The following is a 58,243-nucleotide window of genomic DNA, read 5'->3' on the forward strand; positions in this document are numbered from 1 at the left end:
TAGGTCAACAGGTTATGAATTAGCATCATATTCAAATTTCCTAATTTCACACCAACATACAAGGAAATATACTTTTTTGTTGTTAATGCTTAAGAGTTAGTTTTAAGTACATAAGCAGGCTTATGTTTCCACAATTTTGTTCTCTAGGTTGTGTGTTTGAATGCTCACTCTGAAAACACAGCATTTAAACTGTATAGCCTCATAGTTCCTGAAAAAACATTCATCTGCTTATTTAAAGATTAACCTACTTAGGCTATTTTGTGCATTTTTAAATTAAGTTAAATAGACAGACTGTCACTAACACGTGTTGACACTAGAGTAAAAATAGGGTCACATTCTCTGCTACATTACTTGATAAATGAAACTCAAAAAAAACCCAAAACAAAACAAAAGAAAACCCCACACCAAAAACACCAAAACCCTGGAGCAATCTTGAAGCCAAATTCTAAGCTAAACAAAATACAGATGCCTACCTGCATGACTGACCATGCTTGCAAAGCCTTGCACTCAACATGTTGCATTATATCTAATCAGAGAAATGCTCTAAGCTTTAAATGACACATCTAATCAATTCTAAAATGCTATCACATTGTTCTATATGCCAATGGAGAGAAATCTATTGATTCTAAGTATTCAGAAAAAACAGAGGATACAGAACTGCTGGCATCTGGTCTGCAGAGCCTTCAACCAATTCTGGAACTGTCTACAGATTAAAGAACCCCCTGATGGCAAACATTAACACCTTCCACCATGATTCATCTCAGGTCTGTCTTCTGCCCAATACCTTCAATTTTTTTTTTTTTTTTTTTTTTAAATTCTCTGCAAGAGAAAATCTGATTTTTTTAACTGTTAGAAAATATTAAGAAATAAAGTGAGGAATTTAAACTCCAGTAAATTACTTCTTAGCATTTTATGAGGTATTCTTCCTCCTAAATAAAGTTCCCAAAACATGTATTTAGCTAGGAAAATTATTTCAGTATGACTTAGCTCTGTGCTTAGAAAAATCCTAGCTGTAGAGAAGAGTGAGTGTGTGTTGGGAGGGATGCTTGAGGAGATAAATGTAGGGACACAGCAGCATGAGCCTAAATAATAATGAGACAGGCAGAGCTCCTGATAGTGGAACAGTAGGAAATGGGGATCTTCAGAGTCTCTTCTATGAAAGAGAAAAGGAAATAGAAAGCTCCTTAAATAAAGAGCAGAGAAGATGACACAGGGAGAGTTTCAGGGGAGAATGCACGGGAACAGAGACCCCCAGTATGCCTGATAAGCTTTGCTTAGCAGAGCAAAGGAAGGTACAACTCTCTGCTAACAACACAGGGAAAGAGGTTTGCTAAAATGCTGTATTATTTATTCTCTCTCATCATACAGTCTCATTAAATTTAAGCTTTATACTGCACATGGTTCAGTGCCAGGAACTTCAGAGGAATTAAACATATGAAAAAAATTACTCATGTGTGTAGTCCCATTAAGATCTACAAAACAAATTGAGAGTAAAGTTGCTCATGTGTTTAACACCGAATAAATGAATCTGAAATATATTCAAATCATCATCAGAGCCCAAGTCTGTCTTCTCTGTACACCTCATGGCTTGTTTATAGGATGAAAAAAATTCAGAGACTACTTTTCCAGAATAGCTCCCCATGTGGACATACTTATTCTAGATTAAAAGAGGCCCTTCCCTGATTAATTTTTTCTGGATAAAGGTATGCATATGAGGTAGTAAGACCATCCATATGGAAAGCTACTTTGCAATACTATTCTGCTTTAAGCAAACGTTCTACCTTAATCTGAGATAACATTAAGTGTATGAATACATTAAAATTTCTGTTAAACATCAATGAAAGAAATCCTAGACTTAGCAAAGTCAATCCAAATTCTAAAATCCTGGATCTGCTGAAATCACTGATAATTCTCAGCAACAGTAATGTTAAGTTACTCGTCCTGGTATTAACTGCTTACCTGCTGCAGACATACGTTGAGCTTGCAAGACAAATGCCAAAGTATTACTAGAGAAGGCAGTTAATACAGGCATATGTTTTGAGATGGAAGTTGTTAAAAAAAAAAAAATCACATCTAAAGACTTTAGTTTTGAAAAGATTAGCTCTTAAGAATAATTTCAGGAGCTACAAATCAAAACATCAAATACTTCCTCATCACATTCTTTTAACAATAGTCCAGTAATATGCTCTCATCAAGTCAAGCTTTTACTGCCACAAAATACTGAGGAAACTTAAAACTCTTTTTTGTAGAGTGAAAGGAAAATAAGCATTAGTTGTATAAATGTACCAAGATGGAACACGGATTTTCAAAAGCAACACTCAAACAACAAAAAAGATTCATCGGGGTGGGAAGTGCACCACACATTCACAGTTTTAGCAGAGGAAAATACCCAACGTGTGTATCTAAATGTACATACAAACACCCAGCTATCTACATTTTAGTTCTCCTTAAACAACTATTAGAAGTTAACTGATATTTTTCTAGACTGTTTATTTATGCCATTGAGAGTTACCTCAATTCAACTGCTTCATTTAATGCAATCTAGACATTTTTTACTTTCTATATATAGAATGTTAAGATTTATTCATGCCCTCAACATACATTAGTTCGACACTACTTATAAAAAACCTGCAATAAGAATATCTCTTTGAATAGGACACAATTACTTCAGGGCTTGTGTCTTTTCAATCAGTCAGTGTCCCTGCAGTGTTTAGAGTGGCAGAGGGGAAGTGGCCTGTGGTTAAACAGAGGAAATACCAAGGAATTTTAATAGAGCAAATAGTCTCTTTACTTCCTACAGGGTACTACTTCAAAGGCAACCCTGCTCCAGAGCAGACAATGTGTTAGAGGGGCCATCAGTCATTTAATAGTATGTCAAGTCTACTCAAAACTTACATGCAGACCAAGATAAATACCACATAACTGAGACAATGGGCACCATCCTGCAGTCATTAATAAATGCTGCCCTGCCTGGATTATGCAGGCAATCATAAGCAAGACGGGCATTACGAAGTCAGGCTAGGAAATTATAACTAAACAATCACACAAGATATCTAATAAATTGGCTGGGGAAGTCTGAACTTGACGCTGAAAATATGAAAACAGGAACTAGTACAAATAATTAATAAGCTAAATATTTGTTACATTTGTTGTTACACTTGTTGTGAGCAATGAGGACAAAGGGGGGTTTATGCTAATTGTAAAGAGTCATTTTTACCACTCTAAAAGCCAGTCAAAATAATTATATTAGAAGAACTACACTGTGGTACCTTCAGGTTTAATACACACCATGACATTAATTAGGTAAGCAAAAATGCATCCAACACAAACCGCATCCACATATTTCTATAAACGTCAACATACAGTAATCACGTGTTATGAGTTTTAATAGTGATAATTTACGTAATAGCTGATGCAAAACTTGACAGAAATACACGCAGTGGTCGTTATGAGCATGTGGAGTATCCTGCCTACGCGCGGTGAAGCATACAATAGACATACTGAGCCAAAACATTTTATTCCTAATTCTCAGTTAAAAAGACCCAACAGGGGAGTCTAAACCTTCAACAGCCCCACCCAACACAAAGATTTAGGTCGTAAGCTCTATCAGGGTTTGAAGTTTGTTTTTCCACACTCTTCTTTTACACATTTTCCAAAGCTTCCGCCTTTCTAAACTACGCCCTACGAACTTCTGAACTGTGTGTTGCAGTAACGTTCTCAAAGGATCTGATCTGAAACCAAGAAAATCCTTAGTGACAGTCTAACAAAAAGGAAAAGCAATGAAAGTCAGTTGCGTTCCCTCCGGTGTTCCTGGATCACCACGCTTCAACCAAATTTGTAACTAGACATCAGGAGAAAGGGGAAAAAAAAAAACCAAACAACCAACAAAACACACAAAAGTTACTTAAAAAATATTTAAAAAAAACCAAGGAAAAGCAATCAAGAAAAGTCTGACAGCAAAACACACCAGAAAGAGGAACAAAAGGCAAAGGCCAGTAACAAAATGTTTATCACCTTCCTCCCCCCTTCCCCCTCCCGTAAATTTCCTACATCCTCTGTATAATGATGAGGCCTGAAGCTAAGACCCCAAGCCGGCCTCGAATCATTAAAATAACAAAGCCCAAGCGATCGCTTTTATCCTTCCCGCAGCGCAGGTCGGCCTGAGGAAGGGGAGAGCGCTGGCGGTAGCAGACCTGTGGAGTGACTTCTTCACACTCCCTGCTTACACGATGCCTCCCTCCCCCAGGCGAGAAACCAATAAAGATCCCTTCCCGGGAAATGCCACCCTCCCTCCCGGCCGCGAATTAACTACCAGATGCAGAGCCCTGGAGCAGCTTTATTAGTTGCAGAAGACGCCCTTCCCCTCCGCGGCAGCCCGCTGCCTCCCTGCCCGCCCAGGCAATGCCCGTCGCACCTGTAGCGCTCGCCCGGCCGCTCGCCCGCGGGACAGCGCCCGACGCCCGGCGTCGGGGAACCCTCGGCACCTCCCCTCCCGTACCGCGGCTCGCCAAAAGCCCCGCTCCACGGAGACGCCCGCCTGCCATCGGAACCGAGCGGCAACGCTCCGCTCTACTCACTCACCCTCCCTCCGCACGCATCGCCCGCTGACCCCCTCCTGCCGCCGGCTCCTCCCGCCGCCCCGGCGAGCTGCTGAGCGCCGAAACAGGCGGCGAGCGCGACGAGCAAGGAGCAGAGCTGCAGCCCAGCTGCCATGGTCCGCAGCAAGCCCAGCAGCGCCGGAGAGCGGGGGCAGCCCGGGGGCAGCGAGGGCGGAGGGAGGGCTGCTGCTCCTGCTGCCGCTACTGCCGCTGCTGCTCCTGCCGCCGCCGCTGTGTGCATGCGCGCCGCCGGCCCGGGGGCGGGGGGTCGCCTCGGCGGGCCCGCGTCTGTGCCCGGCCCCGCCGCCCCCGCCCAGCCGCCCCCGCCCCAACCCCAGCCCCGGGCGGGGGGGCCGCGCTGCCCCTCTCCAGCCGGGCCGCGGGAAGGCGGCAGCCCTTGCAAAGAGCGAGAGTGGAAAGGAGCGGGACGCCCTCCCGCCGCTCCCTCCGCCGGGGCGCCTTGCCCGGGGAGCGCGGGGAACGCGGGGCCTCCCCGCTCCGCAGGGACAACGGCGGGGCTGCGCTGCTTTCCTGAAAAGTGACGGGGTTGCGCTCTACCTGCCCGTCTTTCCCCGTGGTGCGGTACCGTGCTGCTCATCCACTTACTACACTGTACAGCTGGGCACCGCTCACGGTAACCTATGGATTTCGGTCGCCGCTTTTCCCCACAAGCGAGAAAGGATAGGTGCCACTTCATCACGAACGGGACCGATCTTCTGAAACCGCAGCGGTACTTTGCAAGAGCAGGGCCACAAGCCAAAAATCAATCAGATCTTTAACAATTAAAGAGCCATGCATGAAATATTAAGGAAGACAATCTGGAGGAATATACCAGCATAGAGTTTCAACTGCAGAAAATGCAATGGAAGTTCGATGTAGCAATAAATATTTCAGCTTTTTCAATTAGAGTCTCCACAGTTAATGTTGGTATTACATGCTTTGACCAAAACATTCTTCTTTGAAAGAAAATAAATCACATTTCTAATACATTTCAAATGCAAGCTGCTCTGATATATCAGTGAATTATACCAATGACAAACCCCTCACCCGAAATTCTCAAAACTCATGGAAAAGACACAGAAGCCCAAGGTTCCTCCAAAGCACAGAATCGCACTATAATTCAGCTTAGAAGGGACCTCAGGGGGTCATTAGGTCTAACTGTCTGCTCAAAGTAGCCCCAAGGTCAGTTCTAGATCAGGTAGCTCGGGGCCTTGTCATACGTCACTTTTACATACCACTTAACTCCAATTATTTTTGAAAATGTTGATTTTAGTATATTGATATGATTAGTACATGATTAACACTGGACAAAAACATGATCCTAATGGAGCAGACAAACCCATCAGTATTATAAAAGACATTATGGTTTGGATTAAAATGCTATGCAAAAACACCACTTAGCCAATCAGTTGAAAGGAAACATGACCAGTTGGTAATTTTTAAACTAGTACTGGTTTTACATCTACCAGAGTTTTCCATCCTTTGTGACTATTGGCAAAAATAATACAATAAAAGTCTCCTAAACTGCTTAAGTTGATGAATCAGAGTCCTTGCACTCACAGTTACCTTTGAAAACAGGTTTGTGACTTCAGGATGGTCATAGCCCTTTGTTGTGACATGAACAGAAACGAGATTCTTGCTATTAAATATTTTTTAGCACAGGTTGGAGATCAGGCCATAGTCCTTTTAAGGCTCTGGGAACAAATGATGCTTACTGTTGATCTCCATTTCCCCTGCAGGCTGGAATTCTGGGGAAAAAAAAGGAATATTAAGACTACTCATTCTATAGGTGGAATTTTCACTCATTTTATGATGAGATGTTTTCTAAGGTCAAGTGTATCCCAGACCAGAATTAAAGTTTAGCACATGTCTTTTCACTGTACACCATACACTTCTATTGGGGTATTCTTGCTTTACTTTCTCCTTGCATTACTCAGAAGTGACTAAACAGCCTTTTTTTTTTTTTTTCTTCTTTTAATCAAGTCAGGCTGTATAAAAACTATAAATAACTAGTCCTTTTATGTTTTAATGCATTACAAAGGACATAAAGCAACACAGTATCATTGCTAAAGACAGGAAGACATATGTACAATTTATTTATGGGACAATAATGTCTCTGCTGCCCATAACCACCTATGACAAGCAATGACTCCCTGTTGAACACACCTCCACTGATCTGCATACAAATCTCCTTCTGAACTGTGGGGAAATCTGTTTGGCATTTTCTGTTAACAAGAGTTCTAGACTGCTGGAGAAGCTGAAATTTTTAAGTGAGAACTAAGAGGAAAATTAGCATTATGTGTGCTATTGATGCATTAGCCTACAATGATTTTAATATAAACAAAGATACAGAATGAATAGTGACATTTCCTAGGTAGCAGAGTAACTGAAGAACTCTCAGCTACCACTGATTACACTGGCAGTACCCAGAAAGCAGCAAAATTATTGGTCTTATTTACATAAGACCTCAAACTTATTAGCACAAAGCAAAGATGCCATCTGACAAAATCAGTGTTGATGACCCCTTCCCAATAGTTCAGCTTAAGCTAATAACAAAATAACACATCTGAAAAAAATTATCTCCATACTGCCACCATGTCCAATTTACTAACATGAATGAACAGACTGAATACAGAAGTATTTCATTGCTTTGTATGCATTTAGAATAACTTCCACTGAAATCTTTTGTGGAAAAGGGTAGGGGAGAGGTGGAATCAAATGACAGCAGTTAACATTTTTAGCTAGATTCTCCAAAATGCTGCTAGCTAATGTAAGGGCAAAAGCGGCTGTGGGGACTCTGCTTTTCTGTGGGCTCTTTTGTCTGTTTTTTTACAACAGTCTCTTGTTTCCAAATAGTATAGAACACATAATATCCAAAAGTCATGGATATCAATATCATGCGTTCTACAGCTGGTTTTGGTTGCCACTCTACCTTCTTGCTTAAAGCTAAAAAACATTTTTTTTTTCTTCCCCTTTCTGAGCAGCTGTTCCCAGGCGCAGGGGACAGTGAGAACTCAGCAGTTCCTATAAAAACTCATGTAGCAAGAAGTTCTGATAACATGGTTAGAAATTCCCTACCAAATTTTCTATCACTCAGCAAAAATCCCTTTTTAGACTTGGAAGTTGTATGTTCCATCCATAATTCATATTTCTGTAATCTCTCCCAGTACAGACTGACCTTGACTGCAAAAGGAGTTATGAAAACAGCTCACTTTTGGGCCAGAAAGATTGCATCTTGCTTGTAGAAGTATTCAGCTAAATCAGACAATCGAGACTATTGCAGTATCACACTTCTGTTATAGATAAACACCACCCACTGTTAAAAAATGAGGATGAGCTAGGGTGAACCAAGCAGACAGTATGCTAAAAGATCAGCAGCATCTCAGAAACCTTTTACAGGTCTGGAATCACAACGTATCATCTCACTCTCTGTAAAAGCACAAATGTGATGCCAGAACAGAAAACGCACAATGCAAGGGTCTTCTGGAACTTCGTCTGGTAGATACCAGTAGACAAAAACCCCAGATTTTTTGATAATAATCACTTATACGAGTGTGGTTTACCTACTGAATTAGAATCTAGCATAAAAAGGAGGAAGATCCAGTATCAAATCTTAAGAACAAAATTAGAAAGAAAGTGTGAAATCAATGTGGATGCTCTCAGCAAAGGCATGAACATTCCCACCAGTGTCAAGGGTCCTAAAAATTGAAGCTTCCATATTATAACATGCCATTGTTTCAAAAGATTTGGCTAAGCTCAAGTGAAAGATTATCAACCGATAAGACAGTGACCCCAGGCCATAAAATTGAATTGAAATTTGAATCAAATCTATCAATTGTTATGAATACTTCTCTTGTTCAAGGCAACTTTTAAATCACTAGGCCTTGAGAAATGTGCCAAGAATTCATGAAAAACACCAAGTTCTGAAAGGAAAATCTGTGTTGCTATTCCCATTTTATAGATGGGGAAACTTAAGCACAGAGTCATAAAGATGCCTGCTTTTATGTCTTGCACACATGCTCAAGGCTAAACCAATAATTAGATTTGGAGTCAGGAAAGGCTCTGCCCCCTAGTAAGACAGGAAAAGACCCCTAGGTGTAGTGTTTTTTGTTTTTAATTTGCTTCTTTCTGTAGACACACACTCTACTTCCTAAGGTCATCCAGACATTACCAGTGGGTGCTTAAAATAGTGTGGGCCATGGAGCCCAGATCCAGCCTCTGAAACAATTCCATCCAACTGGCTGCTTGTATCTTGTGAGTGCCGAAGAGCACAGCATGCTGTCCTGGCAGCCAACTGCCTCCTGCTGTGTCCAAACATTTATTGGCACTTCCAGATTAGCTGCTGCTGTGTCCAGATGGGACTTGAAAGTGGAATTAGATGCATGAATTCTGCTTTGACACTGGCAGCCACCACTTGTGTGTCCAGATGCTTTGCAACAAGTCCGCAACTGAGCATCCAGTTCTTAATGCTGAATAAGCTAGACCTTACAGAATCCCTTGCAGTGTACAGGCAGTAATATTTCTTTCCTGCTCACTTTTTATGTCACATTGTCACATTTGAGCTTTTTTCTTAAAAATCTCCAGTCTATCTTCAGGTATTTGGGGGCGTTTTGAGGCTTGTAGAGTTCAGAGAGTAGGGAGTGAATGGTCTTGTGACCTTTCTGGATGACTTAATGTCTTCTACAGGAAATTGCACTTAATGACCAAGGAAGTTTCAGGCCTATATTCCTAAAGGCTTAAGTTAGCATCAGATGTAAGAGTAAATTATGGTGAAAAGGAACGGACTGAAATAAACCAAACAGTCATTATATGAAAATTACCTCTGATCACCATCAAAATAACAATTTATCAGTGATCCATGGATGCAGATCTTCATGTAATATTACCATTCCCAGACCTCAGAGTCCTCTGTATTGTATACACGCCAACTTGTTCTGCTGGCAGAGAATGTTTGCAGTCAAACATCAGCTCTCTGTATTTCTGTTTAGTTTTTCATCTGTTTATTCATATGAATGTAATAAAGGAACAGACAGCTCAGTTCTCTGAGATGATTCAACTTACTGATGTGCCACCAAACGCACTCCTCCCTGCTCCAAAAGCATGCTGAATTGACTCACTCTGTGGCCACATGTCGCCTCTGAGAAAAGAGGGAGGAGGGCAGGACCACATCTTTCAGCAGCAGTCTTCTGTTACACTGGATTAGGTGTAATATGAAACTGCACTTTTAGAGAAAAGTAGATTTGTGATGCAAAGAAAATTAAAAATTGCATGGAAGAGTCATTTTTCAATAAATATGCTGTTGAACTAGAAATATTCCAAACCAACAACTGTATCCCCAAAGTTATGTATGTTTTATTCTTTAGCAATAATTAATTATTAATGTTTTATCTCAAAATAATATTTTTCTGCAATATAGGCATTTCATCTCAATCAACTATTAAAAATGCAGATCAAGATCCCCACAATACAGTTTGAATAAATGCTAGAAATGTTAATAAAGTAACGTTTTTACAAAAGTGTCTCAGTTTTACTTTTAATCTCAACCCTTTCTTATTACCGCACAATACTTTCCATCCAGACAGCTTATCATTTTCCTTCTGCAGGGAAACACAGGGTGGGGACAAGAACCCTAACCTGATTTAACAGTCTCTTCTGAAATTCAACAGCATCCTGTGGCAATGTCTGCAAAATTAATCCTAGCACACTAAGGGACCCCTCACTGAGCATAACCTGCCTTAAACCCTTTTCCATTTAACTGAGGGAGAGCTATTTGCTCAAGCACTTCAGGATGACATAATTTGTTATTTGAGGCCAAAAGCTAAGGGTAATTAAGGCTAAAGAAAATGTTTTGAAGATTTTTGTAATTAAAATGCATAGACACACTAGTAACAGATACCATTTCAGAACGACAGGAACATGACAGGAAGAATTAAAAAAAAAAATGTTGCTATTGTGTAACCATTATGGAAGAAGATTGGAAAGCATTTTGTCAATAGCACCTCATTCTACTCCCACTAAGGGAAATACACAAATAAAATACGAAGGCTGGAAGCATATGGAAATTGCAATCTTTGTTTATATGATAGATGCATAACAGTATTTCAGCGAAGAATTTTAAAACATTTTATAGCAAATTTACAAAAGAATCCACAGCAATTCGACTGGGCTAAAAAAGAAAAAAAAAAAGAGGAAGGGGCCTGTTAGGAATGACAGTTGTTGCTGGCAGCCCTACCTCTCAAACAAACAAACTCAAGGTCCTTTTTATCTACAGTCTAGCACATTCTTTTAAAACAAAAATTTGAAGCAGTTGGGTATCAGGACTGAGTTAGCTCCTTATTTCTGGAAAGAGCAAGATGAATATGCAGATAATAGGCTGATCAAACACAATGAACACGATTTGTTAATACTTACATAGCAAGTTAATGCATGTTAATATGATAAGTTACAACAGATAAATTATTTGTTTCTAATTAGATGATAATAGTAACAATCACTGAAACCCCTGCTCCTACTAAATTGTAATTTGTGGTAACACTTATTGCCCAGGACCATATGTTTACAGAGGAAAAAAGGAAAATATTGGATCAAGAAAGAAATTAAAGTGGATACCATCACATTTTTTAATGTTTTACCCTGACTGAGCATTTTGAAATGCAAGACAAACTGTTAAGAAACACACAAAGTCACTTCTTACCCTTCTGTGATAAAACAATGATAAATGAAAAATGAAAAGTCTTGTGGTCATAAGTGTTTCTGCATGGCAAACCTTTGTATTGTCAACACTGTATTTATTATCACAGAATAATTATATTAGTAGATGTTAGACCAGAAGTCATTCCAAGTTTTACACTCTAAGGGGTGGGTTTTTTTAGAATTAACCGGCCACTTTGTCAAATGCTTTCTGGCATGTAAAGAGATTCTGCTACTATAACTTTACTATGTTGGGCAGTCTTCTAAACATGTACTCATGAAAGCAGCCTAAATTAATTTAGAGGCAAGATTTTTAAAAGGTTGGCTGCCCCAAACTGAATTCTTAAGATAATAGCTAGTTATTAATGAATGGTCAGACTATCAAAAATATTAAGCACCCACCAATTTTCACTAGGTTCAGTTCAATATTGACCATTCAGAATTTTTGAAAATCAGGCCCAACGTCAAGCATTTGTATGCACATACAATATAAATTTGGTCACAAATCTTGTACAATTAAAATAGGCAGTCACTGCTGGCATTCTATCTACCCACAGCCCAACCCATCACTGCAGATCTGACTCTAATTTAGGAACATGTAAGACTGTAATTATAATATCAAGCCACAAGAGGGCAAAAGCAGCCAGCATTTTTATAGGCATTTCAAACAGAGACACTTAACTACTGTTTCAGGATTTATGAATTTAAAGTCTGATTTAATACGAAAAAGCAGCGTTTAAGATGCAGCTAATATACAGCCAACAATCTTTAATGCGGAATATTTGACCTGCTGTCGTATTAATTTCCTTACTATGGCATCATTCGTAGAAACTGAGTCCCAAGGTATTTTGGAATAGTAACTATGATGCAATACAATTCTACATATTAAAAGAGTGTTAAATCTATCATTAAAGATATATATTTTCCTTTAATATACAAAGCATGATTTGGTTATACATACACAAAAGACTGCCCCAGAATCTAGAAATTGCAGACAGGCACTTAACCGCCTTAGAAGTAGTAAAATGACATGGACTGGTAAAATAAAAATTCAGTGTTAAAAGTGCAAGAAAGGGTTAGAGAAAAATAAAGTCCAGTAATTAACCTGGTGCAAGGTTACAGGTGATTTGTTTTTAAAAGGTCACAATGAAATATGAGTTTGAAACACATGCTTACATATGCAATTCAGAAATGGCAAATTCCCAAAATTTTATAGTGATTAATAACAAGACTAATAACATAGATAACTTTCAATGAAGGCGATCTTATACCACCAGCTAACTTTTGTCCATTTTGCTCCAAATTGCACAATATTAAGGAAAAAGAGTGATAGACTGTACTCATTGAGTTCTCCATCCATCACAGTGGCAGAGGGAAACCTCATTCAGGAGCTAGGAGAAACAAAACACTGGACTGTAAATCCAAAAAGAAAGAATATGTATTTTCTCCCAGTCCAGGTATGGCATCATATTTCCAGGCCACACATACAGATCCTTACAACATCCCAAGCCAGATGAACATGCTTGAAAATTGGTATCAGAAGCATTATTTGTGGCCTGTTCGAATTGACAGATACTCTCTGTGCCAAAGGCACTAGACTTTACACCAACTGATTTGCAACATGGATCAAAACACACTTGAAAAATCTATTATTTACTGCTTTTTTGTTGTTTTGCTTTTTTTTTTTTAAAGGCACAGGCAATGCACCACTTGTTCTATCACTCTAATACCAGCACTGTACCACATTCATATGATCAAATATAAAACATATATGGTGGTATAAAAGTTATTGGCAATTATACCACAACTACACCAAACCCTGTATATCCCTAAGTATTTTTGATCATGTTCTTAGCTCATGGCTAATAAAGAGCATCCTGCAAAAACAGATATTAGAAGAAATTCAGCTTATTGCTTCTTCTAAACTCAACAAATATATGATTAGTTTTCTATTTCCCTAGCCAATCTCAAAAAGCAAAACTGCAATGCTAATACTGTGCCATGCTAACACAGCACTTCATACTTTCTGAGATTCTCCTGATTTGGTCTAATAAAATACTGCTGGCCTATGCCAATATCAGCTTTGGATCCTCAGAACAGAAAGACTGGTCTTCCACATTTTCTGTCTAACCCTTTCCCCCTCATGTCATGCAAGTAAAGGGACTATTCCCCACAAAGGAATCTAGAACTGATGGCTCTTCAACAGCCCTAGATTCCTCTCCCTCACTAACAATCCTGTTTGCCCATTATGACCGCAGGAACATCCTTTGTAATGCAATCAAATGGGATCGTTCCCCCGCCCCCCCCCAAGATGCTGAACAGCCCCAGCTCCCCCTCACATAGCGATCATTACACTTTGTCTTTTTACTGTTCCATTATCAAATAAATATATGAGATGCTCTAATAGAAGTAACAGAATATAATTTTGAGCCAAGATGAATCCATGACATGAATAGCAGGACATGAAATACTAATTTAGGTCAATGACCAGTGTTCAAAAGTATTTTTGAAAATAAAATATCTTATATTTCCCATCCAATTATGAAATATTAAGTGCTTTAAAATGAAGGGACAAAGAGCAACCTAATAACTGATACGGAAACTAAGTCAACCCAAGGAATCAAAACAAAACTTATTTTACAACTAATTTCTAAATAGCTTTGATTTTGTGATTACTATCAAACCCTGAGAGTTAATCTCAGCTGTTTAAAATTAGCTTAATTTCATGTTAGGTAAACTGAAGGTGTTTGCAAATGATTTTATGCTACTTTTGTGCAAGTCTTGTTAAATCCAGTCTCATAAATGCTGGATGATTTTTGAAGCCACATTTCCTTTCAATGATGTTATGAACACAGTGTTAAATTCTTCTTACATACAACTATAAAAAGTCCTGGGTTTCATTGCTTTAGAAGTATTTTCAATACAAAACTTTGCACAACTTTCTAGTTGTAGAAAAAAAAAAAAATGTGGATGTACCCAAGCACACCAGGAAAATGATAACATAAGTTTGCTGGTGTGCTAGCTTGCTATTTGTAAGCACAGACTTGATAAACTAAATAATTGAAAATTCAAAGTTTGAAATGACAATTTATTGAATAGTGTTCTAAATCTGGGCTTTCAATGCTAACATTGGTAATTTAAAGAGTAAGTTTCTAATTATGCTTTTACGTATGCTACAAGTAATAATATTACAATGGAACTTTGGAAGCACTGGTTCTTTGGTCTAAATTAATTTGAATCTGCTTTTAGACCATGAGCATAGTTCATTTTTTTTGGACAGCACTGGGCATTGCTGAAGTTTGTGGTTAGAAAAAAAATTTAAGATAGAGACTCCAATTTAGAAAAGAACATCAATTTAAAACAAATAATTATGCAGCCCAGCATCCCGATTAGGGTCAAAGGCACTTGACCTATTTCAGAAAAGCTACTAGACCATTTAAGTCCCATTACAGTCAACTCAGAAGCCCATTATCAACCTGACCCTAGCCTAAATTGTAGCTGTTGAGGAATAGTGACATAAGAGCTTACCAATATTAAGAGTGAGAAGTCTTACAACTAGTCAGGTTTTTTGCTAGAACAGTTTTTCACCATCCTAGTAAATTTATCAGCTTATCACAGGGTCAAATGATCACTGGAGCCAATGCAAGGCAACATGGCTGGAAGTAAAGGAGGTTGTGGCTTCACAAAGGTTAAGTCAGACTAGGAACCAAGAATATTGAGACTTTTCTGATTACAGTTCTGAAGGGTAGATAGACACAGGAACAGAGTCATGCAAAACTGGAGCGGGACCAGATTTCAGCATGGATGGCGACCTCTTCTGACATAGTCTCATCTACTATTGTTATTTGGACTGGCTGTGCCTAGACAGATAACATAGCGTTTTACATGTGTTACCAAGGTAGCCCAGAAGCTGCACATTATCAGGAAGTAGAAGATTAGAAAATACTGTGAAGTCCAGACTAGTATTTTTAAGATGGGAAAAATTCAGCTGTATTTGAGAAAGTGATGGCCACAATTTAAACACATGCTGGTCAAAGTAGTTATAAATGTAAAGTTAGAGGTTCTCCTTTAACTTGTTGATGCATTTACTTTGCAAAGAACAAGCTAAACCAAGATGAAGCAAATAATGCAATTATACTATTAAACTTTTTGCCCCTCAGCACTACGCATGACACTTTCAATACCTTAGACCAATCATCCTTCTGGTAACATTTGCTAATTGAGAGCTGGATACCAGGGCTGGTGCTATTATTATTCTGCTATTATTCTACTCCTTCTCTTAAATTGCTTTGTCAGACTTCCGTCACTTGAGACAAGTTCCATTAAAAGAGACATTAGGTGTATTTAGGTATTTGCCAGATAATAGAGTAAGGTTCTTAGGCATCAATCTGTACAGATTAGTCTAATCTGTTGCTGCTGGAAACCTTGTTTCCAGCAGTAAGGTAGACAATAGTTTCAAATTACCTGCAATAAGGTTAAGCTATGGGCAATATATGTTTTGAGGTGAGAAGAAAAACAAAATAGAAGTCATGCATTCCCAATATTGTCTTTACCTTTACCAGATCAGGTAGGTATCTGAATTGAGATTCCAATTTCTCCAAAAACTATTCCTAATAGATTTGGCTCCATTTAAATTGCTTTATTTGTGAATGTTCCCTTAAGTATTTTTGACTGCAGGATACAACAGAAGTTCAGTTAGGAATGTTATTTCCTAAATCCAACAAAGCATGAATAATTAACATTTCAATATTGGATAAAAGTTTGTTATTTTCACACTAAAATAGGATTTCCAGAAGCAAAGTCAAACAATTCAAGATTTTAGAGATTCTGTAAAAATGAAGGCAATGAGCCCATTAAGTTAGAGTCACAAAATGGCAAATACCTGTAGTCTGGTTCTAAAGCAGTGCAGCTTTTCAGTAATATTTTTCAGAAAAATACAGAAATGTTTTTTATTTCAACTCTTAGATCTCAACCTATCATCCAAAGTATCAACTAAGGATTGAAGTCAGATGATCCTTCCCTTTAGCTTTTCCTTATATGAGACTACATAAAATTAAGTTTTTTCTATTGCCCCTTTTCTCAAACTTACCTTTCATTCTATAGGACAGCAAAAATCAAGGATACAAACATTGAGAAAAGAGCAGCAATACTTGGTTTGTTCATGTTACAACAGGTACAATGTTATCTTGTAAAATCCTAAACTAACTGCATTTCACAATACCTTGCAAACATTCATCAAAGCTACATTAAATCATCCATTACAACAACTGGAATGTATAGAGGTGTCTTAAGAAAGAACACAAACTGAAGGAAAAGCAGAGCATGTTGGAAGAGATATAGGAATCAAAAACTGTCTGGAAGCAGTAGAGACAGGTCTTTGAGATTTTAACACCTACTTCTTTGAGAGACTAAAATACACTGAAAGTAACATGCCAGAAAAAAAAAAAGATCTGTTGTCATTTTATTATTATTAAACAAGAAAGTGCAAGCGAAGAACAATCTAACTGTATTTGCACTACTAAAACACTAAAAGAGTCTATGCAATTTTTTTTCCCCTCTTTTGCTATTTACATTTAGCCTATATTAACAATGATACGCTGATTTCTGTGTCCTCGGTGTCCTAACTGACTTCATAGAAGCTGAGTGTCAGACTGTGAATGAGCCTGGTGACTAAGGTGTATAGATTGAAGACTGGCTCAAATTCTTCCTCCAGTGAATACCAAAGTACGTTGTATAAAGCAAAACTGTTTCCACAAGAAATCTGGAAACCAACATCGTAACACATAATAGCTCAGTGGCTAGGCATTCCTTCAATGTGGGATAGTTAGTCTGAGATCTATACTCTGAATTAGATAAAAACAATTTGAATGTCATAAACATTCACATAATTTCTTCCTCCTAGTTTTCAGAATTTTCCAGTGTTTGTTTTTTTTTTTTTAAATAGATAAAATTATTCAGTTCAGTTTTTTGACTGCTGTAAATATAGTTTTGGTTCAAAATAGAACTTATTTTTCAAGTCAGCCAAGTGGGAAAACCTAATTAACAAAGCTTTATGTCCAAATTCTTTGGAATGTACTTGTTCTTTTAGATTTACAGATTGAAATACCATTTAAAGTCAATGCTTCTGCTGAACCACCAGCCTAACACAAAATTATTTTTTATATATACAAGTGGGCCCATGTAGAATGTATCTCTAGTAAGTAACACAGGCTGAAGTCTCAGTGAAGGACACTAGCACTTCAAGCAAGTGCTTAAAGCTCTGCTGAACAAGGAACAGTGTAAACCCATACTTACAATGTTTACCTACATCATGGTCATGAAGAGCTGGGTTTTTTTGTATAAGGCTCTCCTTATGCATATTGACTTCAGGCTGAATATCAAATACGACGATAATTAACTTTCACGTACTGTTTGATAAAAGTGAATTCAACATCCCCAAATTAATGGCAATTATCTGGATATCTGGTCTGGTCCCAACTGATTTGATGCCGTGAAATGCTGCATTCTGTCATTAAAAGATAATGAGGGCAACTTCCATAACTGGAACGCTTATACTGACAAGAAAGGAGATATCCAAGGTTAAGCACTAAACAGACAAATATCCTAAATTAATGAAATAAAATAATGATATAAAAAAAAAAGATGGTTTTCAGCTTCTTTTAACCAAACAATTGTTCAAACTGAACAGTCAGTTGAAAACTAGCCCTTCCATTTGAGATACCTTTTTCTAAAAATTATGTTCTTTATGAAAACTATCATACTCTTTATACATAAGCTATTTAAACTCCAGTGTAATGCACAATCTGTTTCGGGTAGCAAAATGTATTTTGCATATTTCAGACTTTAAACAGACTTTTTTAAAAACCATGATGCTTTGTTAAGTCATCTTCAGTAATTCATAAGCTGCAGTAATTCATACTAGCTGAAAATCTTGTGCAACCTAGGGTTTGGATTTTTTAACTGCAAAAATATCTAAAGTTTTCTGAAAATACTTATTAAAATATACATGAAAAGTTCACTTTTCCCACAAAGAGTAGATTATAATACTACTTTAAGTATTTACAGTTTATTTGAATGAAAATTATTATAATCTTTCAAATCTGGGGATAAAATAATAATTAATATATTGTTTCTTAATACAAGTTATGAAAATTTCAGTAATTCTTCGTATTCTATTGTAGTACTGTAACAGCAAACCATCCTTCTTTCTACTCTAGCAGGCTGGAGGTGAAAGTATTTTTCACCATTAGAAACTGAGATTCTCGGTGTGATCTTTTCAGCTTTGCACGACGGTTCTGGAACCAGATCTAAAATTGAAAGAAAAGGCATGCTTTTCAGAAATACAGCACTGTAAGCAGAACAATCTTTGAAGCTTAAAAATATTCACACAACTTTACAGTATTTTGTGTAATGACAGTAGTTTGGAAACTCAATACATATTTAAGATCTGCAGATGATGGCATGTAGCTACCTGCAACAGTTTTAACGCCACAGACAAAGAAAACAATACCCCCAGCTTAACTGGAAAGTGAACACCAGCTTCACTGTAATTAATATAAAAACTAATATGAACTTCAGTGAGACTGAATCAGACCCTGGAAGATCCTGAGCATCTGGAATTCACACACAAGTCTTAAGGTGTTATTTCTTCAGCTGCTTAATTAATCTCAGCATCAAGTTGCCCATCAACCCCAACATAAGACTTGCATCAAAAGCTTAATAAACATCAAGGTGAGGCCCAAATTCTAATGTTTATCATATGCTTCTCATCACATTAGACTACCTGGAAATCAATAATTAAAATCCCCAAGTAGATTTTGCTTTTGGCCAGATGAAGACATAGGCTCAAACATTGGTTTAAACACACATATGCTCTACTGACAGTCTCATGAAATACTTAGACATTCATACAAATTATTTAAATATTTGTTTCAAATTTGTTTTTCAAATGTGGTGACAAGCATAATATAAACATTCTGGACATGATAACTAGAGATTAACAGAGCAGATATCATGGAAATATCATAGTGATGAATACTTCATCAACACTATGGAAGAAGGTTTAAGATTTCAGAAAGAATTCAATGGCTTGCATTTCACAAATCATTAAAGGCATACCACATGTATAAATGTACATTGTTTTAAACTGAGATTATCAAAATTATTGCTACTGCTGTCTAACTACTCATTTATGTAACCAGAGAGTACATACAGATGGAAATACAGAAAAGTTCAAATAAATTTTTAATTACCTGGATCCTGTCTTCATCTAAATCTAATTTGCGAGCTAGCTCTTCTCTAATATCAATGCCAGGGTAGGAGTTCATTTTAAAAACACTTTCCAAGACTTCAATCTGAGGAGATTAAAACACTTGTTGAATAGTTATCACTACCTTCATAGGAGTAATAAAGAAAATAAATACAAAAACCAGTTTAGTTTGTTCAACAGGAGACTTCCAAGCAGTGTTTGCACAATTCTGATTCCACGCATAAACACAGGTCTACTGAAATTAGCAACATTACTGTTAATTTACACTAGTTTCTGGTTACATTTCTCTCTGCAGAGGTACATCATACTGAATTAGTCAGCTGTTACAGGCTTCTATCAACCTTTCACTCAACTACATTGTTATTAATTTATTAAATACTAAGAAAATCCCTACCTGGTTTCTAGTGAATGCAGTTCTTGGTCTTCTACCCCTGTACCAGCTCAATTCTCGTTTGAAAGATAGCCTTTCAGTGACTGAAAAGTATTTTTCACATTTCAAAACTCTTTCCTCTTGCACTGGATTACTGTTAACATGAAATAATGGATTTTCATAGCAAACAACAGGAATTTGCAGATGAGGATTACTGTCATCACCTAAAACTAGAAAAAGCAAACAAACAAGAGCTTCAATTTACTGGTTTTCAGTAGAAACATGAAAATGTGTACATTTTTAAAGGAGTAAAGGCTTGACTTACCCAGACTGCTGACTTACCCAAATCGGTGCATGCATCCATCCACGGTCTGTGAGGTTTCACAGCTGGAATGCCATCTTTTTTCTGCTCCAGTCCCAAAATACTTTCAATGGAAAATGAGCACTGTGTGGTTTTGTTTTCTACAAAACCAGACACTTTCTGAAGATTCTGAGACGCTGATGTATTAGCAGCATATAGCGATGTACTTGCCATGCTTTCACCTTCAGCCAGCATAGCATGTATACTGTACTTGCATTTCTCCACAAGTCCTCCTTATAGCTATGTTGAAAAGGGGGTTGGATTTGCAACGTCATTAATTAAAATCTTTTATTAGAAAGTTTTAGCATGTCAATGAAAACTGTCCCACCAAGAGGCACGAGGAGTTAATTGTTTATTTGTTTGCAAGTAATTAGCAACTAATGGTGACACTAGGGGGGCCACCAAGAGGGACAAAAAGTGTTATCTCTCCTAACCAGAACATCGACTTAACTTTCTCAAAAGAAGCTGTGCACAAATATAGTATTTCTCTTTTATTTGAAATCATTAATGTATAAAATCAGTTTTTTTAAAAACTTTATACTCTAATGGACTCCACTTACCTAAACATAGCAGCATGATAGGAAACCAGTCAAGTAATAAGTAATCTCATTTAAGTGAATTTCCTTCCAAGGAAATTTAAAAAATAATCTCTTAATGCTATTAGGGTAATCCCGATGAAAATGCCTCTGTTTTTTCATATGCATATGTAATGGTGAACGTGGTCAATAAAACAACAATAGCTTTTGGCATAAGGCACTGTGCAGTGGGTTGGCAATGTTGTCAAAGCTCAGTGTAATTGCCTTCCAAGTGCCTGGATTAGTTAACAGGAACAGTTGCACCAACTATTTTAAATAATTCATGCATTCATTTTTCTTATTAAAATAACTTCATTGCAGCTTTTTTGAAACATACCGTATGTGAAATTTCTTGATCATTCTTTACAACATAAAAACAAAACTTGAAGTAATAGAAGCAGTACACTCAAATTTACTGATTTAAAAACATCCTTTTACTGCTAGATATTCCTCTCTTCTTGTAGGTTTATAACCAATAGAAATTTGTTAAAATCCTACAGACCGAACACTTAAAATGACCAAAAATGATGAGTAATGGGGAGAAAGGAGGTAAAGGTTTTGCAATGAAGTTCAAGGTTTGAAAAAAGAATTCTGTTTTCATTCATTATAAAGAAAGTACCGACTATAATATTTTTATATTCAAGGTCATTCGTCAGCCACACAGCAGTTTACATGTCACATGTCCAAAACCAGCTTTTGGTTCAGAATAACCTCTCTACAGAGATTCCTCCTTTTCTTATTTTGCACAAAGCTTTATTTTAGAACATGCAAAAATGAAAACAGTATTTTAATTTCAGGATGCAAAAGTTACGCCTCTTAAATAAAGTTTCTCGTTTGGAGCACACGATGTAGGAGTACATGCGCACATAGGACTGTGTGCTTTTAGAGGAAAAACCTGGCCCTCTTTTTTCTTGGCTTACCGTTTTTTCTCACAAGTAGTTTATTCTGTGTAATCAGTCACAGTCGCATGGCTAACAACTAATATTAAGGAAATAGACAGTACTTCCCGTTTGATTTTCTGTGCATTTGTAAACAACCCAAGACTAATGTGCAGGAATAGACAGAAGCAGGACAACTGCTAAAGAAATGGCACAGTCTAGAATTGACAATACTGTGCTGAGGGAGAGAGATTCTACAGAGAAAAATGGAATCCACATGTGGCTTTATATCAGAAAGATGTTCAGCTGAAGAACATTGACTTACTGGACTGACTTTGTGTTGTGCAGTGAGATTGTTGTCAAACCAAACTATCAAAAAGAGTGACAATTCAAGAAGCAATCTTACCAAGGACACCTTATCAGCATGTATCAATGGATCTTGAAGTGGCATCAATGTAACTGCAATGACCACCTGGAAGTTAAGTTCTAACCATCATTTAACAGCTTCAGCAACCACAAAGTGTAGACACAGAAAAAAGCCATAAGGACCTATGTATGAAACCACTGCTTGCTAGAATATTTGGTGAACTAGAGGTCAGTGGGAAGCAGTGTTAAGCAAGGGCCTTACAGCCCTTTAATGTTTCAGCACAGCTGTTCCCAACAAGGCAACCTATGACCAAAGAGGTGAAAAACATGATCACTGATAGAGAGACAGCCTCTTGAATCCAGAAACTGTGGACTTCAATAATACAAAAAAGCTCTTAACGATTACAATATAAATAGCTAGTTTCCAAATACAGCCCACTATTTTTTTAAAAGAACTTAAAAATACCAACACAAGCGCTGATACAAAACACATTTCAGAAAATATTTATTCCTCCTGGATGAACATGAATGAAATTAACCTGAGCCACACAGCTGAGACTCAGATTACCGCATATGCGGTAAGTCAAGTCCCGAAGTGGTAAATACCTTCGTAGGTGTCCTCTTCAGGAAGCTATCAAGGACTATCAATATAGACAGGCATATGTGGTGGTAAGAGGCATTTATAACAGGCACATATCTTCCCAAATCTAACCATTAAGTTAACCAAGTAATTATAACTTAACATTTGGTCTCTCTGAGATTGTGGAAGATGGAAAACAACTTTCTCAGGGTAGTCTGCTTTTAACTCCTGGTTGGAAATACTCATTCTTTCAGGGTTTTTTAATGACTTTTCAGGGAAAAGAGATCATGGTAGCTGTCAAAGAATTTTCTTAAAATAGGCCAAAACCAGTTAACTCGTTCTCTAGGCACAGGTCAGAAGCTCATCAAATACCGCCATCTGGTGTCGAGGCTTGCCCAGCTATGAAGTTCGTTCAGCAATGTTATCTGAGTAAGAAACTGCGTTATTATTAAAATAATCATGTTACATTCATTTGCTCAATGTTGAATTAAATCAGAGCTGGACACTGAGATGCGGTCATTCAAACATATCAACACTCTTGTTTTTAAAGAGTCCATGGCTGCAACTGCATATAGGACCAGGAAGTACCAATTCAGAAGTTCACAAGGTAGATGCTCACACTATGCTCTCTAATTTCTGAGAAATTCCGTGAAATTGAAATACCATATATCTAAGAGACCTTTATAATGTTAATGCAGCTCCACATAACTTTATAAAAATTTCACAAGAAAAGAGAACTTATTCTAAAGATAAGAGGTCTGCATTATACCAGAATTCCATTATATCCCTGGATCTGTTCAAGGTCAGCTTGTATGGGCTTTGAGCAACCTCATCCAGTGAAAGATGTCCCAAGGGGGCATTGGAACAAGATGATCTTCAAAGGCCCCTTCCAACCCAAACCATTCTATGATTCTAAACCAACATATATGTAGAGATAAATCTACTGGAAAGTCTGGCTGAAGGTCTAGCATTCAAATGTTGCTAGACTTCTTTGAACAGAAGCTTGCTTAGTTGTACAAGAAAGCTATTTGTTATCAAGATAAACAGTCAACAAACCTTTCCATAATAAATGAGGATGAAAATATATTTTCTACAAGGCAGAAAACTTAAAAGTTTTAGATCTAAGAATACCTGATAGTAAAGAACCAGATTAAATTTCTAGGAATTCCCAGTGAAAGTGTAAATAGACTTTAAGCCTTCACTCAAAAATTAAATTTCATTATTTTGGCCCATTAGAAGTGAACAACACTTCCCTTGCAACCCATATGAAATTACCTATAGAGTTTTAGCTAAATACCATTGTAGGGGCAATTAAAGCAACACAACAAACATTAAGTTGAGAATCCTAAGTAATCAATAATAGGAGAAATCAATGCTCCTTGGATATGCAAATCCAATCCTCTTACAGCATCACATACTTGATGAGGCAGCAAAGTAATCTCCCTTCCAGATTTTGCACCACTGTTTTTTGCCCAGGGACAGTAGAGTTCATCTGTTTACTAGATGAAGCTGTTGTTCTTTAGAGATGTCAGGCCTCTAAGGACCTTGTTTATACCAGCTGAAGAGACCACACCAAGAGTTCTTGGTGGCTTTGGTCTGAAACACCAATGCTTACTGTTGCTACCTTTTGCCATTGTCACTCATTGCTGCTCCACTGCCAGGTCACCTTTCACAATAGCCTGTGCAATCCTTTCAGCTTTTTAAAAAGGTATAAATAGTATATATAATCTTTCTTGATTACTTATCACACTCAAAAAAATTGCCTTTCATCTCACCTTTACCACAGCTTCTCCACCCAACCGCACCAGTGTTTCACCGCCTCAGATACTATGCTGCATGTAGCTACCTTTCAAATATGTTTTCAACATGATGAACAAAGATTATATTCAAAGTCAACTTCAAAACTCAAAAGCTTTTTTTTTAGGTAAGAAACCTCAAAACTGTTAACACCAATTTTCGCAAAACAATGCTAAAAGCAGTTAGCTATTTCTTGGCTGAGTAAAAGCTATTTTGACCCAGGGAGATTAAGTGAACACATAAATTCAAGGTAAATCCAAGGGTGGCACTAGGAAAAGTCTGAGAAACAGTGTGTTAAACAGTGTGTAACATGCAAATAAACCTACCTTATCCAGACAGCTACTTTCCCGGTCCATCAGAGGCAAAATGTTCTCTCCATTAGGGGACTCATCTGGAATCCTCTGGAAGACCCGTTGGCTGCTCTTCTCCCTGTTTACATAGTGCTAAGTGTTAGTTCCCTATGTTTTTAAGGCCTCTTAGTAAGTATTTTGCAGAAAGAATAAAAAAAAACCCCAAGAACCACAAATCCACAACCCCAAACAAACAAAGAAATAAATCACACGCTAACAAAAAGCCTATCAAAAAGTGTAACACTAAACCCACACTTATTAGAGGGTTCAGAGGGATTCTTCAATTCATTACTATCGAATCTCATCTGTTGCTGTCAAATTTGTATTGCAAATAAAACTTTTGGATGCCTTGTAACATTTGTAAAAAATGTACACAAAAGGAAGGCTAGTAATATCTTAGAGAATGTTTCAACATAAGGGATCTATTTAAAAAGCTGACTACTAATTCAAAGAAGCCCTACTTTGGTATACTACAAAATTATTAGAAAGGCCCCCCTCTTGCTACTAAAGCAAACTGAATCGCCAAGATCAACAGAAACAAGACACATGTTTATGCTACGTGCCAGCATATACCAAAGCATATTTCTACATGTTAAAGATGTTTGTTAGCATTTTGCTTTTTCTTCTACAAAACATTTAATTCCCAAAGAGCTGTTCTCTACTCATAGCAGCTCAATAATTTTTATTCCCTTCTGTCACTTACAGCTGTAAATATACAAAGCTAAAAACAATTCTCTTTAAAATTACTACCTTCCTGAATTCTACTAGGAAAATGCATCTTACAGTACAAAACAGAGAGCATTTCTTACAGAAGACCGCTGTAAAACTTAGTCACAAGTTAACTGATCTCAAAACCAGAAAGCTATGCACATATATAGAGGTCATTAACCAATGCTAGCATTCTGTCACATAATGATTACAGACACAAGACTTAGTCTTTAAAATCCCTTGTAAGATAACTCTGTATTATAACCCTCATATGACAGGGAAAAAGAGAAGTGTTGTGACTTGCTTCTGTCAGGTGCGTCACCAGCTGAGCTGGTAAATGAACTGACTGAACCCAGCTGCAACTTTGAGATTTCCTCACCACTCCCTACAAAAAATCCCCTACCTCAAAAGTATTTAATTTTTTGTACTTTAATACCAGCCTTTTCCTTTATCTGCTTTTAAAGGTAAAACATGCTCTGATACAACATAAAGAAAGGTCTCCATAGCAAGACTGCACAATGGTTAATCATTTGCTCTGCTGGATGACTTTGTGTACTTTCTAATCTAGTTTTATATTAAGTTCACCTGGCCCTAAAATGGCAAAGCCAGCAAGGAAATAGCCTTTTTTTTTTTAACTGTAATAATGAATGTATCTAAAAAGTTACCGATCATCTATTAAAATGCAGAAATGAAGTATCAAGTAATACCAGAGCTGAACCAGTTTGCCAATTCAAATACGCTGTACAATTTGGTTTTGCTTTTTTTTAGTTTTAAGAGTGAGAATTTCACGCAGCCTCTTGTTTGACACATAGTATTTTTTAATCTGTTTTTAAATGGAAATTCAGATGGATATTCTCGATTAGCAGTTTGTACGTACTTAGTGCCTCCTAAGAGACCCACAAAAGCAAAAGATGCTTCCCTCGTGACAGGGACACAACAGCCTTAGTCCCACTAAGGTTTTGAATTGTAAGAATTGTCTAACTGTGACGGCAACAGCCAGAACAAAGCCACGCAGGCTTAGGAAGCCATACTGATTTGTAACACAGCGCACAGAACTGCAAACGCAAAAAGAAAAGGGGGGGGGGGGGGGGGAGTTTGCTTGCTTTTTCCCCAGTAACTTCACTTCACAACCGCCATCTGTTCACAGCACCCCTGGACAGACACCTCGGCACGGAAACGTCCCCGTCTCCGCTGCCCACTCACCTCCCCGAAATGGGGGCGGCCCGACGCAGCGGGTGGCGGGGCGCTCTCCCGAGAAGCGGGAGCCGACCCGACCGCCACAAGGTCCCTCTCCTCCCTTCCTCATTTTACTGAGGGAAGGAGGCGGAGGGCGCCGCCGGCTCGGTGGGGCGCGCGCGCCCCCGCCTCCCTGAGGGGTAGGGGGGGCGGGGGGCGCCGAGCCGCCGCGCGCGCCCCTCCCGCCAGGCGCCGCCGAGCGGGAACAGAGGAGCAGAGCCGCGCGCCCACGCAGAGGCGCGACGCGCCTCACGGCGCCAACAGCCCCACGCGCGCGTGTAGGCAAACAGATGGCGCCACTGACCAATAACGAGCCGGGCAGGCTGGGTGGAAAAACCAATAGAAAGGCCAAGCGGGCAGCGGGGGAGGGGGGGGGCGGGACATCCGGCGCGAGGCGGGGCGGGGGCGCCCGTGTTGTGACTGGAGGGAGGGGGAGGGGTCCGGCCAGCCGGCGCGCGTTGGGCTGCGGTCGCTGCAGCGGCGCAGAGTCAGCCCCGGCGGCCGCCATGCCCGGCATCGACAAGCTCCCCATCGAGGAGACGCTGGAAGACAGCCCCCAGGTAGGAGAGGCGAGGCGCAGGCCGGGGGGTGTAGGCCAGACGGGGCCCAACCCGTGGGCGCCGGGCCTAGCGCTCATCCCCTCTCGCTCCCCCCCGCCGTATTCCCTCAGGGGGACGTCGGAGAGCCGCGGCGGCGGCCGGGGAGAGCCTCCCCGGCAGCGGGGCAGGGAGGCTGCCCGCATGGCCGGGTGCCTTCCTGTCCTCCTCGCCCGCGTGGCGTGGCGGGGGCTTGGGGCTAGCAGCGGCGGCTCTGGGGCCACCGGCCTCGGCGGAGCCCCCGCAGGGGGCTGCCCCGGCGCCTCCCGCCCGCTCGCAGCGCCGCGTCTTCTCGGGTGTCCCGCGGGCTGATGAGCTGTTGTTTATAAAGCAGCCAGATCGGTAACAATTTTCCAGAGGTTCTGTGCTTCAGCACTGGGCGTCAGGGTAGTAGCTTGCACTGACTCCCTTACATCCCCACCCCCGCATTTACAGTCATGACTTATTTTGGGGACCTCGCGTTGACAAAACCCGCCTTCGCTTCTCAAGACGTTTTTTCTTATCTTTGCGTTTTACTAAAAACGCATTAAGCTTTAATAGATATGTATGAAAAGCAGTTACTGGATGAGGTTATCGTGGTGGTTGTTAATGCTGTGAGTAGGTGGGAAACACGAGGTGCTGAGAGGCCTTTAATTGCTCTGATATCTTCATTTCCATTTGTGCTGCTTGACCTTTGTGAGTGATGCCATATATATTGCATTGGCGTTTCTTTCATACTGCGATTAAGCAGGAGATGCTTTATTCAGTTGCGCTGGTTTCTCTTGCTGGCAGCAACAACAGGAAGTACTATGTACTGCTCTTCCTAGATGCGAAAAAAGTTTACGATATATTTTCTTTTATTGCCGCCTTTTGAATTAAGATCCTGGTTTTGCTGCATTGTTTATGCAGATGAGCAAGACTTCCTATATTGCAATAGCATATGCATTGGTAGTTTTGATTCCTCAATTTCAAGAGAAATTTTCACTTGCTTAATAGGGAATTTTAACCCCTAAAGTGACAACCATTTTAATAAATCTACATCGAGTGGAAGGGCAACTTAGACAAGGCAACAGAAGAAGGCCGTGCAGAAAGCGTGTCATTGCTTGCCAAAGGACAGTGCCCCATATAGCTCCAGTACTAGATGATAGGTGAGATCTAGCCTGTAGTATGGTCTCTGGCCCAGAGTCTAAGCCTGATGTACTCATGAAGACGAAAAAATTTTGAAAGTATTATAGTAATTTAACAAAATTACCTCTTGAAGGTCTGTTCTCAGTCTATGGAAGTAAGAACTATCCATATTTATAGGAAATGTAAAATGTGAGATAAACTTAGGATCCCTAAAAAGTGGGATGTAGGGTTTTTTTTTCCAAGCACTTAAGACTGGTATGTCATTTGGGAAGCACATGCAAAAAAGTTACATATTGGAACGTAATTGTAAATTCCAGAATCTTTCATTTGAGGTTATTTGTGATACAGACTAGCAAAGCCTAACTCAGCCCAATGAGTTTGACGTGCTTAAACTATTAGATTTGCCAATATCTTCTTCTGTTTTAGGTATGAAATTTTACATCTTTCAGTCAGCCTAATATTTCACGTGGATTCTGGCTAACCACCTCTTAGAAGAACATAACTAGGACTCTGTAGTCTTCTGTTACATTAGTTCATTTCTGTTGTTTTGAAATCAGTGTAATGAAAATGGCAGCAAATGTTGCTTGAAGAAAGAAGAAACCTTGCTTTCTTTAGGAGTTGCCACAACTTTCCAATTGATGTGTTCATGCTGTAATATTGAAAAAGATCATCAGCCTAGTGCTGAACTATGGACTGGAGTTTTGCACCTTTAGATGTGTTTTGGACACTAACTTTAGGCATATAAACTTCTTATCAAACTTATTCTGCATCTGAGGGAAGGAAAGGCTTTTCTAAAATGGCAAAACGCATTCATTTCCTTTTGTCGCAGGATAAAAATCTAACCACTGTGTTTTTAGATGTAAACCAAACGCCAAGTTTACATTGTCTTTTGCTGTGCAAACTAGTGCAATTTAAATATTAACTTAGGACATACATTACACACATACTCAGTGGTTTTTTTTATATATATATATTTTTAGAGAGAGCTTCTGCTCAGACTTATTTGCATTCCCGAGGTATTGCACAATAAAAAAGCCAAGAGACTTGATAGTACAGGCTCTATCTTGTGTCACTTACACTACCGTACATATGATGACGTAGAATGCTTAACTTCACTGACTTCTAACTAGGTGGTTTCTTTGTGTAGCTTATCACTGGTAGTTTCTAGTGTACCTGCTCGTATATATGGGATGAAGGCATCTTAAAGAACATGCAAAATGATGCAAAGTTTTACTAGAAACATGAGTAAATGATTCCTCCAATTTTTTGCTAGGCAATAGTCTGCCATAACTTATTTACAGTTTCAGGTTATTTTCTTTCCATCAGTGTCATACAATGTCAATTTGAAGTCTGGACATCAGTAACTGATATTTTTCCAATAAAACATAGAAATGCCTTTATTCTACAGTGTTTGCTTTTAAAGAGTAAGCATAATCCAGAAACCTTAAATGATATTTCTTTAAAATTTCAAGTTCAGGTTTATTTATGTTCAGATTTAAAGGTCATGAGTATATAATTCAGTGGTTATGGTACTATGTAATTTTTTTCTTTTGCATTCTTTCATGTACGTCTCCTTTAATGGGAGAGTCACAGTTATTAGGATGACACATGTTGCCACACCTGGCAAACATCTGAGTTCTCCAACTCTTTCCTCCTCCACCCCCCTTTTCCGCTTGGATCATAAACTAGAACCACCATTAAAGTGATTTTTTTTGTGTTGATGATGCTGTTTGATTGTTTTTTTTTTTTAATGTAAGTATCTTGTAGGCATTATATGGTATGAGCATACTTGTGAGACAACCAGCCATCTAATTCAAATTAAATAAAAGAATTTCATGTCAAAAGAATGGTCAAATAATATACTTCATACAGGTTTAATATGTACTCCTTGATTATCATTGAAAGCAGAAAATCAGAAAAGTAGCTGAAAAAGACATCCATGCTTCAAGGGGAGATAGACTAAAGTCTAAGTCATTTCAAGACAAGTCTTTGACATATAGCAAGAACTCCTAATGATAAATCCCCCACAATTCATATGCAGTGCGATCCAGTGCTTTTTGCTAATCTCATCAGAGAGGTTTCCCTGACGTCCAGACTTGTGTCAGTCTTCCATTCTTTTCCCAGGTTCCATAAGTTCCTTCCCTTCCTCTTTGAGGAAACTATAGTTATTTAGCCGAGGGAAGACTAAGAAAGAGATTTTCCAATTTCAAGTGTTTAACAACCATAATTTTTTTGGGGGGGAAAAACCCCATTTATACACTTAGGATTCTTTCAGTTTTCTGCGTGGACATTAATTTTAGTGTATACCTAAAAACAAAGCACAGTCCTCTTGCTAAAACGTTACTAGAGTTAGGGGGTTTATTTTGTGGGTCTTGCAAGCAATAATCCTGTTTCTACATCTAGGCATCCCAACCGATATTTGAGATTAGGAAAAGCAAACGTAGCCTGTGCAGTTAGAGGTACGTTCTCTGTTCTTCTCCCTTTGGGGTTTTTGCCTTAGTGGGAGGAAGCTATTCACTGTCCTCGTGGTGAGGAGTAACATTACTTCCAAGTGCAAAAAGGATGCAAGAACACTGAGTCAGCATGTCATTTAAGCTTAAGGGCAAATTATGCTTGAGCAACCTGATTGTCTTGTCATCCAGAGTCAGTCATTTCATCACAGGGAAGAGCAGTGGATGTCATTTACCTTGACTTAAGCAAGGATTCTGACACGGTCCCTGGTAACATCCTTCTGGCCAAAATGGAGAGGTATGGATGGTGACCTGCGTGGAAAAACTGGCTGGATAGTTGGGCTCAAAGAGTAGTGATCAGTGTTTCGAAGTCTAGTAGGTGGACAGTGATAAAGAGGTTATTTTGAGGTGGATACTGCTAAGCACCTTCGTCAGTGATGTCGGCAGTGCAATAGGATGCATAGTCATCAAGCTTGTGGGTGGCACCAGCTAAGGAACAGACTGACTGACAAGCTGGGCTAAGGACAAAAGGACAGATCTTTTCACTGCCTTTTGCCGTGGAGTGGTGAGGAGGAGAAATATGCATCTTAAGAACGACAAGATGCAGGTTGTACCATTTTGTTTTGGTTTGGCTTTTGGTTCCTCAGCCTTTTGACCACAGAATTGATTTACTGCACAGGTGAATTACAGGTCCAAGCACAGCCAGCAACTGTCTTCGTGCAGGATGGATAGTATCAGAATGCCACAGCCTTTGTTTTGATCTCACTGCAGAAGAAGTGTATATACCTGGCATGCTGTTTAATACCAGTCATTTTACCCTTTTCCTTAGGGATGTACCATAGCGAGTTGAGTAGTTGCCTGCAGTTCCAACTTTTTTATACACTTACCCACCTCTCTTGGTCCTTTCCTTTCTGAAAATGTACTTGTATTAACCTGGAGAGAGGCTGACAGTACACGTGAGGCTAAGCTTGGGTATCTTTAAGATTCTCTGGCTTCAAGGTGTATCATTCCTGTAAATAGTGTTGGAGTGTTTATAAACTTTTTGGTAATGAAACCTGAAACAATGCTATTACTGCTTTGTGATCTTGACATGTTAGTGTTTTGGCTGTTTCATTTTCACAGACCCGGTCTTTGCTGGGGGTATTTGAAGAAGATGCTGCTGCAATTTCCAATTACATCAATCAGTTATTTCAAGCCATACACAGAATATATGATGCACAGGTAGTGTTAATGAAATTCTTGAATGCATTATAAAACTTTTGAACCACGTTTCATATCTTGCTTTTTTTGAAATTATTTTAAGCAATTTTTTTTTAAACTTCCACATTTTTTAAATGTGGAAGTGAAATAAAATAAGAAATAAGTGGTTGTTTTTCTGTATGTTAGGGAGTGGTAAAGACTAAATTCTTGTGATTTTTTTTTTTCCAACAGAATTTCTTAGGACAAATAAAAAGATTTTCTGGTCTTCTAGTAGTTTTATTGTATTTCCCAAGTGTTTCTGAAATGTTTCCCATCATGATCTTAATATGTATAATAGTACGTACAAGTGGGAGATAGTTTTTTACCCACAATATATTCATGTTTCCCTCATCATCTATAAGTAAGTGCACTTTTATGCCAAAGGCAGAATCCATTTTGTGTGGTTTTCTGAACAGTTGAGTTTATGGCTGTATTTTTAATTTGTATGTACTGGAACTGTTTGACTCTCTTACTGATTTGTTACTGTTGCTTTTAATATTTTTATTTTACTGTTGTTTTTACTTCAAAGCCTAGTGTGTTTATTTTAGGTTTGCTGCTATGTAGTTTTATTTTACTGCCTTTCCCTTTAGCTTTTAATTTCTGTACTTCCTCCTTCAACTGCATCATGAAAGGTGAAGTTGTTCCATACCATGAATCTGCTAATTAGGTCCTGTCTGTGTACAAGTACAAAGCAGTTTGTAACCAGGTAGTACTGGGGTTCATTGTAATCTTTTCTTTCCTTTACAGATTCCTAATACTCAGTAACTAGGGCAGCTAATTTGAAATAATTAAATGCAAATATGCACTGCATAACATGAAAAATACAGAAATCGGTGCACATAGTACAGGCTGTGAACTTAGTATTTGTAAACACTGATTACTTGTAACTCTCAATAATGTTAGAGAAATAGAAGGGCAGGATGCTTAGGTTTTCTGAAAATCTGTAGTCAGATTTTAGGTTCAATGTCTGTAATAGTTTCCTCTTCAAATATGTGATTTTTTTTTTTTTAATATTAATTTAAATAAAAAAGTAACAAGCTTGGGTTCTTGTTGATTTTTTTTTTTAAATCAGAATGAATTAAGTGCAGCAACTCATCTGACTTCAAAGCTTCTGAAGGAATATGAGAAACAGGTACTGTGTAAATTATTGTTGTCTTTGTGTGGTCAGGGCTAAGTATTTTTGTAGTCTTTTATCTCCCAGAGCACAACATAGAATATATTTAGGTTTGGTCCAGGTAAAATGAACTGCTGTAGTTGGTGGCTTGAATCTTTGCCAAAAGAATCTGTCTTCATATTAGTTCTTCTAACTAAAACAGAATGAAGTTCCTCTTACCATGATGAGTATTAGTAAGTTCTGGAATATTTTACTTCTGGATCAGAGTTTTGGGGGTTGCTTAGGGTGGTGGTGGGGTTTTGATTTTGTTTTATAAACCTGTTAAGTGCTTTAATTTTACTAGTCACAGAGAGAAGAGATTGCATAGTAGTCTCCATTTAACAACCATAATTTACTCTTATTGTGAGAATAATTCCATCTCTGAAAGCGTGGATTGTGGAATCCATAACTTTCTCCACTGGTAGCCTGTACTGTGAAGGGTTTCCTCTTTGCAGCTATGCTCCTGGGGCCCCTTTTCTGAGATGCATGTTGAAAACAAAAAATCACTCCTTTCAAGGAGGCTGGCGCTTCCCATCCTCATTCTTCACCTAATGAGGTGAACTGGAAAAAATACTATTCATGTATTATTTTGGTTTGGTGAGTCTTTCTAGAGGAGTGAGATGACACGTTATTTTTCCTTCACTAATTGTTACTAACAAATAGGTGTAATACAGATAGGATCAAAACCACAATGGTGCTGATCCAAAAGAATAATGAGTATTCATACCTACAGTAGTCCCATTAGGAAGAGGTGGAGAAACAGAGAGATTTAGAGTGGTTTTTTTTTTTTTTAAAAAAAAAGTCTTATATTCCTAATGACGGACTGGAAATGCTGCTTAAGATGTCTGTGCACAGTCTGAATTGTAGCAGGAATTAAATTATTTCTGCTTTTTTTTTTTTTTTTTTTTTAGAAGTAGCTGCAATCATTGGCATTGTTTTAATGCCAAATTCACTTTAATGGCACAGCTGTTTAATGAATTACACTGTTTTTGCTGTTTTCTAGGAAAAACATAGTTTTTGCAAAATCAAAATGAAAAGAACTAGCTTCAGATTAGAAGAACCAATCAGGGCATGATATTCTTATTTGTTAGCAGTTACAGATATCAAAATATACACCAAGTATCCTTGTTTCAGTTACAGTTTGTTGCATTCATTGAGAAGAAGGGGGGAGAACCTAACAAGCTGGAAGGAAGTGCTTCAAATTTTTAATAAAGAAGTTGGGGATTTTTATATTTCCAAGTGTTTCATGTATAGCTGCTATGAATTAAAAGAAGAATTAAACTAGCATTGGATCTTTTAACCTATTTTTCTGATTTGTCTCCTTTGGACTGCTTTTTTCCTAGTCAGGAGATTAGCTTAAAAATACACAAATAATGTTTTAACTGGATTTTTTTTTTTTCAGTTGTAACCATTTTGGTCATACTTTTGCCTCCATCAAGGCATTATAGAAGTAAACTCTTTTGGATGTTTTAAAAAATTCACATAATCACATACCTTAAGAGGTAGAAGTCTAAGATAAACACCAGATATTGCTTAATTTTTTATAATTTTAAAATAATTTGCAAAGCTGGATAAAAATCTTCATAGATGTCAAGTCTGCATTTTTCCTGATTTTTAAAAATAAAATCTACTAATTAATTTATAAAGTCTATTAATTAGATTAATCTATTTTAAAAATAGTTACTTTTTTTTAAATGAGAATTGTTTATTACTCTCCCCCCTCCCCCCCCCAATATTCCTTCTTCACAGGACAATAAAGAAGTGCTTCAGTGTATCTTAACTGTATAATATTTTAAAATAATTGAATACCCAGTACATTCATAGACATGATTAATGTAGTTTTGTGAATGGCAGAAGACACTGCAAACAGCATGCCTCCTTTTATTTTCTTGTAGCGTTTTCCACTAGGGGGAGATGATGAAGTTATGACTTCAACTTTACAGCAATTTGCAAAAGTGATAGATGAGGCAAGTACTTGTATTTGTTTCACTTACTTTCCTAATGTTGTCATGTATAGACTTCAACTTGCTTAATTATTCCAGTCTCTTTTAGGATAGGAGGTGCAGAAATGGCTTTCATTTGTCAATAAGGTAACAATTGTGTATTGCAGCGTATATTTAAGGTTATATAACCTGAAGATAAAGAATTGGTTGAGCAAAATGAGGATACATGGTTGAGAAAGAATGTAGTTTAACTTACTGTATATACAGCCAAATAACATTACAGAACAGCAGTTAGAAACTGCTTTTCGTGACAGTGTTTGTATTGCCTGATTTCAGATACCTGACTGACAGAGGAAGCTCCTGCTGTCTGTGTTAGAGACAGAGACTTACTCTTCTGAAAGACAACTTAGCACCATTAAGATCTGAATGAGGATTTTTTCTGCAATCCCTCTCCTTACTTTGCACTACTACTACTACTACAGCAGCATTTTGGGAGGAAGAACATGTTTGTTCTACCTCTGTAAACTGTGAAAGATGGGCTGTGATGTAGCTGGAGGGAAACTGGAGAAGTAAATTGACTAGTTATCAGAATGTATGAGGCCATCTTCTGATATGATCCAGTCACTTGGAATAAATTGGAAAAGTAGGGACAAATACTAAAGGTCTTCTATAAAAAGCTAGTGATGAGATCAGGAAGCTAGAAAAGAATAGCTGCAAAAAAATGAACATGCAAAATTATGTTTGAGTTGTACATGTCATCTTTGAGTGAAATTGATGTCAACCTATCTTTATTATTTTTTTTATTATGTATTTATTTTTAAATTTTATTTATCTTAGCAGTGTTTTCATAAAATTTCCTTCTTTCTCTTGTCTTTTATAGCTCAGCTCCTGCCATGCAGTACTTTCAACTCAACTTGCGGATGCAATGATGTTTCCTATTACCCAGTTTAAAGAAAGGGATCTAAAAGGTAGAGTGCTCAAACAAATCCTGTTTTTGTCAACAGCAGCAGCAACAAAAATGTAGCGTTTAATCTCCATAGCTCCTGTTTCACTAAATAGTATATGCCACTTATTTTTCAGCTCTCAAAAGTATGCACCTCCCAATTTTAAAAAAAATGTAAGTTATTTCTATTCGTGAGAGTATTACAGTTGAAGAACTTAACACTGTTACTGTTTCAACAAAAATATGACTTATATTATGGAAGCACTTATCTTCTATTCAAGATTAAAATTTTGCAGTTACTGTAAACATTAGGAAAGAACAATTTTCAGATAATTTGCATGTCCAGGAAATATTTTTATCTATTATAATACCATGATATCAATATGATGGCTGGACTAAACTCAAGAAGCAAAGTGCCAAAGTTGTAGTACTTACTATATTATTATGATTTAGTAAGGTGGTTCTTCAACCCTGCTGGTAATATAGGCAGCTTCTTACGTTCAGGCATAAGATGCTTCCAACTTGTTATTTTTGTTAACAGATGTATCTTATTCTGCCTGGTCTAAAATAATATATATATATATATATTGCGTCTGTATGATAGATTTTACTCAAGATGCTAAAGTGAATAGACTGGTGTGGCAAATGGGCGTCAAATATAAGAGTCAAAACCAAAATAACTTAAATCCCTAATTTGAACATCCTAGAGTGGGTATGCCTAACATATGAACATTTTAAGTCTAAATTGAAATTAAAATTACAATTCTTCCATAAGTCTTCTAGTTCTTTATGAATCTTGGAAGATACTTCTTTGGCAATAGTTTGTTGCAAAGTTATGGATTAAATAGATTATGCTTTTTGAGGAAGGGAACATGACTATCTTAGGGCTAATATTACTCCTCAGAACCTGGAAAAATCTCCTGTTAATATTTACTGAAGAAGCATCCCTGAAGCAATAATCACAAATTAAATTTTCCCACTGGAAGTTTTTAACCACCAACTGATGTAGTATTTAATGACACCATACTTCTTTATGGACTTCATAGGCACTGTCTGTAAAGCTTTTCCATGCTCTTTTGTCTTTGCTTTACCATAAAGTTGAACATAGCTCTCTGCTTTATTGTAACATGACACAAAACCACAATCAAGATCGGAACAAGTGCCAAGTATTGTATTGTTTTCTGTTCCATGGCACAGTGACACGAAATAACCATCTAGACCATGACTGATTTTAGGTAGGAGGAATCACAGTGTGTTTGGGGCTTTCCCTTGATCCAGTGATAACTTCCCCGTCTCCTGTGCTTCCACTTCCCCACTCAGAGCAGAACTTTGACCAGAAAAATAGGTGACGCATTTGTATTGACGATCTCTTTCAAAGTCTTTTGAAAAGAAGTTCCTCCTTAACTTACTACAGTAATGTATCTTTTTTGCTAAGCCAGACAGCCACATAAATGATACTCGGGCCCTAAGTAGGAGCAGACTTTCCTGGCCACATAATGCCTGTGCTGGTAATTCAGTATGATACAAGGTGTGAATGACAACTGTTCAGTAGTGAAACATTGCATGAGAAACCTTACTATATAAATATTATGTTAATAACAACTTATTTAAATCGTTATATGTTGTTTTGTAGAGATATTAACTCTAAAAGAAGTTTTCCAAATTGCAAGCAATGGTAAGTGTGAAATACTTAATGGTATAGATATTACAAGACAACAGTACTATTATAGATTATTTACTCAGAAAACTAGTGAAGATATTTGCATGGCTTAAAGTGACTAATTAAGCTGTAATTTTTTTCAGTGATACTTAGGCATGCAGCTTTCCTTGGTTCCCCTGTAAATCCCTGCTTTGTGTACCAAGGTGTTAAGGCAAATTGACAGTATTAGTCTTTTTTACAATACTTTAAAAGTATATATAATTATTAAATAATTTGGGATTATGCTACCAACATTGCTAAAAATAGTAAGGTGCTAGCTCACTCCTTAAAGACTGGACTGGATTAATAAACAAATTTTTCCTCCCTAAAATTGGTTTTATAGTTCTCTTCCTTGCTGTCAGAAGTCACTTTTTTAGCTAGCTCTGCTATATCCTTGTAGAGAACATATTCTTTAAGTAAGGATTAAGTAAGCATTCTGCTTCTCTTACTGTAAATTGCTTCATTGCTTTAGAAGCAAGAAAAATTTCAGGTTTTCATAACGGTTGGACTTGATGATCTTGAAGGTCTTTTCCAACCTAAACAATTCTATGATTCTGTGATAATGGAAAGTTGTCTCTACTTATAGAAAGTTTCTGTCTTTGAAGACTATTAAATGTATAGGGAAATTTGTAACAATTTGGCCATGTTTGCATCTGGTTAGAATTTTTCTTCAGCCCAAGTATTTATGGCAGTGAAGTAATTACAAACAGGCAAGAACAATTGTTAATGGTTTTAATATGACAGAACTTTGCATTCAGCTGGCTGTGCAACACACAGTGATATAAAAGGTTTTCTGCTCAGTTTTGTAAGTCATTAATTTATCAAAATGATCATAAATTCTCTCTTGATTGCTTAGACCATGATGCTGCCATTACCAGATACAGTCGGTTGTCAAAAAGAAGGGAAAATGAAAAGGTTCGTAAAATAAAATACATAATATACAGATTTTTAGATGAGATAAGAAATAATTTTCATGTAATATATATATTTGTGATGGATGACAGTGTATGGCAGATTCCACCTGAAGGTTGCTAGTTTATGCTTTAGCAGTCTAGACAGTTTGCTTCACAACAGAAAAGCAGGTTTCCCCAATATGTGCCTGTCTTGTAACACTGAAAATGCTCTAAGATGAAGGCTGTGATACTATATTAAATTTATTTTTGTAAAGAAATAACCACACTTTCCAGGGAGAAAAGAATGCTGTATTTGTTTTTCATGTATCTCTTGTGTAAGTTAGAGAAGCGGAATTGTAGGATAAAATACGCAGTTGCTGATGATAGAGGGTAGAACGTTTCCTTGTTGTTTTCTCCATGCTGGCTATAAAGCTGTCCAGAAGGCACATGATTAATACCAAGTCTCAAACATTCCTTTTTCCCCCTCCCCCGTCTTTGTCTCTTTAGATCAAGGCTGAAGTTACAGAAGATGTATATACTTCCAGGAAAAAACAGCACCAGACTATGATGCATTATTTCTGTGCATTAAATACTCTTCAGTACAAAAAGAAAATTGCTATGCTAGAACCCTTGCTAGGATACATGCAAGCTCAGGTAATTTCAGATTCCGAAAGCGGTAGGTCTGAAAGAAGATGTAAAAGTGCTTCATGAAGGTGGATGTACTGAAATTCATTGCAAGACCTCTTCTGCAATCCAAGAAAGCAAGTGGAGGGAAAGACGTACCCTGTCCTCATCCCTGTAGTTGTCATAGCTGCTGCCATGAACACTGTCATTAGCTAGCACTAGTCATTTCCCACTCAAGATATAAACCTCATCATGACATGCCCTCACTCCCATCGTAGAATCTTTTAGTGAGGAAAGTCTGGGTGACAAATATAAAGGTCTAATTCTACCCCAAAACCCAGATGGCTAAATTTAACACACTGCCTAAATTTTCATTGCTGTGTATTTTTTTCCACTGGATCACTAATGGGAATAGCTGATTAAAACTTTCATGGAAGTGCACCTTGTTAGAAAGTAATGTGACAACAGTTAAACTCTTTCCTGTGGCAGCTATTCTGAGATGAGATAGTCATCAAATTCACAGTGCTACTGTTTTCAATCAAGGGTGTGGGAGAACTGGAATGCTAAAAATCATTCTGGCTTGTTTTTGTTTAATATAAATTAGTTCATGATTGGTTTATTTGAGGATGGGTGCAATAGAAAATACAAGTATGAAAAAGTTCTTTGGAGAGACTTAATTTGTATTTTCGGAAGTATGTCGTCAGTATGGGGGTTTTTTTTAAAAAAAAAAAAGCCAAACTTTCCAACATCTGGCACTGCTACAGTGTCCCGAGTAGAAATTAACTTGTACATGCTGTCTGAAAGCTTTTCAAGTCCAAGAAGAGCTCTTGCTTCTTTTTGAAACTTTGCAGCTTGTATTTAAGAATTAAGCTGTAAATGTTTTCTGTAACGAAGATAGTACAATCTGTTGCTCGGGTGCAGGTTTTTGCTGAATCTAAGAATGGGAAGGGCAGGGCCACACCCCATGGCTTCCTGTTCTGAGATTTCACATGGCTGAACTCAATTTAGATGTGGCAGTTTTTCTGGATCAATATGGAGTACACTGTCTTTAAGATACATATTGTCAGTTCCCCGTGGCAGGGTCCGCAGTTAGAGGATGGCCCCAGACAAATTCTCACAGGTTTCCCCTCTCCTACGCCCTCCAAATTACTCCACCCATAGTACAACAGTTAGCAAACTGGTGGGCTTGAAAAAGTGTAGAGAGACCTTGGGATCACTAAAAAGTCAAACCTTGTTTCCCCTCCAGGGCACTTTCTGTATATTTCTGTATTTCCTCCAGGTAACTGTGCACTTCCTTTTGACACAATGAAATCCCACTGTGGTGTCAGCATCAACCTTCACTTGCAGAAAAAAAGCATACATTCTGCTCCTTTTATTGAGAGGCTTTGGTGGGAGTGAGGGATGAAAACAGATTTCTCTGAGAAACTTCAACCACCGGTGGCTTAACCTTGTTAATTTTTACTGTAGTTTTATTAATTACTAAATTCTCCCTTTTCCTTTTTTTTTTTTTTTAAAGATAAGTTTTTTTAAAATGGGTTCAGAAAATCTTACTGAGCAATTGGAAGAATTTTTGACCAATATTGGCACAAGTGTACAGAAGTAAGTTGTTTTTGTTGAATTTTGAACTGTTATCAAGACAATTATTTTTTCTGTTTCTACTTATTAGCAAATTATCTTTGTTAATAACATTATTTACCTTAGTGTTCGCAGGGAAATGGAGTGCGAAGTAGAAAACATGCAACAAACTATAGAGGACTTGGAAGTAGCTAGTGATCCACTGTATTTGCCTGATCCTGATCCTACGAAATTTCCTGTTCATAGAAATCTAACACGGAAAGCTGGCTATCTCAATGCAAGAAAGTAAGACTAACTTGTTACTTAAAAATTCCAGAATACTTAATTTTGAGAAAGGAAAGCTAAAACAGTATGCAATATTTTTTTGAAGTTAGCTGTGCTGATTTTATGTACTTAGTTGAGTAAATCGCACGGGAGATACTCTGTTTCTTTCTTTGGACTCCTTCACTTAATTAGTATTAATTTCATGGTTACACTGACATAGTGTCATTCAGGTGCAAAGCGTAAGTATCCTGATTTCAGTCTAATTTTGCCTGAATTTTGACATCAAAAAGAAAAATTAAAGTTTAGGAGAGTGTAATTCACTGGGTTGTAATTGGAAAACAAGAAGATTGCAGCTATCAGGATTGTTATATAAGTGTCTGTTAAAGCTTTGGGATTCAAGTTACTAACAAAATATGACAGCCTTGAGATACACAAGGCAAAACATTCCTCCACTTGGAACGGCCTTCTCAATTTCATGAGGAAGTCTTTTGTCCACTGGAGGGAGCTGTTACTTTAGTTATTAAAGTCTAGCAGCTGGTTTTTATATTTGTTAAAACCAAGTTGTAACAGTCAGATTTTTTTTCTGTAATTTATATAATAAGCTCCAAGGAATTGTAAAAAAAAAAAGTAGATTACTTTTTCAGCAACAGTTAGAGTAACATACTCACTGCATGAGGCATGAATTTCTGTAGTAGAACACAATTGCATCAATTAAAATTGAAAATAGTATCTGAACAAAAAGGGAGGCTAAACTGCAAGTGTTACTGATTTTTGGTTTCAGATTGTTCATCTTCTGTTATTCTGGGGGGAAGAAAAACCCAAAAACCCCCAACAAAATGCTCTAAGCAAAATTTTGGAAATCTTGTGGAATGGTTCAAAATACTTGGAAAACTGAGATATCTTACGTGACTAAGCTAATGCTTAACAGAAAGTTCTGCAAAACTTTGTTTAGTCTTAATAAAAATGCAGAGTTCAGAGGTCTTATCAATTACATTGATAGTGCATATCATTTGAATATGCATATTGTGTAAAGCGATACCATAAAAGCTGATCATTGAAACTGAAGTACTTACGCCTTTTTATTCTAAATTAGGTTTCATATAATGTAAGAAAGCAACTCTTTTATGTATTCTTTGCCCAGCAATAGATTTAGAATAAAAAACCAACAGATGGAAAGAGACTAATTTAGCTATAAAGCCTAACCTAAAACATTAAACAGGGAAAAAAGTTTTCTTAAGTGCCCAGATGGTTTGTTCCAAGTAATTTTAATTTTTTCTAATTTGTACAGCTCAGTTGAACTCCTAATCTACTAACTAAGAACCTCTTTGTACCTTTTAGTAAGACAGGGCTGGTGTCTTCCAGTTGGGAGAGACAGTTTTACTTCACTCAAGGTGGAAATTTGATGAGCCAGGCAAGAGGTGACGTAGCTGGGGGACTTGTCATGGATATAGACAATTGTTCTGTAATGGCTGTGGACTGTGAAGACAGACGGTACTGTTTTCAGATAACATCTTTTGATGGTAAAAAGTAAGTATTCTTACATTACTGTTATCTGTAAGTAATACTGGACTCGCTAATTAGGAAAAAAAAGATGGTCTACCTTTGGCTAGATTATAGCTTGATAGATTTTGGGGGTATTTAGAAGCAAAATCTGGGATGTCATTTTAACTTTGCAATGTCTGGGTTTTTTTAGTTTATAAGCTGTATAATGTAGCTGAGTGGTATTTCAGAATAAAATTACCATAATCATTTTACAGTGCTGTATTATTACATTTTGTGAGTGCTTAAGTATTACACAGGCACAATGAGAATTTTCTTCCTTTTCTATTTTCAATTAAAATGAAAACATAGATTTCCCTCCCCACCCCCCAATTAATTGTTGACTGCACTCGGCATGTACACAGACTCTTCAGCCTTTCTTAATTTGTTGTGCAATGTACAAACATGAAAATGGAATTGCCTGTGAATGTACTTGTGAGGCATTTTAAATAGACAAAATTGTCTTTTCCATTCTCCTCTTTCAGGTCTTCAATCTTACAGGCAGAGAGTAAAAAAGATTACGAAGAGGTAAGCTTATACAAGGTTTGCATGGAGTCTGGTGATTTTCTGTAGTGCAGAAGGAATACATTCATAACAATAGTTGGAATGCTCATTTTATGTTCTCTAGGTGGTAAGCAGTGAACTTGTAACTCATTCTATCCATAATGACAGGTTTCATGAAGTCTGACAAAATATTACTGTGTTTAAATCCTAGAGAAAAAAAATGCAGTTCTGATTGCCACCAAGTCCTTTTCAGTGTTATGGAAGAAGGTGGGGGGGGGGGCGGGGAGCCCACAGCAAAATATCTAGCAGTAATGAAATCTCAACAAATGATGCTGCTTCTTCCTGTTCATGCTTTCCCATCCTTCCTTCTTCCTACCTGCTTGTCAGGAGTGGAAGATAAAGGAAATCTTAGGTTAGGACACAGATAAGGATACAGGCAGTTGAGAAATGAGGAAGAACACTTTTTCTGCCCCTGATGCATGATGGGAAACCTGTTTATACATTATGAACAAGTTGAATTGAGAAATTTGAAATAATTTGCTTTTGGACTGCTTTCAAAGCTGCTTGCTGTTTGTGATCACTATTTCCAAATGGCTGCTAAGTGTCATGATGCAGGTTTATTTGTCTGTGCAGTGGATGAATACCAGCTGAGAAATGTCAGTGTTCAAATACTAGGTCAGCAAACTTGTAGCAAATACTGATGGAGAAAGGAAAGGGGGCAGGGGGGAAACCCCACCCAACCAGCAGGGATATCTTTTCCCTGTTTTTTTTAGCTTTCTCTAGAGGTGAAAATAAAAAGTTTCTCTGGACTTTTTGTAAATAACAGCCTAATGGTATAGGTGGGTACTGGTCTAAGAAAGAAGGTTCTAGTTATTAGAATTTATGTTTTATTTGGACAGCTTTTTACAGCTTTCCGAAGGCTTGCACAGATGGGCCAAACCAATAGATTCATTGCTTTTATAGTCTATGAAATAGTCAGATTTGTCTAGAAACAAAGGAACAGATGTACTAAGTGATATAAAGTATTTATTAATTAAAAAGGTACATCTGTTATTAGTGTTCAATATAGAAAACGTTTTAAAAGCACAGTTGATTTAAAATATGTTTGGGCAAGCAGCTGGATAAGGAAATACAGAAAATACAGTAGTTTCGGCCTGGATTCAAATTCCTCTGCAGTCTTCAATGTTACACTGACATAAAATGACCTTTTATGCTATTTCTAGGGTTCTTAGCTGGGCTGTGTCAGGTTGGCCCTCGTTCATTTGCTCTGTTGAGATTGCCCAGTAGCCTGACTCTGAAATATTTGCCCTCGGATGCCTCACCAGGGGAAGAGAGTTTATAGTCAGCTTTAGCAGCTCAAATTTGTCATTTTCTGGGCTGTAGCTGCTGTGCTGTCTTTTAGATAGCTCAGGTGGCAACCCTGACAACAAGCTGGGGTTCAGTGGAACAGCACCAGTAGTATGCTTATAATCGAGTTAGTTTTCTTCTTTGGAGAAAAGTCAAAAAGCAAGAAGCAGGAGCAGGTGGTTTTCCATAGCACAGGGAGAAAATAGATTCTAGCTTACAGATGCAAGAAATGGGCAAATTCCACAAAAGGCAGATGGAATCTTTATGTCTTGAGGAAACAATGTCATCTGCAGTCACAGAATAATGGAGTACAGAGAATCCTTTTTTTTTTTTTAAAAAATTCCTTATAGTCGTGATTTAAACTTGCTTTACTTTTCATCTTCAGTGTGACTAAAATAACTTTTTCAAGTAAAAATCTGATATTGTAAGGTGCAGTACGCAGATAGTAGTGAATTTAATGACAAGCTGGGTGTGCACAATACTGATTTGGCTCCCCAAAGTTACAAAGAAAGTGGAAAAAGTGCCGAGACTAGCCAACTTGGGTATTTAATCAAGTTTGTTAAAAAGCTATGAAAATTTTTTTTTCTCTTTTTTTCTCTCTTTTTCAGTGGATATGCACCATAAACAACATATCTAAACAGATATATCTAAGTGAAAACCCTGAGGTAACTTTACTAAAATATATATATAAAAAGATATTAACTGGATCTAATTGGATAGCATAGAATTAAGCTGAGTACTTCCTACATGTCTAATTATAAGCTTTTCATGGTATGAAAACATACAGTCCATTGTCTCCTTCATCTAAATGCTTATATAAAGCATTAAAAATACGTGACTTTTATATTTGGTATAACTTTCTGACATTGTCAAGATCCTGTATTTGTACTTTGTATATGATACTTTGTAACAAATTAATATGACAAATACTCAGATGGATACATTTAATTTCTCCTAGAGGGAACTGACAATTGTAGGAATGAGATGAGCATAACAATTTTGTAGGAAAGACATACTTTTGTTTCCTTAAAGAGTTATTTGCCTTTTGAAGAGTTAAAAATTGATTATTTGTTTCATGTAGAGAATTTGGGTAAGTAAATTAATGTCAGTTATATGGTTTTAATTTATAATTATATAGTAAATTCATATTGATACAGACTTACGTAGTGATTTTTTACTTGCTATGGAATTGGCCCAACAAAATCTGTTGTTTTATAACACAGCATTTATATATAAAGTGTGTTGAAAGTCAAATTGTACTCCTTGATGTCCCTGATGAGGTCTGAAACAGTTTATTGGAAAGGAAACTTTCCAGTGATTGCCAGAGATGAGAACTGTAGATACAGCAGTCAGCAGGCAGCTTGTTGAATAATATGGGAATCCATCATTCAACTATGTAACGCAAGGCTCTTGCCAAATGATCTGGAAGATCAAGGTGAAATGGAAAGCATGTCATGGCAGTTTTTGGTTTAGGAACTAATTATAACTTTGTAGATAATACAAGTACCTGGCTGACTGTCGAAGTTAACTATACAGATGAGAATCAAAATGGTTTTAGTGCAAAGCTCAGTGACCTAAAGCACATGTTCTGATGAATATACAGCTGGGGTTCTGTGTAGCCCTGGCATAAACAGGTGCAGCTCCCTTACATCAGTGAGGGTGTGTGCATTTACGCCTGGATCTTAGTGCCTTCTCCTCACCCCCCGATGGCTTTGTATCATTCTCATTTTCCGAGTCACGCGCTCACACAAAATGTTTTGTCTGCTGCACCTCCCGTCTCCAAAAATCCTCTTTCCTCAAGGACTTTCACTATTGGTTTTACCCCATGAAGTGAAGCCATCAACATTAAACACCGATACTTCAGAATTAGTGATTTCAATGGAAGATTAAAGTGGAATTCTTCAACTGTAACTGGTCAGTTATTTGCTGAAATAACACTGTTGGGTAGTCCTTACTTGATAGTTGTTCATGCCTTGGTTTTTCAGAAACATTTAAGTGTTCCCAAATTTCAAGTGCAGACTTTTGAATCTTCATGTTTTTTAGTTAGTAGTTGAGGAATGCATTTCTCAAATGAGATTTTTCTTTTTCTTCCTGGTTACATTTGCCTATTTTGTCAGACTTGTCATTGGGACTTATCTCTATTGCTGCCTTTTATTAACATTCACAGTATAATAAAGCAAGTGCATTCATTTAAATTTAGAAAGTGAACAGCAGGAAATGTGTTACAAGTTAGAAGAAAATACTACAACTACATTAGTGAAAATTTAGGAATGTAAGATTCTCACAAAGGGTTGAGTTTATAACTTCTGTCAATTGCAAATAAATCTAAAATCTTAAAGCTTATTTTGAGGAAAACGTTTTCAGTTATTTTTGCCCATCTTTCCATTGCAGGAAATTGCTGCACGTGTAAATCAGTCAGCTCTGGAGGCTGTTACTCCGTCTCCTTCCTTTCAGCAGAGGCATGAGAGCATGCGGCCACCTGTGTAAGTTAATGAACTATAGGTCATTTGAAGAGTACATCTATAAAGAGAATCCTGGATGAAGTTCCAAGTGGGGGGGGAACCCAAACAACAAAACTTTCTATGTTCAGAACTAAGTCTTTGATAGGCTAGAGGAAAATTTCTTGAACTCATCCTTTTAGCATTGTTTAGCATCCATTGTTACAAGTAATCCAGATTTCCAGCTGACTAGACAGTTTTGTTGGTTGCATGATATGTCTGGTTTGTTGTCTGAATTCATAATGAGATTTTTCTTAATGTGTCCAACTCCTGGCAGCAGACCTCAGATTGTTTTAACATCAATACATAATCACATATGAAATATAATACAATCTGATGCAATTATTAATCCAAGTATAACTTTAACTTACTTAAATTTGAGTAGGAATGTAGACTGCATTTTTGTTTACTATACCCTGATCATCTTCAGGTTTTTAGTTTTTGTTTTGTTTTCTATCCAAGTTTTGGAATATCGTATTGGTCTCCCATATGGTTTAATTTATTATCAACCAACCTGAAACCAAGATATTTTCATTTTGATTTTTTGTTTTGTTTTAGACAATCTCGTCCTCCTGCAGCTCGTACGAGCAGCACAGGGTCACTGGGATCTGAATCAGCAGCTTTATCAGCACTTTCCTTGGATTCACTTGTTGCCCCTGACACTCCTATACAATTTGACATAATATCTCCAGTTAGTGAAGATCTACCTGGTCAAGCAAAATCTTCAGGGCAGTCGGGCAGGTAGGACATGCAGAGAGAAAGAAAAAAATTCCTAAAGTTAACGTTATTAATTCAAAAATGAACAAACAAACAAGAAAACCATGTTCAGGCTGCAGCTCCAAAACACACATTGCCTTTGCCCTGACTCGTGTCACAAAATTTGCAGTGGCCAGCAAAGCAAAACAATTTTTTAAATTGTTAAATAGAGTTGTAAAAAAACAGCTTAATTACACGCACTAGGTTCAAGATGTATTTTTCTATTTAGCAGCAGCTTTTCTTGCTTTAACAGCTAATGCTTTTATTTCTTGAATTATTTTAATCTTTTGGTTTCACAAAGTATTTTCCTTTCCTATTGCTTGCTCACCCAGCAGCTTGGGTTATTTCCTCTTGGAAACTCAAGAGAAATTTGGTAGCCCTGCCTCCAGGTGATGATGGCATACGATGACACTCTTCTTAACCTGAAAGGTGAGTGAAAATGATCTAGGCTTCTAGAGTAACCTCATATGCAGACAAGTTAAAATTGTCTAAGAGCTCTTCCCAAAATACAAAAACATTTTCTCCTACTTGTTTTTTTGTAAACTTCCCATTCAGAAATAATAATAAAAACCTGTAAATCTGCACTTCATTTCTGGAACTATATGTACAGAATTCAGATATTAAGAAAACATATTTGCAGATTCAGCTGCTCTTAACAACAACAAAAAAAGCCAAAAAGATGAAAAGTAACTTATGTGACTCTAGCCACAATAATGTGTTGTTTCCCGCTGCCCTTTAGAAAAATATTTGAATTTTCACCTCACAGATACATAAGAGTTAAAATTATATAGCTGCAGCTTTTTTTTTTTTTTGACAGTTTATTTTGTTGTTGTTTGATATAGCAGGATAATCAGTTGGCTGACTAGATCCTTAAGAACATATTGATTTAAAATAGACTTGAACTGTATTCCAGGAAGTGGAGGGGTTAAGACTTCAGCTAAATTCATGTCATCAGTTATAATTCCATTCTAGAAAATCATATTTTTCATAGCAGAAATGATACAGAGTTGTGCTCAGTATTTTCAGTTAACCATCACTGTCAATAAAGAACTGTAGTGTTTGTACAGATAGGCAACAGGCTACTTTGGAAATATTAATTATTTTTAAAAAAAGAGACTTTTCTTAGTTTCTGATACTGATGACATATATTTAAATCTTATTTTTGCCTTTTGAGAGATCCTGTGAGATTTTGCATTTACTGTTCCAGTCTAATCTTAAATGACAAGAAAAGTCTGAGCAATGAAAGACGCTCATTGAAAGAATTTCCCTTTAGTGTATTTACACAGGTCAGCATTTAATGGGATGATTCGTGATTGAGTCCACATATATCAACATTGTAGCAATGCAATCTTGACTTCAGAGTTCAATCTAGAACAATTTTATTACTTTAAACTAGAGATCTCTTAGCTAAAAGATTTAACTGATAAAATAAAACTGGCAGTATGACATGTAACTGAACAAGAGAGATTGACTTTTTTTTTCTCTTAGTTCTGAAATTTCCTTTTAGAACACTAACTATTGAGAGGTGACACCTTCATTACTCCCCTATAAAACCTAATTTGAAGTTTATTGAACCCTTGATGATAGTTTTTCAGCTACCAGTTAGCCAAAGAGAAAGGGGGTTTTTCCCTCTTTAGACGTTTTAAATAAAATTTGCCCATTTCCCATACTCTTCAGCATTGCTTTACTGCTTTTGAAAAATTTAGACTTGGAAGCCTAGAGTATTTTCACTTTTCATTGTAACTGATAGTAATTCTGTCTTTGAGAGCCAGAAATAGCCACATTTCTCTTGACCCTCTAGGAGTAAAACCCCAGTGATGTTTTCAGAAAGCTGCATTTGAAACAAAACCAGTGACTTCTCTTCAGTAAGTAATTCAACAACTTGAGACAGTGACGAGAAGTGTGGTGCTCCTGTGGAGTACTGAAAGGACTAGCTTTTGGCTGTACTTCCTGAAGCTGTTCTGTGAAATTTCATCCCCTAAAACTATACCTTTTCAAATATTAACAAGGTCTTGATCTTGGGCTTAATTCAGGTATTAAAAAATACCATGTGAGCAAAACTCTCTATGGCAGCAATAGGACAATGGTATCTGGTATTTTTCCCATAATTTGAGCCCTAGAGCAATATAGCGATTTATGCCTAACTCCTGATTAAATTTTTTGTCCTTACGATTTATCATACATTATTCCTTCGGCTTACGAGTCTGAAATCATTACGTGGTCTTATTTGATGCAGCATGAGACTACTACGTTATTCATTGGTGGTTCTTGTAAATCTGACTCCTGGTTTAATGTTTTCATTTTTAATAGACGCACAAATCCTTTTGGTGAATCTGGAGGCTCAAAGTCTGAAACAGAAGGTAAAGCAAAAGTTTTATTTCAATGCAAAATAAAAAATAGAATTTGAAAATTTTCTATTTTCATCTGTAGCTTCTCTCTTCTAATTTAGCACCAGTTTTAGAATGCTTGGTTACATTAGTGTAATGTATTAGAGAAGTTAAATCAGGGTACTGTCTGAAAGTCTGTTCTAAAAATAATTCATTGCATCTTTTGTATTCATTAAACCAAATTAAAAGATGTGTGACTTGCTGTTTAATAATTGTACCTCTAATTCTTAAGTATGAGCAATCTCTTTCCAAGTTACTAGAAGTTTGGAGTTTTCCTGACTGCAGTCAGCCTTTGGTTTTGAATGCAAAACCCAAAATGGAGTTCACTTTTTTCAATACTTCTCTTTGTCTTAGATTCAATTCTTCATCAGTTATTTATTGTAAGATTTCTTGGCTCTATGGAGGTGAAGTCTGACGAAAGTCCAGATGTTGTTTATGAAACGATGCGTCAAATACTAGCAGCTCGCGCCATCCATAACATTTTCAGGATGACAGAATCGCATTTATTAGTCACTTGTGACTGTTTAAAGTAAGTTTGCTTGCTGACTTCTACTGATGTTAATTTACAGAATGATCTTCTTTCACTTTGGTAAAATTTACTTTCTGGTTTGTTTTTAAAAACAAATTTTTAGGTTAATTGATCCACAGACACAAGTTACAAGACTACGAGTAAGTAACTTTACATTTTAAGATAAATACCCAGCAATGTAATTTTTCTACTTTAAAAATAATATTACTAGATGTTAGCAAAAATCAGCATGCGATTTCCAGACAAATTTCCACTGAAATTAGGAGACCAATGCATACACTTAAAAATAGACAGAAAAACCCTAGCAAATCAGGTTTAAAGGGAGTGATTTCCATAGGTCAAATAGGCTTTTGACACCCCCGCCCCGATTTGATAGGGTAGAATCTAAGGAAAACAGAATATTGTATTCTAACAACGTGTTTGGTTATAAACATTTATGTTGTTCGTATAGAGGTAACATTAAGGTTGGAGTCAGATTAGTTCTGAAGTCCAAGAGGGTTTGCTTGGTGTTTGATTTTTGGGGGTTTGTTTGGGTTTTTTGTTTTTAATGCATAATTGCATTGAGAGTGTGTTGTACAGTTTCTGGTTTGGGGGTTTTTTCCTAATTCTTTCTAAAAAATGCACTTGAAAGAAGTAAGTGGAATTCTTCTTAGGATTAATTCTTAATTCTTCTGTAATAGCAGTCTTTATTTTTCCTATTTCGAAACTGTTTCCCCCCACCCCTTTTTTTTATGCACATTTATGGTCTGTCATTTAACTTCTTTGGGTCTTCTTTTACAAACATTCAGTTTTTTGGGGACTCTGAATTTCGTTTCCGTACAAGGAAATCCTAAGCATGTGAAAATGTCTTGGTGTTTCAAGTAGTGCTTTTTTCTTTCTTTACCTTTGTGGCATTAAGTTCAAAACTGCCCCAAAGCTGTAAGCTTTCACAGGTGACATAATCAACTGAGTGCATGTCCAGTATTCTAAATGTGTACATTTAAGGTTAGGAAAAACTCATCCTATCTGTTTATAACAGTTGTAGTAGGGCCCTTCAGAATTTAAAAACTTACCCTTTGGTAAGTCTTAAAAAGATACATTTGAAATGTCTTAAGTCCACCTGCTTTTAGGAACGAGAATGCAAAATAGTTTTATTGTAACAAAATAATGATGATATGTGGTTTGTTTCGGGGGTTTTTTGGGTTTTTTTGTTTTTCTTTTCTTTTTTTTTTTTGCTTATATAATTCAGGAGAGCTGAACTTACTGCAGGTAAAGATTTTGGAGAAGTAGTGCCTTTGCTTGGGACCAAATATTGAAATCTCAGTCACAAATGTCATTTGTATGAATGAGGCCTCTTTAAAGAAAATAGAAAAGGAGTGTATTCTTATTTAGAAAGATGACAGAATCGCATTGCAAATGTGGTCGCCTTCTCTTATATAGAATGTGTTTTTAGAATTTTTCCTGTCTTTTGAATAATTCAATCCTTGCCTTCTGATCTACTGTTTTGTGTTCAGTAATACGTATTTGGTCAGATTGTAACTTCTGGTGTGGTTGTGTATTTGTGATATTGCAGTAATTAACATGCAGTATATGTTGAAGCCTCATATGGAAACTATTTGGACCCAATTTTAATATCTTTGTATTTGATCCTTTTTGGCAGTTTCCTTTGCCCAATGTAGTCTTGTATGCTACGCACCAGGAGAATAAACGCCTCTTTGGATTTGTGCTTAGAACTTCAGGAGGGAGAGCTGAGAGCCGCCAAACTTCCGTCTGCTATATATTTGAATCAAATAATGAAGGGGAAAAGGTATTGGTGGTGGTTATACTTGTATCAGTTCTGAACCTGATGTGGATTCCAAGATGTTGGATGCATTCAAGCTGTCTGAGGGATTTCTATGGAAGAGAATTTTGTTTATGGACTGAAAAACAGTTCAACCTGACAGTTTAAGTACTTGCAGGGGCTTTAATATGCTACTGTGCTTAATTTGGGAATCTGGTGTAATTTTTAAAGGCATTTTTATTAGAGCCTTTTTGATGATTTGCAATCTGTTTTGTGTTTAGATTTGTGACTCTGTTGGACTGGCAAAACAGATAGCTTTTCATGCAGAACTGGTAAGAATCTTTTTGGGGCAAGGGATACTTGTGAATGGAAGGGAGAGAGTATATTTAATATGTATAATAGAATATATTCTGCAAAATGCTTACAGATGCAGTAATACTGTTGTGGTGTATTTTGAGGGATTTGTTTTCTAGAATTTAAACCCAAGATAAAAAGACTTTGACCAATGTCTACTGTGGAACAATATCCAAGATAGGATCTGGCTTGCTACCTTTAACAAACATAGCAGTCCTTTCAGAGAAGAATAACCAAAACAGAGGTATAACAGTTTGAGCAAACTCATATAAATCAGTAGTGTATCAAACATCTCAGGCTGTTGTTTCTTTTATTTACATTTTTGCCCTTCAGGATCGAAAAGCATCAGAAAAGCAAAAAGAAATAGATAGAGTCAAAGAGAAACAACAAAAAGAACTGAACAAACAAAAACAAATTGAAAAGGTACATTTCATCAATATTTCTTAATATTCTTTTTTTTTCTACTTTCTTTCTTTTGCAGTTTTGTACTCCAAGCTCCACTATCACATTCTTTAGTACAAGTTCGTAGAACATTATGGAATTAAGTTGTTTATTAGACATTTTTCCTGTGCCAATTTTGTGTAACTTTGTATAGTAGTTTTTAAAAAGAGCTCTTCTGAGGAGGTAAGTATTCCTATAAATCTGTTTTGTGGTTTAAGAGCAGTGCTTGAAGGAACACCTATCACAGGCCCAACATAATTTTGTTTGCTGCGGAGGGTTCGGTTACATGGTGAGGAAGGGGCTGCAGGGGAGCAAGCTGTCAACAAAGATACTTGTTCTGACCTGCTGCGTTCCGTGGGTTGTAGGTACAAACGCGTTCATGTGTTAGTTGTTCTAATAATGCCAAGCACTGAAATATAAACGCTTTGGTTTCCTATTCAGTCTTTTAATTCCCTCTGTACAGAAAGCTGTCCATTGATAGTATGAAAAGGTAGTTTATAAATCATAATAACAGTATTCTGTTTCAATTGCAGATGGCTTGAAAGTTAATATTCTCTTTCTGATTTCCCAATCGCCCCTTCTCAAATTAGGACTTGGAGGAACAAAGCCGGTTGATAGCTGCTTCCAGCAGATCGAACCAGAGCAGTGGAGAAGGACAGTTTGTAGTCCTTAGCAGCAGCCAGTCGGAAGACAGTGATTTAGGAGAAGATGGAAAGAAGAAGAGAGAATCCGAAGCCTAAGGTTGCCTACTTTATTAAAATTGGAATCATGCATATATCTGGTGAAATGGCACAAGTTCTACAAGAAGTGAAATGTAGGTGGAGGGTCTGTTGTATTTTGTAAAAGACTTCACAATATGTAGACCCTATTATGCCTTGATTTTTCTTTCTCAATTAAGCAATTTCCATTTTTCTGTCAGTATAATTTCTCTTCTGTACGCCAGATGAAGCATGGCGATGCTGCCATGTTTATTACAAAATTATGTTCTCTCCAGGCTTCTCTGCGGTTTGGACAAAACTGTGGGGTTTTTCCCCACTTATCTCTCTGTGCAATTGACTGCTCTTGAAGCAAAACTTAAAACTCTCATTGGACTTCAGCAGGACACTGAAATTTGTTCTTTACACTGCAGTATGGAGAACACCTTGCTGCAAATAAAAGTGGATGTCCAAATAAGGCAGTGCTAAGCTTTACCTAATTTGTTGCACATAACTGTTCTTAGATTTAGAAAGAAAAATCCTTATTAACATCGGTGAGATGTGCAATAGTTCTAGACAGAAAGATCTTATTTTTTGTTTCATATTGCACTGTATGATACTGTCTTGATTTTTTTGGTGAACATAATGCTGAAAGACTTCTTTCAACAGGAGAAAAAAAATACTGTCAGACCTAGGTAAGAGCTGATGAGACACAGTTGCACTTTGCTGCATGAGGAACGTATAAAGCATTCCTTATCAAATGGTAAGAATAACGTATATCTTCTTGTAGCACAAGTGCCATGTTCTTGGTTTTTCCCCAGTACATGTAATAAAAAGCTGTAAGCCTTCAAGGTCACTTTTTATAAAACATGCTTAGAGTTGCAGGAACATCTGGAATTCCATCATTTGAAAAATCTTCTCAATATGTAAATGCCTTGCCACCAGTACACTACATTTACTGAAAATGAGTTGAGGCTCTTTAAGTCTTTTTATGGAAATCGATTTTGCAACCAGAATTTACTAGCTCTGAAGTAAGAGACTCTGCTAATCCTGTATCCTAGCGTCAATTCCTTAAAGCATTTTTTCAAAGCAGTATCTGTTTACAGCTTGTAATCTGATCTCCGTGTTCCATACCCTGTGTAATATTTATTTTGTATAGTACTAAATGTGCATTCACCTTTTGATCCAGAAGAGAAAACTTGTTTGAAGAGAAATATTTATTTTTGCACTAGTTACTATAAATACTAAAATCCAGTGGAACAGAAGATATATCTCTAATAGTGGCATGAAAATAACAGGAAATGTAGAAAGAGAAGAATATGCTTATACTCCAAGTTATAACAGTTATGAGTGTTTTACAGTTCCTTGCAGGGTGTTTCTGATGGTCAGGAACGGAAGCAATTTTCAGAGTATCTGCCCATCAGCTGGTGATGGCCCAGCCCTTCATAGCTGGAGTTGCTCAGTGCTGATGAAGTGAGTGAGGAATGTCAGGCCCTCTCTGCACGATGTCCGTAGGTGCACAGAGGGATCGGTATCCGCAGCTCTCCTCATGCGCTGGAGCGGCCCTGCGTTGGCTGAAGGAGGCAATCTCCTCCCGCCCTTTCTGCTGGAGTTGCGAATTTCTGTGCAGAAGTTCACTGCATCTGGCTCCTGGCACAGGAGAGAAGGGGGAGCAGCGCCTGGGCAGGACTAACGGAGCCTGCTGCGCTGGCACTGCTGCTGCAGCAGGAGCTATAGCGGCTCCGGGAGCAGCTGGCGCTGGCACCGCAGCCTGTGGAAGGGCTGGAGCAGCCTCGGAAGGGGTGACGGTACTCCTGCCTTAAAAGAGGAGGGGGAGGCTGAGCAGCAGAGAGCCTCCAGGTTCTCTTCCCGAGTCAGCCAGCAGCTCCTGTTCAGTACGTTTTTCATCCCCAGAGTAGCCAGTCACTTGCAGAAGTATCTGCTTTTGCTGTTGCCCAGTCAGGCCAGATGGCATTGCCCTGTGGCCAGATCTGGCTAGCACACGTGTCACACAGCACACAAATCTGAGGCTTTTTTCTAAAACAGAGTGGCATTTTTATTTCATCTGTAGTCTTCTATTGTCATCTCTCAACCCTAAGAGACTGTTTTTATTCTTGCCAACAAAAATGTACAGAGAGGCTGCAAATCCATTTTTTTTCCCTTTTGTGCCTAAATCTAGGCTGACAGCGGCATGGCATGGCAGCCAATTTGTCTCTGCAAATCGTTCCAGTTCGTGTTTCTTTCTCTTGTTTTTCTGTTTGTTTGTTTTTACTTACTGATATTTCTGTTTTCTATCAAATAACATGACAGCATAGCTCAAGGTTACTGTGTCTTACTGTATCTTCCTCAAGTAGATGCTGAAGATGAAGTAATTTTGAAACGGCACAGGAAGAATATGAAATCGGTGGTCTCCGGTTTCTAGAATCTAGTCCCCCAGCTTGTCAGAGTAGGCTTGATTCATGTGTTAACCAGTTTAGCTGCAATAGCCCTAGCTCCATATGGAAGGCAGTTGATAGATTAGCCTTCTCATCAAAAAGCGTTGCTGATTTGTACTGGTTTGCATTAGCTTTATTGAAGAAATGCCAGAAAACTGAATTACTCTGTTTTTTTCTTGAAGCCTACCATTACTGATTTAGACATAAATTGGCAAAGATGAGGAATAAAGTGGAGAAGGAAAGGTGGCAGATGAATTTACCATCAGATGGGATTTTTCAGGTTTAAAAATACATGATTGGAATTACTCCACTTGCTTTTCAGGCTTTTCATCTATGCCATTAAATGTAGTTTTCTAAAACAGACAGCATAGGAGTGAAGTGCATTTCTTTTGTGTTGGCTATTCTCAACCACTAAAGAGAAAGGGAAATGAATGAAGAGAATGGTTAAAGAAAACAGATTGACATGCATGAATGAAATGAGGGGGTTTTTTGCTTGTTTAGGAGAGTTTCACTGGTGTAAAATGAACAAAAACATATGAAAGCTGCAAGAGCAAATGGCAGGTCAGAAGAGATGAGGAAGTTAAACTGGAATGGTGCGGTGTGTTAGCAGTGGGGTGAGAATGACTGAGTTTTGCTTGAGGGGAGGGGCATCTGGCTCTGTAATTAGAACTACCTCAAGGCAAAAAAAAATAGCTGCTGAGGTTTTTCTACATGCCCTCCTCCCCAAAATAAACAACTAGTCAGTACCCTTTTTCCTATGAGGTTTAGAACTACTTCATTGGAAAACATTTTTGTTACTTAAAAGAAAAAAATTAGAGCGCTTAGTATTTTCCTTGAGAGTATAACTTTTAATATAAACACCTCATGTTCTCTTGGGAACTACTGCAGTAGGATTTCACCACCTGAGCATTTTATTATTGTAAGTAAATTACTGGCTGGTTTCCTCTCCTGTAATTTAGTTCTCCTGTTTAAAATTTCCTGTTGCCTTTTACTTACAGACTGATCTTTTAAGCACTTCTAGCTGAAGCTGTAGTTTGCTTCATGTGAATCTACTATTATTTCAGACACTCCTGAAAATATTCTTTGAAGTACATGATTTTAAAGCGACTTTGCATAGGTACTGAATCAGCAGTGGTGTTTAGGACTAACTTTTTATGTTGCTAATTGCAGCCTCATAGTTACTGCCACATTTTTTCCCTTTGGGAAGGGGATATTGAGTTTGTTATGCTATGTAGATTTACACACCGCAGACCAAGCAAGTCTTGCTGTCAGTTGTTTCAAGCTACACACATTCATTATGTATCTAACAGCGTGAATATCAAAATATATAAAAAGTGTGCTTATGGGTATGCATTTTATTGCATCATAGATAATACCTCACACTCTTCTTTGGCCATTAATAGATTTCTCCAAGTCTAAATCAGAGGACAAGTTGAGAGTCATAAACAACTTAGCCTTATGTAACTGGTTACGAGTGGGTAGTGTAAACTCATTTGTATTTGATAGTCTATTACTTCCTTAATCCGTTTAGGTTTGAAATTGTTATCGAGATAATTTACTATCTAACCGTCAAGTAATCTTCAAGAGTTAAGGAACATTCCCCCTCTACAGTGCTGTCAGATTTCATCTTTATGAGCTGAAAATCTTGAAACAGCTGAAGCTATTTATGAAGATATAATTTATGTACATTGATATAAAGAAGCAAATTTGACTGTGCATATGTTTAAGGTAAATT

The 58,243-nt window shown here is 37.4% G+C and overlaps 2 protein-coding genes across 2 annotated transcripts; one reads left to right on the top strand and one right to left on the bottom strand.

Annotated features, from left to right (window-relative positions):
* Positions 1–18,496: 18,496 nt before the first annotated feature.
* On the bottom strand, positions 18,497–20,483 carry HESX1 (HESX homeobox 1). The gene is made up of 4 exons (XM_009488912.1): positions 20,270–20,483; positions 19,952–20,157; positions 19,541–19,642; positions 18,497–18,595 (listed from the first exon to the last, which is right to left on the bottom strand). The coding sequence occupies exons 1-4, from the start codon at positions 20,481–20,483 to the stop codon at positions 18,497–18,499; spliced, it is 621 nt and encodes a 206-aa protein (XP_009487187.1).
* A 6,801-nt stretch (positions 20,484–27,284) lies between these two features.
* Positions 27,285–54,224, top strand: APPL1 (adaptor protein, phosphotyrosine interacting with PH domain and leucine zipper 1). The gene is made up of 22 exons (XM_075713609.1): positions 27,285–27,338; positions 32,054–32,152; positions 33,243–33,302; positions 35,219–35,290; positions 36,147–36,234; positions 37,843–37,884; positions 38,765–38,823; positions 39,309–39,455; positions 40,942–41,024; positions 41,127–41,285; positions 42,603–42,791; positions 43,289–43,331; positions 45,263–45,319; positions 47,046–47,137; positions 47,711–47,893; positions 50,219–50,268; positions 50,650–50,824; positions 50,928–50,964; positions 52,464–52,610; positions 52,865–52,915; positions 53,271–53,360; positions 53,969–54,224. Exons 1-22 carry the CDS (start codon positions 27,285–27,287, stop codon positions 54,116–54,118), a joined length of 2,127 nt encoding a protein of 708 aa, XP_075569724.1. The 3' UTR covers positions 54,119–54,224.
* The last annotated feature ends 4,019 nt before the right edge of the window (positions 54,225–58,243 follow it).

The sequence above is a fragment of the Pelecanus crispus genome, chromosome 7, assembly GCF_030463565.1.
Source record: "Pelecanus crispus isolate bPelCri1 chromosome 7, bPelCri1.pri, whole genome shotgun sequence".
In the NCBI taxonomy this organism is placed as follows: domain Eukaryota; kingdom Metazoa; phylum Chordata; class Aves; order Pelecaniformes; family Pelecanidae; genus Pelecanus; species Pelecanus crispus.

Coding starts and splice junctions, on each gene's coding strand:
- HESX1 (XM_009488912.1), bottom strand. CDS start 20,483: ATGCTGGCTGAAGGTGAAAGCATGGCAAGTACATCGCTATATGCTGCT. Junction 20,158..20,269: donor GGATGCATGCACCGATTTGG/GTAAGTCAGCAG, acceptor TGCTTTTTCTAG/TTTTAGGTGATGACAGTAAT. Junction 18,596..19,540: donor TAGATGAAGACAGGATCCAG/GTAATTAAAAAT, acceptor TTTCAATTTTAG/ATCTGGTTCCAGAACCGTCG.
- APPL1 (XM_075713609.1), top strand. CDS start 27,285: ATGCCCGGCATCGACAAGCTCCCCATCGAGGAGACGCTGGAAGACAGC. Junction 41,025..41,126: donor ATTGGCACAAGTGTACAGAA/GTAAGTTGTTTT, acceptor TATTTACCTTAG/TGTTCGCAGGGAAATGGAGT. Junction 50,825..50,927: donor GTCACTTGTGACTGTTTAAA/GTAAGTTTGCTT, acceptor ACAAATTTTTAG/GTTAATTGATCCACAGACAC.